The sequence below is a fragment of the Salmo salar genome, chromosome ssa08 (assembly GCF_905237065.1).
Source record: "Salmo salar chromosome ssa08, Ssal_v3.1, whole genome shotgun sequence".
Taxonomy (NCBI): domain Eukaryota; kingdom Metazoa; phylum Chordata; class Actinopteri; order Salmoniformes; family Salmonidae; genus Salmo; species Salmo salar.
In genome coordinates, this window is record NC_059449.1 from 17,992,384 (window position 1) to 18,048,256 (window position 55,873).

Sequence of the window (55,873 nt, forward strand, 5' to 3'; positions counted from 1 at the left end):
CACCAGTCTTAGTTTGATAATATAATACATGATATGACTCCCACCAGCCTTAGTTTGATAATATAATACATGATACGACTCCCACCAGTCTTAGTTTGATAATATAATACATGATATGACTCCCACCAGCCTTAGTATGATAATATAATACATGATATGACTCCCACCAGTCTTAGTGTGATAATATAATACATGATATGAGTCCAACCAGTCTTAGTGTGATAATATAATACATGATATGACTCCCACCAGCCTTAGTTTATAATATACTTCATTATATGACTCTATATCATGCTAATTGTCATAACATCTACTGTCTATCCACAGATTAAATGCCATAACATCTACTGTCTATCCACAGGTTAACTGTCATAACATCTACTGTCCATCCACAGATGAACTGTCATATCATCTACTGTCTATCCACAGGTTAGCTGTCATAACATCTACTGTCTATCCACAGGTTAGCTGTCATAACATCTACTGTCTATCCACAGGTTAACTGTCATAACATCTACTGTCTATCCACAGGTTAACTGTCATAACATCTACTGTCTATCCACAGGTTAACTGTCATAACATCTACTGTCCATCCACAGGTTAACTGTCATAACATCTACTGTCTATCCACAGGTTAACTGTCATACATCTACTGTCTATCCACAGGTTAACTGTCATAACATATACTGTCCATTTACATATACTGTCCATTTATGTTATTTATGTCTGTAATAAAACCCTTTTGTGTCCGGGCCTGGCTTGACAAACAGACGTATGATCCCAGCCAGTAGTTAAACACACAGCTGCCCCAGACATACTGCAGCAACTAGGAAAGGTCTCTTCTCTCAGCACGTATGAGACGTGTGTGTGTGTGTGTGTGTGAGTCTGTGTCTGTGTCTGTCTCTGCTCTGAGTCTGTGTCTGTGTCTGATTCTGTCTCTACTCTGAGTCTGTGTCTGTGTCTGTCTCTATTCTTAGTCTGTGTCTGTATCCGTCTCTACTCTGAGTCTGTGTCTGTTTCTGTCTCTGCTCTGAGTCTGTGCCTGTGTCTGATTCTGTCTCTGTCTCTACTCTGATTCTGTGTCTGTATCCGTCTCTACTCTGTGTCTGTGTCTGTCTCTACTCTGAGTCTGTGTCTGTCTCTACTCTGAGTCTGTGTCTGTTTCCGTCTCTGCTCTGAGTCTGTGTCTGTCTCTATTCTTAGTCTGTCTGTATCCGTCTCTACTCTGAGTCTGTGTCTATTTCTGTCTCTGCTCTGAGTCTGTGTCTGTGTCTGTGTCTGTTTCTGTCTCTGCTCTTAGTCTGTCTGTTTCTGTGGTTTACCACTACACCCTGCCCGTGCAGGTCCCGGAAAATCTCGTCTACAAAGGCCTGGAAGACTGATGGAGCATTCATCAACCCGTATGACATGACGAGGTACTCATAGTGAGGTGGTACAAAAATGTCTTCCACTCGTCCCACTCCCGTATACGCACCAGGTTGTAAGCGCTCCTGAGATACAATTTTGTGAAGAAGCACGCGCCGTGCATTGACTCGATCGCACTGGCTATGTGAGGTAGTGGTTAACTGTACTTCACAGTGATTTGGTTAATGTCTCGATAGTCAATACACGGGCGCAGACCTCCATCCTTCTTCTTCACAAAAAAGAAACTTGAGGAGGCAGGTGAAGTGGAGGGCCGAATGTACCCCTGCCCCAGAGATTCGGAGACATATGTTTCCGTAGCCGCCATCTCCTCTTGCGACAAGGGATACACGTGACTCCTGGGAAGTGCTGCATCTGCCAGGAGATTTATTGCACAATCCCCCTGTCGATGGCGTGGTAATTGAGCCACCTTCTTTTTACAGAAGGTGAGAGCCAAATCATCATATTCACAGAGGTAGAGCTCCAGCTGGAGTAGGAAGCCCTGACATCCCGCAGCCGTCCCATTATACTCCCTCGGAAGAGCGAGCCGAATCCCACTGGGACCGGGTGAAGGAGGGGTGAGTAGTGGTGCCCTTGGTGGTGCTGGTGGAGGCGCTGGAGGAACTGCTCTTCACTCCCAACGATCCAGATTCTGCAGGACGCGATCCATGGCGGTGCCGAGATGTTGTAGTATGGCTGCATCCTGCTGGACCCGCTCCTCGACCCCTAATAGGGGGGTGTCTGCTCCTGCCGACTCCATATGGTTTGGTGTGTGATTCTGTCAGGATGGTGGGTGTAGCTGGTGTATAAAGTCAGCCGCAGGAGAGCAGAGATGAGTGAAACAACGCACTTTACTCGACAGCACAAAGTAAACAATTTACAAAGTGCAAAAGAACAGTTGCCACAAAGCATGGATGATAAACAGCACCCGGTACAAACCAGCCGGAACATACTGACCTGAACAAATAACAATCACACACAAAGACATGGAGGAAACAAAGGGTTAAATACATGACCAGTAATTGGGAAATGAAAACCAGGTGTGTGGGAAAACGAGACAAAACAAATGTAAAATGACATCTCAGGAAGATGTTGAGAGAGACTTGTAGAACACACAGCACTCCTAAACACACAGCAGCCAGCCTGTAGAGTCTTGTTCTCCCATCTGCAGAGGAACAACACAGTGTTGGGGAAGATACTTTGATTATATGGTATACACCAAGCTACCAAATACTTCACACTGGAAGAAGTTAAGATATACTAAAGCTACCCTCAAGAAAAATATAGTTTTTACTTAACAGGAGTTACTTTGAAAAAGTAGTTCACTATAGTACATCAAAACTATCAGATCACTCTCCAGTCAGATGTTGACAGAATGTGTAATTTACAGTGCCTTCAGAGAGTATTCACAAACATTAACTTTTTCCAGATGTTGTTGTTTTACAGCCTGAATTAAAACATTATTAAATTGAGATTGTTTTGTTAAAGGCCTACATACAATACCCCTTTATGTCAAAGTGGAATTATGTTTTCAGAAATGTCTGGAGTCAATAGTTATTCAACCCGTTTGTTTTGGCAAGCCAAAATAAGTTCAGGAGTAAATATTTGCTTAACAGGTCACATAATAAGTTACATGTACTGACTCTGTGTGCAGTAGTAGGATCTCTAGTGGCACAGCTAGAACTGCGATGCAGTGCCTTAGACCACTGAGCCACTCGGGACACCCTTGCAATAATAGTTTTCAACAGGATTTTTAATGACGCCCTCATCTCTGTACCCCACACATCTGTAAGGTCCCTCAGTCGAGCAGTGAATTTCAAACACAGGTTCAACCACAAAGACCAGGGAGGTTTTCCCAATGCCTCACAATGAAGCGCACCTATTGGTAGATGGGTAAAAAAAGCAGACATTAAAAAATCAGTTTGGGCATGGTGAAGTTATTCATTAGAATTTGGATGGCGTATAAATACACCCAGTCACTACAAATATACAGGCATCCTTCCTAATTCAGTTGCCGGAGTGGAAGGCAACCGCTCAGGGATTTCATCATGAGGCCATTGGTGATTTTAAAATGGTTACAGAGTTTAATAGATGTGATAGGAGAAAACTGAGGAGGGATCAACAACTTTGTAGTTACTCCACAATTCTAACCAAAATGACAGAGTGAAAAGAAGGAAGCCTGTACAGAATAAAAATATTCCCAAAACCTGCATCCTGTTTGCAACAAGGCACTAAAGTAATACTGCAAAAGAAATTGGCAAAGCAATTCACTTTTTGTCCTGAATACAAAATGTAATGTTTGGGGAAATCTAATAAAACACATTACTGAATACTATTCTATATTTTCAAGCATAGAGGTGGCTGCATCATGCTACGGGTATGCTTGAAATTGTTAAGGACTGGGGAGTTTTTCAGGATAAAAAATAAACTGAATGGAGATAAGCACAGGCAAAATTCTAGACGAAAACCATGGTTTATTCTGATTTCCATCAGACACTGGGAGATGAATTTACCTTTCAGCAGGACAATAACCTAAAACACAAGGCCAAATCAACACTGTTTTTGCTTATGTAACCGATGTGAAATGGCTAGCTAGTTAGCGATGGTGCGCGCTAATAGCGTTTAGCTAATAAGCGTTGGTGACGTCACTCGCTCTGAGACCTGAAGTAGTTGTTCCTCTTGCTCTGCAAGGGCCGCAGCTTTTGTTGCGCGATGGGTAACAGTGCTTCGTGGGTGTCAGTTGTTGATGTGTGCAGAGAGTCCCTGGTTTAAGCCCAGGTTGGGGTGAGGAGAGGGACGGAAGCTAAACTGTTACACTTACAGTGGGGGAAAAAAGTATTTGATCCCCTGCTGATTTTGTATGTTTGCCCACTTTCAATAAAATTATCAGGCTATCATTTTAATGCTAGGTTTATTTGAACAGTGAGAGACAGAATAACAACAAAAACATCCTCCTCCTCCAAACACTGCGAGTTGAGTTGATGCCAAAGAGCTCCAATTTGGTCTCATCTGACCACAACACTTTCATCAGTTGTCCTCTGAATCATTCAGATGTTCACTGGCAAACTTCAGACGGGCATGTATATGTATTCTTGAGAATGGGGACCTTGCGGGCGCTGCAGGATTTCAGTCCTTCACGGCGTAGTGTGTTACCAATTGTTTTCTTGGTGACTATGGTCCCAGTTGCATTGAGATCATTGACAAGTTCCTCCCGTGTAGTTCTGGGCTGATTCCTCACCGTTCTCATGATCATTGCAACCCCACAAAGTGAGAGCTTGCATGGAGCCCCAGGCCGAGGTATATTGACAGTTATTTTGTGTTTCTTCGATTTGCGAATAATCGCACCAAATGTTGTCACCTTCTCACCAAGCTGCTTGGCGATGGTCTTGTAGCCTATTCCAGCCTTGTGTAGGTCTACAATCTTGTCCCTGACATCCTTGGAGAGCTCTTTGGTCTTGGCCATGGTGGAGAGTTTGGAATCTGATTGATTGATTGCTTCTGTGGACAGGTGTCTTTTTACATGTAACAAGCTGCAGTTAGGAGCACTCCCTTTAAGAGTGTGCTCCTAATCTCAGCTCATTACCTGTATAAAAGACACCTGGGAGCCAGAAATCTTTCTGATTGAGAGGGGGTCAAATACTTATTTCCCTAATTAAAATGCAAATCAATTTATAACATTTTTCACATGCGTTTTTCTGGATATTTTTGTTGTTATTCTGTCTCCCACTATTCAAATAAACCTACCATTAAAATTATAGACTGATCCTTTCTTTATCAGTGGGCAAACGTACAAAATCAGCAGGGGATCAAATACTTTTCCCCCCCCACTGTACCAAGAAGACAGTGAGTGCTCCTGAGAGGCCGAGTTCCAGTTGGGACTTGAAAATCTATGGCAAGACCCTAAAATAGTTTTCTAGCAATGATCAACAACCAGTTTTTTAGAATTTTCTAAAGAAAATTGAACCAATGTTGCTCAATCCAGGTGTGTAAAGCTCTTAGAGACTTACCCAGAAATACTCAAAACTGTAATCGCTGCCAAAGGTGCTTCTACAAATTATTGACTCAGGGGTGTGAATACTTACGTGAAATAGAATACTTTCTGAAGGCTCTGTAGCCTATTAAACACAAAAACTGTTTCAAGTGAGAATAAGGCAGGTCTGATCCTGCAAAATGAATTACATTTTTTCCTACTTCACCCATATTTTATTTTAGCAAAAAATGTTGTGTATTTCCAGTAGTTGGCTTCATCGCTGCATGACAAACAATTCATTAACTACTGAAAACACTACCAAGATTTTAACTTAGTTTAACTACCACCAACCCACAGGCCACAGACATCAGTTTTTATTTACATTTGGTTATGTTGTCTATCTCTGAATTCAATGTGAAATCAACAACAAATGTCACCATGTATTTGGATTTAAGTTAAAAGGTGGGTGATTTTTTTTATGCCCTTACGTTGATGACTTTTTGCAAATCCAACCAGTTTTCCAAATTGATTCAACGTCTGTCACGCCCTGACCAGGTGAACTCGCGTATTTTGGGTCAGGGTGTGTCATGTTGGGTAATTTTCCTTGGTTTGTTTTCTATGTTTGGGTTATGGCCTGGTGTTAGCTCTATGTGGGTTATTTCTATGTTGGGTTCTGTCGATTCCCAATCAGAGACAGCTGTCGCTAGTTGTCTCTGATTGGGATCACATTTAAGTTCCTTTTTCCCCACGCTGTTTGTGGGGTGTTGTCTCTTTGTTTTTGAGCAGTTAACGTATCGGCATTTTCTTGATTTTGTGTACGTGTTTAATTCAGTGTAAAGAATAAACATGTGTTCGCTCCCAGCTGCGTTTTGGTCCGCTTCCTCGTCACCCGACGTCGATCGTTACAGAACACCCCACCTAACCAGGACCAAGCAGCGGGAGGAAAAGGAGCGCGAGAGATGGGCTCGCGAGGGGAAGGAGTTCTGGACCTGGGAGGAGATCATGTCGGGGAAAGGACCCTGGCGGAAGGATTCCCAGGTCGAGGAGGTAATGCCAGCCGGTGGACGGAGTCGCAGGCGGCGGTCGAGGAGGCCCGGAAGACACCCCCAAGAAAAACATTTTGGGGGGCTAATGGGGCAGTCCGGAAGGGCAGAGGAAGAGCCCAGACCACTGCTCTCGTGGGGGATGACGGCGGAGGAGGAGACGGAGATGAGGCGGTTGATTGAGGACCTGCTGAGGGAAGATCTGGAGGAGGAGCCATGGGATGCGGAGTTGCGAGCTGTGTCGCCAGTGCGCCCGCACAGCCCGGTGCATCCGGTGGACATGCCCAGCACATGCCGTGCTAGGATGGGCATCCAGCCAGGACGAGTGGCTAAACCGGCTCCACGCTTCAGTTCACCAGTGCGGGTTCACAGTCCTGTCTGGCCCGTTCCTGTTCCCCGCACCAAGGCCACGGTTCGTGTCCATAGTCCTTTCCGGCCCGTTCCTGTTCCCCGCACCAAGCCCACGGTGCATGTCCATAGTCCGGCCCGGCCCGTTCCTGTTCCCCGCACCAAGCCCACGGTGCGTGTCCACAGTCCTGTCCGGCCCGTCCCTGCTCCCCGCACCAAGCCCACGGTGCGTGTCCACAGTCCTGTCCGGCTCGTCCCTGCTCCCCGCACCAAGTCAGTGGTGCGTGTCCCCAGTCCGGCCCGGCCCATTCCTGCTCCCCGCACCAAGCCAGTGGTGCGTGTTCCCAGTCCGGCACGGCCCGTGTCCGGTCCACCGGTGCCCAATCCTGTTCCGGTCGACGGCTCCGCTCCGGAGCCTGAGTATGCCGCTCCACAGTGGTCCAGTCCGGGCCAGAGGGGTAGGGCTAAGGTGGAGGCGGGGAGAGAACACACCCGGGGCCAGAGCCTCCACCGAGGGTGAGGCGCCCACCCGGGTCCCCCCTAATAGACTTAAGTTCGGTGCGCCGGAAGTACGCACCGTTGGGAGTGGGGGTACTGTCACACCCTGACCAGGTACACTCGGGTATTTTGGGTCAGGGTGTGTCATGTTGGGTAATTTTCCTTGGTTTGTTTTCTATGTTTGGGTTATAGCCTGGTATTAGTTCTATGTGGGTTATTTCTATGTTGGGTTCTGTCGATTCCCAATCAAAGACAGCTGTCGCTAGTTGTCTCTGATTGGGATCACATTTAAGTTCCTTTTTCCCCACGCTGTTTGTGGGGTGTTGTCTCTTTGTTTTTGAGCAGTTAACGTATCGGCATTTTCTTGATTTTGTGTACGTGTTTAATTCAGTGTAAAGAATAAACATGTTTTCGCTCCCAGCTGCGTTTTGGTCCGCTTCCTCGTCACCCGACGTCGATCGTTACAACGTCATCGCGTAGATTTTTTTGGTTTGAACTCACGTGGAAACAACATTGATTCAACCAGTTTTTCGCCCAGTTGGAAGCTATGTAGTTCCGAAAGGAAACACCATGTAGAAATATGTTTAACCATTTGTTAAAGAATGAATAACGCAAGTCTGTCACGATTGTCATCGTGAGAGATAGGGACCAATGCGCAGCGGGTTGCGTGTTCATCATGATCATTTATTCAATACACGTGAACACGAAAAAACAATAAACAAAAGAGAATGACAGACCGACAGTTTTACAGGCTAGGTACTCACATATAGCAGTGCAAAATCAACTACCCACAAGTGAACAAACAAAACACACACCTACTTATAGGACTCCCAATCAGAGGCAACTGGAAACACCTGCCTCCAATTGAGAGTCCAGCACCCAACCTACACATAGAAAACTAACCTAGAACCTACCCATAGAAATACAAACATAAACCAGTGACCAAAAAACCCCGTAATACATAAATAAACTACCCTCTGGCACGTCCTGACCAAACTAAAATAACCAAATATACTCTATACTGGTCAGGACGTGACAAAGTCTTGGCGATATGAATGAATAGTTGATCTGATGTGTCTCCATCCGGTCCCTCTCTGTATGTGGCCCACAGATGGTGGCAGGATGCTTCAAGGCCCCATCCACCACTAAGAAGGTGACTTGTGTTGCATCCAAATGGCATCCTATTCTCTATATAGTGCACTACCAAGGGAAATAGGATGCAATTTGTGATGAAGGCTTGTAGTTCTTATTATTATTATTATGCTGATTTATGCTAATAATTGATCATGAAATAAACAAATCATAAGACTACATGCCAAATGACATGTCATGTTGCTAAAAAACAATGAACACTAGCATTTTACAGAGGACAATATGTTTACATACATACTGTCCTCTGAATCTTAACAGAACTACCATTTTGTTCTCTTTATGTTCTCTCTCTCTCCGTCACTACCTTAATTGTCTTCTTCCTCTGCTATGGCTCACTGACTCTGAGTCCTAGATTCAATCTGTAGAGCTGAAGATCTGCGTTATAGCGCTGTTGAAATGTAAGTTCATTTTCAATTAAGCTGACATACGCAGATTTTACCGGGAATGCAGTCTCCACAAAGGCGGGAACATAGTCTTTCGATTGCGCTATAGCGTGGATCTTCTGCGCTATGGACTATATCTAGTACCTACAGCGTGTACGTGTGTGAGAGAGAATGAAGGAGGAAGTTGTGTGCACTGTAGGCTACTGTATGTGTTACAGTATGTTGTCATTGCCTTTGAAGGCTATTTCATGGTATGGCCTGGTATATTCCCACAGGCTTTAAAGGGATGATTTTGACCGTGTATAGTTAATTATGGGCATTTTGTAATCCAAATAGTCAAGTTCCTGCACAAACAATTGTTATTCATCAAAGCTTATCTCCTCCTGGTGTGCATATGAAGCTGGTTGGATTGTTTGATAAATCACTTTTCTATGCATACCAACTTTCTAAATTCCGTTCTTAATGCCAAAAATATATAAATATATATTTCCTGATCTTTCTTATATCTCTCAGATAGGAGAAACATTTCAGAACACACTTCCTTCTGCTATTTTTTTGGACTACCTGTTGTTCCATGAAGTGAATCTGTTATTCATTGTGTTTGTATGGGCTAATGGAAGTTGGCCTCCCCCTGGAATAAACAGGGCTTAGACTCTGATGGGTTAAGTAGTATTGATAAATGAGGCCTCAAGGCCCTTCCTCTGATACAGTCCTATCTGCTGTCTGTCCAGTTTTTAGTATTGGTCGAGATATAATACCAGCCTTCAAAATCATCTCTCTCCCTCTGTAGCTCTTTCTGTAGTCCGGTTGTTGTAACTGGTCTATAGCTGGTCTCTCTCTCTTTAGTCAGTTTGTAGTAACTGGTCTCTCTCTTTAGCCAGTTTTTTGTAACTGGTCTCTAGCTGGTCTCTTTCTTTAGTTAGGTTGTTGTAACTTGCCTGTAGCTGGTCTCTCTTTTTAGTCAGGGTTTTGTAACTGGTCAGTAGCTGGTCTCGCGCTTCAGTCAGATTGTTGTAACTGGTCTGTAGCCTCTCTCTTCAGTTAGGTTGTTGTAACTGGTCTGTAGCTGGCCTCTCTCTTCAGTCATGTTGTTGTAACTGGTCTGTAACTGGCCTCTTTCTTCAGTCAGGTTGTTGTAACTGGTCTGTAGCCTCTCTCTTCAGTCATGTTGTTGTAACTGGTCTGTAACAGAGGAGGAACTTAGCTATTGTACACAGATAACATCTGAATTTGGAGCTTGTTGTGAAAGTCTGATGTAGTGTAATGACTAGATAACAATAGACTCACAGACTAGTCTCAGGGAGATGTTGAGAGTGATTTGTAGAACACACAGTATCCCAAAGCTCACAGCAGCCATCCTGTAGAGTCTTCTACCTGAATCCTCAGGTCTGAGGAGATACACACTGATGTGAGAACACACACACACACACATGCGCATGCACACACACATATAAGAAGGTGAGAACACATACCCACACGCACAAACACACACACACACAATAGCACAAACACACTCAAACACTCGCACAATCACACGCACGTGCACACACACACACAAGTAAAAGAGGGTGTTACAAAATCAGCCACAATAGGACAATAGTTTCTCACAGCTGTTTTATCAATCCATTCATAAAGATAACTTATAAATGCCTCATCAGCTTAGTTCAACAGTTGTACCCTATCAGAACCCAAAATATAAGATTTTGTTTTTAATTGTTTATAAACAATGTTATTGTAAATAAATTGTACGAAAAGCCTCAAAACACAGTTAAAACTATAATGTTGATGGATGATCAGTTGTTGCATCCATAGCTCTGTCTATGAATTTAACACTGGTTACATTTCTCCAGCCCCATTCCTCAGCCTTTTACCAAATCAGTGGTGGGGTGACCACTTTGTTTAGGTTGAACAGCAGATTTCCTCTATAATATCTCTGAATACACTTAAAACATACATCTATTTGCATAATTGACAGTAATAATAAAAAAATGCATCCACTGGGACTTGCTATCAGTTAGCATTTTTCTGTGTTTTAAGTCATTTGTTTTTGTAAATCTGTGTGTGTATGTGTGTTCGTGTGTGTGTGTGTAATCTGCTTGAGGTGCAGTGATTGCGTTTTATCACTGAGGTGCTTCAGTCTCCGTGATAGAGAGTTTTCTTAGTTCTTACCTGAGTGATGAGTCTCAGTCTTCACTCTCCCTCGTTGTTCTGTTCTAATTCTCTTTAATAACCTGGTCGTTGATGTAGTCATCCATCTTAACTAACTGTATGATTACCTTTCTAACTGACTCCTAATGGTAAGCAGGAGCGGTAGAGATACTCTCAATGATCGGCTATGAAAAGCCAACTGACATTTACTCTTGAGGTGCTGACTTGTTGCACCCTCGACAACTACTGTGATTATTATTTGACCATGCTGGTCATTTATGAACATCTTGGCCATGTTCTGTTATAATCTCCACCCGGCACAGCCAGAAGAGGACTGGCCACCCCTCATAGCCTGGTTCCTCTCTAGGTTTTGGCCTTTCTAGGGAGTTTTTCCTAGCCACCGTGCTTCTACACCTGCATTGCTTGCTGTTTGGGGTTTTAGGCTGGGTTTCTGTACAGCACTTTGAGATATCAGCTGATGTAAGAAAGGCTATATAAATACATTTGATTTGATTATCTACTGTATGATTACCTTTCTGACTCCTAATGGTAATATCTACTGTATGATTACCTTTCTAACTGACCCCTAATGGTAATATTGTCACGGCGGTTCGAAGGAGCGGACCAAAATGCAGCGTGTTCATAGTTCCACATATTTATTTGACGTGAAATTGAATGCAATACATAAATAACTTGAAAACACAAAAACAACAAACCAAGACGCAGAGGAAAACACACTACTCAAAAGATAATAACCCACAAACAAGAAGAGAAAAACCCCTACTTAAATATGAACTCTAATCAGAGGCAATGAGGATCAGCTGCCTCCAATTAGAGATCAACCCCAAACAATCCCAACATAGAAATAGAAAAACTAGAACCCAAAACACCCCCGTCACACCCTACTCTTCTGAGAGCCAATGGAAGCCTTTGAAAATGTCACGTTACAGCACAGATGCTGTATTTTCAATAGAGATGCAACAGAAGGACAACAAATTGTCAGACAGGGCACTTCCTGTATGGAATCTTCTCAGGTTTTGGCCTGCCATATGAGTTCTGTTATACTCACAGACACCATTCAAACAGTTTTAGAAACTTTAGAGTGTTTTCTATCCAAATCTACTAATTATATGCATATTCTTGTTTCCGGGCAAGAGTAGTAACCAGTTTAAATCGGATACGTTTTTTATCACCCCAGGTGAGTTGGCACCATTCTCATCCAGAGCCCTCTGTTGCACTTATGTTTGTGTCTGTTACTTTTATTGATTTTTCCCCGCGTTCCCAGCATAAGGCGCTAGTAGATTCAGGCGCGGCTGGGCATTTTATTGATCAAGCTTTTGCTCATAGTTTAGGGATCCCCATTGTACCAGTGGATGTGCTTTTCCCCGTTCCCATCTTAGATAGTTGACCATTAGGGTCAGGATTAATCAGGGAAGCCACAGCTCCTTTGAGTATGGTGGGATCACAATGAAGGGGGGGGTCACAACGAAAAAATTAATTACTCTTTTCCTTATGGACACTCCTGCATGTCCTGTGGTGCTGGGTCTGCCCTAGTTAATGTGTCATAACCCCACTTTTTCATGGCCACAGAGGGCTCTTACGGGGTGGTCGCGAGAGTGCTCAGGTAGGTGTGTAGGGGTTTCCGTTGGTGCTACTACGGTGGAAAGTCCAGACCAGGTCTCTACCGTGCGCATTCCCCCCGAATATGCCGATTTGGCTCTCGCCTTCTGTAAAAAGGTGACTCAATTACCACCCCATCGACAGGTGGATTGTGCGATAAATCTCATGGTAGATGCTACACTTCCCAGGAATCACGTGTATCCACTGTCGCAAGCGGAGACGGTGGCTATGGAGACGTATGTCTCCGAATCCCCGCGTCAGGGGTACATTCGGCCCTCCATCTCACTCGTCTCCTCGAGTTTCTTTTTGTGAAGAAGAAGGATGGGGGTCTGTGACCGTGCATTGATTATCGAGGTCTAAATAAAATCACAGTGGGGTACAGTTACCCGATACCTCTGATCGCCCCGGTGATTGAATTAATGCACGGCACGCGCTTCTTCACTAAAAAGGATCTCAGGAGTGCATACAACCTGGTGCGTATCTGAGATGGAGACGAGTGGAAGACAGCATTTAGTACCACCTCAGGGCATTATGAGTTCCTTGTCATGCCGTACGGGTTAAAGAATGCTCCATCAGTCTTCCAATCTTTTGTAGACAAGATTTTCAGGGACCTGCACGGGCAGGGTGTAGTGGTGTATATCGATGACATTCTGATTTACTCCGCTACACGCGCAGAGCATGTGTCCTTGGTGCGCAAAGTGCTTGGTCGCCTGTTGGAGCATGACCTGTATGTCAAGGCTGAGAAATGCCTGTTCTTTCAACAGTCCGTCTCCTTCTTAGGATATCGCCTATCTACGTCAGGAGTGGAGATGGAGAATGACCGCATTGCAGCCGTGCGTAATTGGCCGACTCCCACCACGGTGAAGGAGGTCCAGCGATTTTTAGGGTTTGCCAATTACTACCGGAGGTTTATCCGGGGTTTTGGTCAGGTAGCTACTCCCATTACCTCACTGCTGAAGGGGGTCCGGTGTGCTTACAGTGGTCGGCTGGGGCGGACAGGGCTTTTAGGAAACTGAAGGCTCTGTTTACCTCGGTTCCTGTGTTGGCTCATCCGGATCCGTCTTTGCAATTCATAGTGGAGGTGGAAGCATCTGAGGCTGGGATAGGAGCTGTGCTCTCTCAGCATTCGAGTACGCCACCTAAGCTCCGCCCCTGTGCCTTCTTCTCTAAGAAGCTCAGCCCGGCGGAGCGAAACTATGATGTGGGGGACCGGGAGCTGTTGGCTATCGTCAAAGCTTTGAAGGCGTGGAGACACTGGCTTGAGGGGGCTAAACACCCTTTTCTCATCTGGACTGACCACCGCAATCTGGAGTACATCAGGGAGGCGAGGAGACTGAATCCTCGCCAGGCAAGGTGGGCCATGTTTTTCACCCGTTTTGTGTTTACCCTCTCTTACAGTCCAGGTTCCCAGAACGTTAACCTCTATGGGCTAGGTGGGACGCAAGCGTCCCACCCGTGGTGCACTCCATCAACAGCAGGTGCATTTCAAGAGCGGCAAATTTGAATCCAAATAAATGTCAAAATTCAAATTTTTCAAACATACAACTATTTTACACCCTTTGAAAGATAAACATCTCCTTAATCTAACCACGTTTTACGATTTCAAAAAGGTTTTACGGCGAAAGCATAAATTTAGAGTATGTTAGGACAGTACATTTACAAGAGTTGTGTGTAATGTTTTGTCAATTCAAAGACAGGGTCACCAAAACCATAAAACCAGCTAAAATGATGCACTAACCTTTTACAATCTCCATCAGATGACACTCCTAGGACATTATGTTAGACAATGCATGCATTTTTAGTTCTATCAAGTTCATATTTATATCCAAAAACAGCGTTTTACTATGGCATTGATGTTGAGGAAATCGTTTCCCTCCAATAACCGGCAGTCAAGTCAGCACCACAAATTAAATAATTAAAATTAGAAAACATTGGTAAAATATTATATTGTCATTTAAAGAATTATAGATTTACATCTCTTGAACGCAATCAACTTGCCAGATTTAAAAATAACCTTACTGGGAAATCACACTTTGCAATAATCTGAGCACTGCGCCCAGAAAAATACGCGTTGCGATACAGACTAGCCGTCATGTTGGGGAGATCTAAAATCGAAAATACTATCTCTCTTCATCAGATGTCACTTCCAGGTATCACAGGTCCATAACGAATGTAGTTTTGTTCAAAAAAGCTCATCATTTATGTCCAAAAATCTCCGTCTTGTTAGCACATGATCTAAGCCCGCCGGACTTCACTTCATGAACGAGGGGAAAAAATATATTTACGTTCGTTCAAACATGTCAAACGTTGTATAGCATAAATCATTAGGGCCTTTTTTAACCAGAACATGAATAATATTCAAGGTGGACGAATGCATTCTCTTTTATAACGTATTGGAACGAGGGTACCCAACATGAACTCGCGCGCCAGGTGTCTAATGGGCCATCATCGTTACATGGCTCTTGTTCGGTCAGATCTCCCTCCAGAAGACTCAAAACACTTTGTAAAGGCTGGTGACATCTAGTGGAAGCAATAGGAAGTGCCAAAATATTCCTCAGCCCCTGTGTTTTTCAATGGCATAGGTTTAAAGGTAATACAACACATCAGGTATCCACTTCCTGTCAGAAAATGTCTCAGGGTTTTGCCTGCCAAATGAGTTCTGTTATACTCACAGACACCATTCAAACAGTTTTAGAAACTTTAGAGTGTTTTCTATCCATATATAATAAGTATATGCATATTCTAGTTACTGGGTAGGATTAGTAACCAGATTAAATCGGGTACATTTTTTTTATCCAGCCGTGCAAATACTGCCCCCTAGCCCTAACAGGTTAAGGCAGACGCATTGTCCCGGCTGTATGACACAGAGAAGCGGTCCATGGATCCCACTCCCGTCATCCCAGCCTCTTGTTTGGTGGCACCGGTAGTATGGGAGCTGGATGCCGACATTGAGCGGGCGTCACGTTACCCTCCTCTGGTCATCCTGGGATTGGTCGTATGATGCGCTGTCTTAGTGGGAGGTACTGGTGGCCCACCTCAGCTAAGGACGTGAGGGTTTATGTTTCCTCCTGCTCAGGGTGCGCCCAGTGCACGGCTCCTAGACACCTACCCAGAGGTAAGTTACAACCCTTACCCGTTCCACAACGGACGTGGTCGCACTTGTCGGTGGATTTTATAACCGATCTTCCACCTTCACAAGGTAACACCACAATCCTGGTCGTTGTGGACCGCTTTTCTAAGTCCTGTCATCTCCTCCCTTTGCCCGGTCTCCCTACGGCCCTACAAACTGCAGAGGCGCTGTTTACCCACGTCTTTCGGCACTACGGGTTGCCTGAGGATATATTGTCTGATCGGGGCCCCCAGTTCACGTGAAGGGTCTGGAAGACGTTCATGGAACGTCTGGGGGTCTCGGTCAGCCTTACCTCAGGTTTTCACCCCGAAAGTAACGGGCAGGTGGAGAGAGTGAACCAGGATGTGGCTAGGTTTCTGAGGTCTTATTGCCAGGACCGGCCGGGGGAGTGGGCGGAGTTTGTGCCCTGGGCAGAAATGGCTCAGAACTCGCTCCGCCACTCCTCCACTAACCTCTCTCCCTTTCAGTGCGTGTTGGGGTATCAGCCGGTTCTGGCCCCTTGGCATCAGAGTCAGACCGAGGCTCCTGCGGTCGACCACTGGTTCCGGCGTGCGGAGGAGACCTGGGATGCCGCTCACGTCCACCTTCAGCGCGCCGTACGACGTCAGAAAGTTGCCGCAGACCGTCACCACAGTGAGGCCCCGGTGTTCGGACCGGGGGACAGGGTCTGGATCTCGAACTGAAACCTGCCCCTCCGCCTGCCCTGCCGGAAGCTGAGTTCGCGGTTTGTGGGGCCGTTTAAAGTCCTGAGGAGATTGAACGAGGTATGTTGTAAACCTGTAGCGCTAGCAGAACGCCTTGCCAATATCCAATGGAAGAACGTGGCGTGAAATACAAAAACCTCAAATGCAATAATTTCAATTTTTCAAACATAGGACTATTTTACACCATTTTAAAGACAAGACTCTCGTTAATCTAACCACATTGTCCGATTTCAAAAAGGCTTTACAGCGAAAGCAAAACATTAGATTATGTTAGGAGAGTACATAGCCAAAAATAATCACACAGCCATTTTCCAAGCAAGCATATATGTCACAAAAACCCAAAACACAGTTAAATGAAGCACTAACCTTTGATGATCCTCGTCAGATGACACTCCTAGGACATTATGTTATACAATACACGCATGTTTTTGTTCAATCAAGTTCATATTTATATCAAGCAACAGCTTTTTACATTGGCGTGTTGTCACGCCCTGACCTGAGAGAGCCTTTTTATGTCTCTATTTAGGTTTGGTCAGAGTGTGATTTGGGTGGGCATTCTATGTCCATGTTTCTATGTTTGGGATTTCTTTGTTTCGGCCGGGTATGGCTCTCAATCAGGAACAGCTGTATATCGTTGTTGCTGATTGGGAGTCATACTTAGGCAGCCTGTTTTTCCTTTGGGTTTTGTGGGTAGATGTTTTCTGTATAGCTACTTTGCCTTATGGAACTGTGTAGTCGTTGTTTTGTTTATTTTGTAAGTGTTCACTTTTCTCAATATTAAAAAGATGAGCATTCATATTCCCGCTGCGTTTTGGTCCTGTGTTCACGACGACCGTTACACGTGTGATGTTCAGAAAATGTATTCCCACCGAAAACTTCAGTGAATTTACTAAATTACTCATCATAAACGTTGACAAAATACATAACAATTACTTTAAGAATTATAGATACAGAACTCCTTTATGTAACAGCTATGTCAGATTTTAAAATAGCTTTTCGGCGAAAGCACATTTTGCAATATTCTGAGTACATAGCTCGGCCATCATGGCTAGCTATTTTGACACCCGCCAAGTTCGGGGCACACTAAACTCAGAATTAGTATTAGAAAAATTGGATTACCTTTGCTGATCTTCGTCAGAATGCACTTCCAGGACTGCTACTTCCACAAGAAATGTTGTTTTGTTCCAAATAATCCATAGTTATGTCCAAATACCTCCGTTTTGTTTGTGCGTTCAGGTCACTATCCAAAGCGTAACACGTGAGTGCATTTCGAGACAAAAAAATTCAAAATGTTCCATTACCGTACTTAGAAGCATTTCAAACGCTGTTTAAAATCAATTTGTATGGTATTTTTCTCGTAAAATAGCGATAATATTCCAACCGGACAATTGTGTATTCATTCAAAGAGGAAAATAAAAAAACAGCGTGGTCGCGTGAACGCGCCTATCCAATCTCTTTGTCACCAGGCAGACCACTGAGAAACTGAGCTTCTTTACTCTGCCCAGAGACAGGAGATGCCTCAATTGGCTTTAGAGAGCCAATGGAAGCCTTAGAAAGTGCTACGTAACCCCACAGATACTGTAGTTTCGATAGAGAATCAAAAGAAGAACTACAAATTCTCAGACAGGCCACTTCCTGCTTAGATTTATCTCAGGTTTTTGCCTGCCATATGAGTTATTTTATACTCATATACACCATTCAAACAGTTTTAGAAACTTCAGAGTGTTTTCTATCCAAATCTACTAATAATATGCATATTCTCATTTCTGGTTAAGAGTAGTAACCAGTTTAAATCGGGTACGTTTTTTTTCATCCGGCCGTGTAAATACTGCCCCCTATTTAAAGCTTCCCACAAATTACGGCATTAACCCCTCATTCCATGTGTCTCTCCTCAGGCCGGTGGTGGCTGGCCCGCTCCAGGAGGCCGAGGTGCGGGAGGTTCCTCCGCCCCTCTGGACATTGAGGGGTGCCCGGCGTATTCCGTTAGATCCATCCTGGATTCGAGACGTCGGGCGAGGGGCCTTCAGTACCTCATGGACTGGGAGGGGTATGGTCCGGAGGAGAGATATTGGGTTCTGGTGGAGGATGTTTTAGATCCTTCTCTGCTACGAGAGTTCCATCGTCTCCGTACGGATCACCCTGCACCTCATCCTCCGGGCGTCCCCGAGGCCGGTGTCGACACACTGCTGGAGCCGCATGTCGGGGGGGGTTAAAGTTGATTTTGGGGGTTGTCTAAAGACCCCCACCATTGATTATGTTGTTATTAATTTGCTTACGTGCCATTGTACTTATGCTCACTGTATAGCCGAATATTGAGGCCTCTGTGTCTAGCTGTCTGCCAAAACCAGCAGCCCGGCGTATGTGAGAAAAGGTGTGAAAAGGGACTGAGGGTGATAGCGAGACAGCGTCTGTTTTTCTCTGAAACAAGGGCAGATTTGCATACTGCTGAGACAGGTTCTCAGAAACCTTGTGTTAAGAATAACTTGTTCTTTTAGCTGCACATGCAGGGTTTGACATGAGATCATATGAGGTGTGATCTCAGGTATAAGACTCTGTCTTTCTTTTGTTTGGGGCAGAACTCAGGAGAGACATCAGTTGTATGTTTGACTTCTAATTATCTCAATTTTCTATATGCACATTATGAGTATTCCTTATTTGTTAAGTAAATAACGGAGCCCAGAAAAGTGGAACCAACACAACCATTAACATGACTACGGGAAAGAAGAGAGAGAAAGAAAGAGAGAGAGAGAGAAAGAGAGAAAGAGAGAGAGACAGTTATTGTTACACCGCTTTCTCATAGATCCAGTTATGATTTGTGCCACATTTGTCGTCATTCCATGTCTTTACATGGTCAGCTTGTCTATAGTATATCTCAACACAGTCCTCCTGCCCTCTATCATCAGGCTGTCCTGCTCCCCAGTACCTAAACAACACAGAGAACCAGACAGTCAGACACTGTGGTAAAAACATCCTCCTCGGTTATAGACATAGTCCTATGTTCTCAGGTTTAAAACCTGTTAGGGCTAGGGGGGCAGCATTGACACGGCTGGATAAAAAACATACCCGATTTAATCTGGTTACCACTCCTACTCAGTAACTAGAATATGCATATACTTATTACATATGGATAGAAAACACCCCAAATTTTCTAAAACTGTTTGAATGGTGTCTGTGAGTATAACAGAACTCAAATGGCAGGTCAAAACCTGAGAGATTCCTTTACAGGAAGTGGCCTGTCTGACCATTTCTGGAACTTCTTTGCCATCTCTATCATTTACTAAGGATCTCTGCTCTAACGTGACACTTCCCACGTCGTCCATAGGCTCTCAGAGCCCGGGAAAAAAGAGAATGTCGTCATTCCAGCCCCAGGCTGAAACACATTATCGCCTTTCTCAAGTGGCCCATCAAGAGACACTAGCTTATGCGCGTGACCCCGACCGCCCCCGCCTTTGGGATTTTTTTCCTCTGTTTGCCGAAAAGGAGATTCCCTGTCGGAATTTTATCGCTTTTCTACGAGAAAAATGACGTAAAAATTGATTTTAAACAGCGGTTGACATGCTTCGACGTACGGCAATGGAATACTTTGAATTTTATTGTCGGGAATTGCGCCAAGCGCGCGACACTTCTTTACTATTTCGGATAGTGTCTGGAACGCATACGAACAAAACGCCGCTATTCGGATATAACGATGGATTATTTTGGACCAAACCAACATTTGTTATTGAAGTAGACGTCCTGGGTGTGCATTCTGACGAAGACAACAAAAGGTAATGACATTTTTATAATAGTAAATATGATTATGGTGAGTGCTAAACTTGCCGGGTGTCTAAATAGCGAGCCCGTGATGCCTGGGCTATGTACTTAGAATATTGCAAAATGTGCTTTCACCAAAAAGCTATTTTAAAATCGGACATATCGAGTGCATAGAGGAGGTCTGTATCTATAATTCTTAAAATAATTGTTATGCTTTTTGTGAACGTTTATCGTGAGTAATTTAGTAAAATGTTAGCGAATTCCCCGTAAGTTTGCGGGGGTATGCTAGTTCTGAACGTCACATGCTAATGTAAAAAGCTGGTTTTTGATATAAATATGAACTTGATTGAACAAAACATGCATGTATTGTATAACATAATGTCCTAGGGTTGTCATCTGATGAAGATCATCAAAGGTGAGTGCTGCATTTAGCTGTCTTCTGGGTTTTGGTGACATTATATGCTGGCTTGAAAAATGGGTGTCTGATTATTTCTGGCTTGGTACTCTGCTGACATAATCTAATGTTTTGCTTTCGTTGTAAAGCCTTTTTGAAATCGGACAGTGTGGTTAGATTAACGAGAGTCTTATCTTTAAATGGCTGTAAAATAGTCATATGTTTGAGAAATTGAAGTAATAGGATTTTGAAGATTTTGAAAATCGCGCCACAGGCTGGCAGTGGCTGTTACGTAGGTGGGACGAATTCGTCCCGCCGGTCCCATAGAGGTTAAAGACACACTCTGTAAGATGATCATACATTATCAAGAATTGGCCATCAACACATTTATTTCACTCTTTCAGTTACATTTTCATATGTAATTATTAAAAAATTCAAGGCACTCGCACATCTGAGCAATCTTATTTGCAGGTGCATGGCAACAATTGAACAAGATGAAGGAAAAAGGAAACCGCACACTGCTCTTGATAGTATCACTGATATTTAATAAGCTTTACGTTTCGGCCTCACGGCCTTCGTCAGAGCTTTGTAATAATTATTACCTGGTTTCTATAATACATCTATAGTTCTCATTGAATGACATTCATGAGTAGGAACATACATTTTGATGAACATGATTGGAAGCAATTTATCATTGTTTTGTATCTCCATATCACAAGGTAAAATGGTCAAATATCTCCCCCTGTGGTCAGTGGGGTGCCGTCCACTCACTTCCAGGTCCCCTCAGTAACTGAGTCAGTCAGACCAATCCAGGTTCTCATGTGGAGGTTGAAGATAAATGGTCGGTTGTTGAGAAAGATAAAAAACGGTCACTTAATATATTTTTTAAAACTGCCCACATATTAGTGTACTGATGAAAATACTCAACCTCTCTCACACACCTGTTCCTCTATGCTGTTTATGATCACCAGTTCTGCTCCTCTCTTCCCCCCCCCCCTCTCTCTCTCTCCTCACACCTTCCTCTCCTCTCTCACCCCTCCCGCTTTCTCTCCCCCCCTCTCTCTCGCTCCTGTTCCTCTCTGTGGTTTATGATCACCAGCACTGCTTCTCTCGCCTCCCAGGTTCTCTTCTCAGTAGAGAGGAAGTACAAACTGTAGTCAAAGTTTCTCCATCCCTTTTGAAAATGCTGCTCTGTTGTAGAGCAAAGGTGTACACATTGAGAAACATAGTGTAACGGCCATCGTAGTGATTGGACCAAAATGCAGCGGGTTGACTGCTCATCTTAACTTTTATTGAAAAAAAACCGCACGACAGTCTTGCAGGCTACACACAGCAGTGCAAAAACAACTTCCCACAAAGACAGGTGGAAAAAGGGCTACCTAAGTATGACTCCCAATCAGTGACAACGATGTACAGCTGTCCCTGATTGAGAGCCATACCAGGCCAAAACAAAGAAATACAACTCCTAGAAGGGAACGTAAAAATATAAAGACCATACAACTAACCCCAAAATCCCAACAACACAAACCAAACACACCCTGCCACGCCCTGACCAAACTACAATAACAAATAACCCCTTAAACTGGTCAGGACGTGACACATAGCCAGTATCTTCATAAACCCATTGATATATAATTACTGTTGATTTTACTTCTAATTTATCACAGTTTATATCTCACCTATCACAAAAAGCTTTGCCTCTCTCTTTAGTCAGGTTGTTGTAACTGGTCTGTAGCTGGTCTCTCTCCTTAGTCAGAAGGCTGTTGCTGTCCTGTTGCTGGTCTCTCTCTGTTGAGTCGTGATGATCAATGACTCCATCTGTAAAAGGGAAAAGTTAATCAAACATGTAACTACCATACCATTGATAATTAAGTATGATTAAATAGGCTACATAAGTCTCAGTGACAACATACTAAACTTACAGTAGACAGACAGGCCTATGATCCCAGCCAGTAGGAGAACACACAGCAGCCCCAGACACACTGCAGCAACTCCAGAGGGTCTCTTCCACCACTGAACATGTACTGAATAACACATTAAAGTAAGATCTTTAGTAATGCGTTTTCCTTTATCATCCAGGATTGGGACAAATAAAGCTATAGTTCTATAGGGTAATCTCACTTGTTTAATGTGTGTTTTTTGTGGGGGTTTTTCCCGCGTTATTTGTAACTTATTTTGTACATAATGTTGCTGCAACCATATCTTACGGCAAAAAAGAGCTTCTCAATATCAGGACAGCGATCACTCACCTCGGATTAGACGATGATTTTTTCTATAACAAAGACGACGCACAAGACATTCTCCAAACACCCCACAGGACCGGCATCCCCATTATTTGCATGAGGAAGCGACACAGGTACAGAGGACAAAGAGCCGGATGCCTAGTCAGGACCTGGCGAAGGCGACTGGGAAAGCTGCCTTTACCGTCAATACTACACGCCAACGCGCAATCATTGGACAATAAATTAGACGAGGTACGATCACGAATATCCTACTAACGGGACATCAAAAACGGTAATATCCTATGTTTCACGTAATCGTGGCTGAATGACGACATGGATATTCAGCTAGCGGGATACACGCTGGACTGGCAAGATCGAACAGCACACTCCGATAAGACAAGTGGGGGCGGTCTGTGCATATTTGTAAACAGCTGGTGCACGAAATCTAAGGAAGTCTCTCGCCTGAAGCGGATTATATTGTGATAAATTGCAGGCCAAACTACTTGCCTAGAGAATTCTCAGCTATACTTTTCGTGGCTGTTTATTTACCACCACAGACAGATGCTGGCAATAAGACCACACTCAGTGAGCTGTATTAAGGAAATAAGCAAACAGGAAACCACTCACCCAGAGGCGGCGCTCCTAGTGGCCTGAGACTTTAATGCAGGGAAACTTAAATCAGTTCTTCCAACTTTCTATCAACATGTTAAATGTGCAACCAGACGGAAAACAATTCTAGATCACCTGTACTCCACACACAGAGACGCATATAAAGCTCTCCCTCGCCCTCCATTTGTGTCACGATCGTCTGAAGGAGTAGACCAAGGCGCAGCGTACTTAGAGTTCCACATGTTTAACTTCTCTAGGGTAGGGTGCAGTATTTTGACATCCGGATGAAAGGCGTGCCCAAATTAAACTGCCTGCTACTCAGACTGGGGGTGTTCTTTTCGATTTATTTCTATGTTTGGGATTAAGTATGGTTCCCAATTAGAGGCAGCTGATTATCGTTGTCTCTAATTGGGGATTATACTTAAGGTGTCCCTGTTCCCACCTGCTTTTGTGGGATATTGTTTGTGCTTGTGCTTGTGCTTGTTGCACCACGTAAGTCACATTTCGTTGCTTGTTTATTGTTTTGTTAAGAAGTTTTCACTTAATAAAAGGATGTGGAACTCAAATCACGCTGCGCCTTGGTCCATCCATTATCACGAGCGTGACAATAATATACTTCTTGATATGACTCCCACCAGCCTTAGTTTGATAATATACCACATGATATGACTCCCACCACCCAAATTCTTATTTACAATGACAGCTTAGGAACATTGGGTTAACTGTGGCAAAACCACAGATTTTTACCTTGTCAGCTCAGGCATTCGATCTAGCAACCTTCCGCTTACTGGCCCAACGCTCTAACCATCATGCTACCTGCCGCCCCAACTGGGATGGATCCAGAGGCAAATGTGGCTTACCAGTGAACCTCCAGGTGTTCACCATTAATACTGTGTCCATGACTGATGCAACCCGAAAAAGCATTAAAGGCAGAGTTAATGAGTACTTGAGGTCACTGAGAAAGTCTTGACATGGCCTGCTCTCCCTTATGTAAGGAATTAAGCATCTTTGCCATGTTTACCTTGTACTGTAGGCTATGTTTACTTGTTAGACTGCACAGTAGCTTATTAAACATATGCATTTTGAAATAGTAAAAAGATTATAATAATCAATAACATGTTTCTACCAGAGTGTGTTTTTGGTTGATGGCCAATATTAAATACAGTTAAATGCATGTGTGAATTAAATTGCTTTATTGTTTCATTATTTAAGGCTCCTTTCTCTTCTATGTGCTGGAGTTATTTTAAGAATAAAGTAGGCTAATGAAGGCAACAAATTGTTGCTTTCTGAAACTCCCAAAGTCATCCAATTGTTACAATAGGATTTGAAGCAAAAGCCTACCCGCGTATGGTCAACTATTTCAGCAGCGTTTTGTGCTGCTCTGAGACAAGCAAGACTACTTAATAAACATATACATTTAAAAAAAAGTAATTCAATAATATATTTATTTTTGTACCACTGTAGATGTTGCAGTCAGTCAGAGATGAGTCCTATTGTAAAGTGTAGCCTAAAGAAAAAAAATAGGCAAACTTGCAATGTATTCAAAGCTTAAGTACTCTAAAACCAGATTTGCCCAACCCCTACAAATATATTCATTTATTATTATTATTTTTATTATTATTATAATTGTATAAAAGCCCATTAGATAATAATTTAGAATCCTCTAAATGCAATTAGATCTACTACTGTAATTTGTGGATCTGTATTGATCTGCAAGTATTTTCATTTAGAGATTCCGGTAAACTCTTTGTTTCCTTTCATGTGTCCAACCAATTATTATTGGATTATTCACCATGGCAACCAATGAAATGTTTCTTAGTTAGGTTGGCTTGTTTTCAGAATTCACAGCCTTCTAGCTTGTGAAAAACAAAATGCCTCCAGCTGTCCATCACTACTGTAAATATAAAGAGTGGTTATAGAGGGTGCAACCGGTAAGAGAGAGAGAGGTCGAGAGAGAAAGAGATCGAGAGAGAGGTCGAGAGAGACAGAGAGGTCGAGAGAGAGAGAGAGAGGTCGAGAGAGAGAGAGAGAGACAGGTCGAAAGAGAGAGAGGTCGAGAGAGAGAGGTCGAGGAAGAGAGAGAGGATTGAAACACACACAGTAAAACGTGTAAATGAGTTCTGAGAGCCGATCTTTTATCGAACGATTAGTTTAATATTAAAAACTGTCAAATGCTTCTCAAAGATGCCCTGTGGTGGTCAAACTAGCACTAACTAGCATTAATGCAACAATGGTTGACACTTAAATAACGTGCCATAGAATTCTGTGGCAGCCCGCAAGTTGTGCTGCAGTATGATGCAACTTTTTAAGGAAGAACCACTGTAGGAGTTGGCAAGACATCATTAAACAGATCTGGGACTCTAGCTAGGGTTGGGTTAAGTTTAGGTAAGAAGAATTGTTTAGGGGTTGGAGTGAGGTTAGAAAACAAAATTCACTCCAGCAACCTTGTGTTATGCCTTCCATTCAACCCCAACTTATCACCTAGCAAGTGTATTTAACTCGCACTGGGCACTGTAAGCTCTGTCCACTGACCATTGAGCTTTATTTGAACCAATCACATTCATTATGTCCTTGAGGCAGAGCTGCCTTTAGGGCAAGATTTGAATATGGAATACTGTCCCTAACCAATCTGGATTGTTGTTTGAGGTTCAGGCTAAATCTCTATCACCTGTTCACATTCTTTTGACCAACCCTTTGTTCATCTGCTGGTGAATAAGAGAAAAAGCATTTAGCATTTCAATATACCAATGATCAATCCACAAACAACATGGAAGCTATCAAAAAACAAGGAAGATGAAGATGAAGGCACTTAAAATGCCTTTATTGTGGTCGTACGTTCAATGAAACAACATACAAAAAAATGAATGTAAAAGAAGAAACAGGAAAACAATGGAACATATTATCTCCAATATTGTATGTATACTGCATAACTTTGCTCTTCAATAAAACATATTTGTTCATTGAACAATATATTATAGAATGGGTTGCCAGATGGTGGTGTCATACATGACCGATGACATCACAATGGTCTTTAAGCCAATTTGAACAATGGGTTAATGTGGATATGTATCAGTCTTCATTGGTTATTGACATGGCTTGTTTCTGCTGGTGCAAAAGGTATGAAATCAGGTCATTTAATCGATTAACAACTACTTAAATTCTGGAGTAGTATTTTTCTCTTAGACCTAGTGGGAAGAATAAAAGTACATTCTGATTGACAAATGCATAAAAAGTGTACATGAAATGTACATGAAGTTCGGCTGTTGCAAATGCCACTCAATGTAACCTGTCTATTCTGTGTTATATGAGGTTTAGGATAGATAGCTAAGTTCCTCTCGGTTAGGCCTACCTTTTCCTATTCCGATGACCCCCCCTCTTCCATTTGCTGGGGATCGGTGAAAAGGGTATTTTTTTCAGCACTATCACATTTTCTTGTCAACAGAAAAAACGTCATAAAGCAAATTCAGTTGATGTAGAGCAGAAGACAAGAAAGAAGAATGAGAGTGGCACTTCATCCCCCCTCTCCAATTCCATCTGACCGTTCTGAACGGAATGCCTCCGTCACCTCTGACCCTTCACCCTCTGACCAACTCTCCTCCCTCCATCCACCTTCCTCTCCTGTTAAATGTTCCTCTCAGCCTTGCTCTCCTGCTAAACAGCCCTCTGTACCCCGGTCACCTGCCAAACACCCTTCCCCAGTGAAATCCTCTCCAGTGGTGTCCCTCCCTAGTTCTCCCTCTCCTACCAACCCTCTGGACTGTCATGGAGACACCAGCCATGAGGGCACAACAGTCAGGTAATTCAAACAAAAAGTACAGTGCCATCCTAGAGTCTCTTTAGAGAGTTGGGTTTAGAGCTACAAGACCAGGGCCAGTGTTTATCAAGAGTATGAGTGCTAATCTAGGATCAGGTCCTCTCTTTCCATAATAATCAGATTTTTAATGTTCTAAAAGGCAAACTGATCCTAGATCAGACTCCTACTCTGAGAAACTCTATAAACACAGTCCCAGAAAGTTATTTTCCACAAACTGTAGTTTTAGGCTCTTCTGTCCACATCTAGTGGATAAAGAGAGTACTAACCTATTGCCCTGGTCTACTTGGTACACTGCATTTATATGGACAGCAATACATGCGTAACTACTCAGACTGTGTTTATAGTACAGTATAGTATTTAATAGAGAGACTGCGTAGAGTGATACGATCTCTGTTTTGGAGGCTTTAGACCTGTTTATCTCCTTCCTCCAGACCTCTGTCTCTTCTGGACCACTCTAGCCCAAGGCCCCAGAGGCCAGTCTCAGCCACCAGAAGCATGAGTCTTCCCAGGGCCAGCTCAGCCACCAGAGGGTCAGAAGAGACCCAGGGGGCCAGAGGAGAACGGGGGGCACTGGTCAACATGGAACTTCTTGGGTAAACCACAACACACCACAAATGCATTGAATATAAGTTCTTTATTGTTTAGAGATCAATGTCTGATATACTTTGGGGATAGGGCTTACTATCAAGCATGTCAGTTTTATTAGATATTTATAAAGAAATTAATTATAACAATCTTGGCCTAAAGGACATCCACTTCTTTGTGTACTCACATAATTACATATAATTTTTCCATGACCAAGATGGCTGCCATTATCATCACTTGACAGAGTTATGAAGGTTTATGACATAGGCCACTCTATGTGTCTAGGGTATTGTATATCTATGTGTGTACTGATGGCTGCTTTTTCTTCACAGGTTGCCTAACATTGGCAACACTTGCTTCCTTAACGCCATCCTGCAGTGTCTCCTGGTCCTGCCTTCCTTCTTAAAGAAAATCCTGCACCAGGAACAACTCTGGAGCTCCTCCCCCTTCTCCAACCTGCTCAGGTAAAGGAAGGATCAAAAGCAGACACTTCCCCACACACCCATTATTTGTGGTCATGAATTTGCATGCGACTTCTATACAAAGTGTTTGTCGTAGCAGGTTAGGAGAGCATTTTTGCTAAATCTAACACTTTTCCTAACCTTAACTCCTTCATATTTTGCTGTGTATGTATTTTTTATTTTTTTCCTTTTTTTTAATTTTTTCGGAATCTTCATAAACCAGAGGAACAACAATGATACAATGATTATGATGTAAACATTAGTAGGCCAACTTGGAAAGTGTAGAATTACTATTTTCCCATAATGCTCAATGACTGAACATTCCACATTACCGTGGGAAATTGGTAGTTTTTTAAAATGCTCTGGAATTGAGAGCAGTATCCAAACCAAATATCTTAGGAGAATAAACAACACATTTTTGTTGTTTTGATCATTGTCCGTCCTCAAAGGTGAAATTGCATTGAATCGAATGAATCATTTCTAATGATGAGGTGCCGTTAGATAAAACATATTTGGATATACTCATCTGCCTCTTTAGGCGTAAGCCAGTAGGTTGACACCATCCAGTCAGCTGCTAATTTACTCTCTGTCTCCCCTACAGGTGTCTGTCTGATGTGTACCGTTCGAGTCTACCTGACAGTGGAGCAAACCAGGCCTCAAAAGCAGACCTCATGTGGAAGGTCAAGTACTCCTTGTCGGGATATGATTTGAAATATCTGGGGGACACGCAACAGGTAACTGAGGCACTACTCTCTTGTGTACGTGCGCTCTTTTTGCAAGGGTTCATTTTATCTTCTTCATTTGCTTTTATCTTGGTATGTTTCTTTCTCTCCGCATCATAGGACGCACACGAGTTACTTGTGAACATGCTGTGTCAGCTGAAGGAGGAGGGCATGATACTGAAGACACTCGGGGTGAGCTATACCTGCCCTGTTTCCCAGCTGGAGTTCCAGCTTGTGTCGGTGCGCACATGTACCAGGTAAGAGCTCCCATTGGTTGTAATGTATCTACTGAGAACATGATATTTCTACAAATAATATTACAAAACACATGGCATAACAGAAACATTGTAGACACCTGAAACAGAAACAGACTTGAAGCATTTTTCTTCTCTTTGTCCTGCTTCTGAAGCTGTGGGCGCGAGTCGTCCACCAGAGAGGACTACAACCACCTCTCATTGGACTTCAGCCCTGAGCGCACCTTGCAGAGCAGCCTAGCACTCACTTTCAAAGTCAGCACTTAGGGCTCAGACCTGCATGTAGAGACTAACACCCAGGGCAAGCTGCCCACTGCCTCAGAATACGCTATCTTATTATTGTAGTGGTATCATTCATTTTGTAATGCTTTTGTTTCTAACCCAGGGTGAAAAGGTTGAATTCAAATGTGAGGGCTGTAAAGGACTCCACGCCACAAAGGTGGAGCTTTTCCACACACTGCCTCTGTGAGTTGTCCCTTTATAACCTCTCATAGGACTAGCAGTGTGTAATGAAATGAGTGGTCATTGTGTCCTGAGCCTTTAGGAGTAGTTACCTTCCTGAGCAGGTTGTAGGACTTAGTGATGAGCACCACCCAACACATTTCACTCATCTGTTATTTTGTTGAGTGGTTTCATTGTCTGTCTGTTCATCTCTCTTCCTCTCTGTCTCTGGGCAGTGTGCTGGTTCTGCATCTGAAGAGGTTTGGAGGACCTGGGGGGTTGGAGAAGCTGGAGGCTCCTCTTTTGTTTCCTTCGGAGCTGAGGCTCTCCACCCTCTGTGGGGACATGGTGCCACACCTGCACAGTGCCAGCCCACAGGCCCTCACCAACCTGGCCCCCCAGCATCCAGGGGTCCATCCCCCAGACCCTCACCAGCCAAGTCTCCAGCCCAGCTGGAGAGGCCAAAGACAGCACCCTCTGCTGTTCAGGTAGGTCATGACACCATAACACTATTCTTGCTCCAACACCACACAAACCATCCACTCCCAAAACGGTCCTGCTGACAGAGAAGCTGGAAGCTACAATTTAAAATGTTTCTCAGACATCTTTAGTGATGCATTGGAGCTGTTTTAGTCCAGAGCATTTCAGACAAGTGACCACGTTTTCACAGCTCTTCATATGTATATTTGACCCCTGAGATTCAAATGACCAGGAACCAGAGAAAGTGCTGCTGACAGCCTCAGTGGTGAGAAGAGAGAGAGAGATAGAGTGAAACCAGTGAAAAATAAGTTATGACAGAACACTGAGATAGTTATGAGGAGAACACGATGTAGTAGACCTCCTGTAGTAGACTAGTACTGTAGTAGACTGTAGACAGTGTGGTGGACTGTAGAGGAAATGACAGTCCCATGATCACATGTGTTTTCTTACAGAAGCAGCAGCCAGTGAAGTCAGTGAATGGATCAGCCTTACCTCAGGTTTTCACCCCGAAAGTAACGGGCAGGTGGAGAGAGTGAACCAGGATGTGGCTAGGTTTCTGAGGTCTTATTGCCAGGACCGGCCGGGGGAGTGGGCGGAGTTTGTGCCCTGGGCAGAAATGGCTCAGAACTCGCTCCGCCACTCCTCCACTAACCTCTCTCCCTTTCAGTGCGTGTTGGGGTATCAGCCGGTTCTGGCCCCTTGGCATCAGAGTCAGACCGAGGCTCCTGCGGTCGACCACTGGTTCCGGCGTGCGGAGGAGACCTGGGATGCCGCTCACGTCCACCTTCAGCGCGCCGTACGACGTCAGAAAGTTGCCGCAGACCGTCACCACAGTGAGGCCCCGGTGTTCGGACCGGGGGACAGGGTCTGGATCTCGAACTGAAACCTGCCCCTCCGCCTGCCCTGCCGGAAGCTGAGTTCGCGGTTTGTGGGGCCGTTTAAAGTCCTGAGGAGATTGAACGAGGTATGTTGTAAACCTGTAGCGCTAGCAGAACGCCTTGCCAATATCCAATGGAAGAACGTGGCGTGAAATACAAAAACCTCAAATGCAATAATTTCAATTTTTCAAACATAGGACTATTTTACACCATTTTAAAGACAAGACTCTCGTTAATCTAACCACATTGTCCGATTTCAAAAAGGCTTTACAGCGAAAGCAAAACATTAGATTATGTTAGGAGAGTACATAGCCAAAAATAATCACACAGCCATTTTCCAAGCAAGCATATATGTCACAAAAACCCAAAACACAGTTAAATGAAGCACTAACCTTTGATGATCCTCGTCAGATGACACTCCTAGGACATTATGTTATACAATACACGCATGTTTTTGTTCAATCAAGTTCATATTTATATCAAGCAACAGCTTTTTACATTGGCGTGTTGTCACGCCCTGACCTGAGAGAGCCTTTTTATGTCTCTATTTAGGTTTGGTCAGAGTGTGATTTGGGTGGGCATTCTATGTCCATGTTTCTATGTTTGGGATTTCTTTGTTTCGGCCGGGTATGGCTCTCAATCAGGAACAGCTGTATATCGTTGTTGCTGATTGGGAGTCATACTTAGGCAGCCTGTTTTTCCTTTGGGTTTTGTGGGTAGATGTTTTCTGTATAGCTACTTTGCCTTATGGAACTGTGTAGTCGTTGTTTTGTTTATTTTGTAAGTGTTCACTTTTCTCAATATTAAAAAGATGAGCATTCATATTCCCGCTGCGTTTTGGTCCTGTGTTCACGACGACCGTTACACGTGTGATGTTCAGAAAATGTATTCCCACCGAAAACTTCAGTGAATTTACTAAATTACTCATCATAAACGTTGACAAAATACATAACAATTACTTTAAGAATTATAGATACAGAACTCCTTTATGTAACAGCTATGTCAGATTTTAAAATAGCTTTTCGGCGAAAGCACATTTTGCAATATTCTGAGTACATAGCTCGGCCATCATGGCTAGCTATTTTGACACCCGCCAAGTTCGGGGCACACTAAACTCAGAATTAGTATTAGAAAAATTGGATTACCTTTGCTGATCTTCGTCAGAATGCACTTCCAGGACTGCTACTTCCACAAGAAATGTTGTTTTGTTCCAAATAATCCATAGTTATGTCCAAATACCTCCGTTTTGTTTGTGCGTTCAGGTCACTATCCAAAGCGTAACACGTGAGTGCATTTCGAGACAAAAAATTCAAAATGTTCCATTACCGTACTTAGAAGCATTTCAAACGCTGTTTAAAATCAATTTGTATGGTATTTTTCTCGTAAAATAGCGATAATATTCCAACCGGACAATTGTGTATTCATTCAAAGAGGAAAATAAAAAAACAGCGTGGTCGCGTGAACGCGCCTATCCAATCTCTTTGTCACCAGGCAGACCACTGAGAAACTGAGCTTCTTTACTCTGCCCAGAGACAGGAGATGCCTCAATTGGCTTTAGAGAGCCAATGGAAGCCTTAGAAAGTGCTACGTAACCCCACAGATACTGTAGTTTCGATAGAGAATCAAAAGAAGAACTACAAATTCTCAGACAGGCCACTTCCTGCTTAGATTTATCTCAGGTTTTTGCCTGCCATATGAGTTATTTTATACTCATATACACCATTCAAACAGTTTTAGAAACTTCAGAGTGTTTTCTATCCAAATCTACTAATAATATGCATATTCTCATTTCTGGTTAAGAGTAGTAACCAGTTTAAATCGGGTACGTTTTTTTTCATCCGGCCGTGTAAATACTGCCCCCTATTTAAAGCTTCCCACAAATTACGGCATTAACCCCTCATTCCATGTGTCTCTCCTCAGGCCGGTGGTGGCTGGCCCGCTCCAGGAGGCCGAGGTGCGGGAGGTTCCTCCGCCCCCTCTGGACATTGAGGGTGCCCGGCGTATTCCGTTAGATCCATCCTGGATTCGAGACGTCGGGCGAGGGGCCTTCAGTACCTCATGGACTGGGAGGGGTATGGTCCGGAGGAGAGATATTGGGTTCTGGTGGAGGATGTTTTAGATCCTTCTCTGCTACGAGAGTTCCATCGTCTCCGTACGGATCACCCTGCACCTCATCCTCCGGGGCGTCCCCGAGGCCGGTGTCGACACACTGCTGGAGCCGCATGTCGGGGGGGGTTAAAGTTGATTTTGGGGGTTGTCTAAAGACCCCCACCATTGATTATGTTGTTATTAATTTGCTTACGTGCCATTGTACTTATGCTCACTGTATAGCCGAATATTGAGGCCTCTGTGTCTAGCTGTCTGCCAAAACCAGCAGCCCGGCGTATGTGAGAAAAGGTGTGAAAAGGGACTGAGGGTGATAGCGAGACAGCGTCTGTTTTTCTCTGAAACAAGGGCAGATTTGCATACTGCTGAGACAGGTTCTCAGAAACCTTGTGTTAAGAATAACTTGTTCTTTTAGCTGCACATGCAGGGTTTGACATGAGATCATATGAGGTGTGATCTCAGGTATAAGACTCTGTCTTTCTTTTGTTTGGGGCAGAACTCAGGAGAGACATCAGTTGTATGTTTGACTTCTAATTATCTCAATTTTCTATATGCACATTATGAGTATTCCTTATTTGTTAAGTAAATAACGGAGCCCAGAAAAGTGGAACCAACACAACCATTAACATGACTACGGGAAAGAAGAGAGAGAAAGAAAGAGAGAGAGAGAGAAAGAGAGAAAGAGAGAGAGACAGTTATTGTTACACCGCTTTCTCATAGATCCAGTTATGATTTGTGCCACATTTGTCGTCATTCCATGTCTTTACATGGTCAGCTTGTCTATAGTATATCTCAACACAGTCCTCCTGCCCTCTATCATCAGGCTGTCCTGCTCCCCAGTACCTAAACAACACAGAGAACCAGACAGTCAGACACTGTGGTAAAAACATCCTCCTCGGTTATAGACATAGTCCTATGTTCTCAGGTTTAAAGACACACTCTGTAAGATGATCATACATTATCAAGAATTGGCCATCAACACATTTATTTCACTCTTTCAGTTACATTTTCATATGTAATTATTAAAAAATTCAAGGCACTCGCACATCTGAGCAATCTTATTTGCAGGTGCATGGCAACAATTGAACAAGATGAAGGAAAAAGGAAACCGCACACTGCTCTTGATAGTATCACTGATATTTAATAAGCTTTACGTTTCGGCCTCACGGCCTTCGTCAGAGCTTTGTAATATGTAATTATTACCTGGTTTCTATAATACATCTATAGTTCTCATTGAATGACATTCATGAGTAGGAACATACATTTTGATGAACATGATTGGAAGCAATTTATCATTGTTTTGTATCTCCATATCACAAGGTAAAATGGTCAAATATCTCCCCCTGTGGTCAGTGGGGTGCCGTCCACTCACTTCCAGGTCCCCTCAGTAACTGAGTCAGTCAGACCAATCCAGGTTCTCATGTGGAGGTTGAAGATAAATGGTCGGTTGTTGAGAAAGATAAAAAACGGTCACTTAATATATTTTTTAAAACTGCCCACATATTAGTGTACTGATGAAAATACTCAACCTCTCTCACACACCTGTTCCTCTATGCTGTTTATGATCACCAGTTCTGCTCCTCTCTTCCCCCCCCTCTCTCTCTCTCCTCACACCTTCCTCTCCTCTCTCACCCCTCCCGCTTTCTCTCCCCCCCTCTCTCTCGCTCCTGTTCCTCTCTGTGGTTTATGATCACCAGCACTGCTTCTCTCGCCTCCCAGGTTCTCTTCTCAGTAGAGAGGAAGTACAAACTGTAGTCAAAGTTTCTCCATCCCTTTTGAAAATGCTGCTCTGTTGTAGAGCAAAGGTGTACACATTGAGAAACATAGTGTAACGGCCATCGTAGTGATTGGACCAAAATGCAGCGGGTTGACTGCTCATCTTAACTTTTATTGAAAAAAACCGCACGACAGTCTTGCAGGCTACACACAGCAGTGCAAAAACAACTTCCCACAAAGACAGGTGGAAAAAGGGCTACCTAAGTATGACTCCCAATCAGTGACAACGATGTACAGCTGTCCCTGATTGAGAGCCATACCAGGCCAAAACAAAGAAATACAACTCCTAGAAGGGAACGTAAAAATATAAAGACCATACAACTAACCCCAAAATCCCAACAACACAAACCAAACACACCCTGCCACGCCCTGACCAAACTACAATAACAAATAACCCCTTAAACTGGTCAGGACGTGACACATAGCCAGTATCTTCATAAACCCATTGATATATAATTACTGTTGATTTTACTTCTAATTTATCACAGTTTATATCTCACCTATCACAAAAAGCTTTGCCTCTCTCTTTAGTCAGGTTGTTGTAACTGGTCTGTAGCTGGTCTCTCTCCTTAGTCAGAAGGCTGTTGCTGTCCTGTTGCTGGTCTCTCTCTGTTGAGTCGTGATGATCAATGACTCCATCTGTAAAAGGGAAAAGTTAATCAAACATGTAACTACCATACCATTGATAATTAAGTATGATTAAATAGGCTACATAAGTCTCAGTGACAACATACTAAACTTACAGTAGACAGACAGGCCTATGATCCCAGCCAGTAGGAGAACACACAGCAGCCCCAGACACACTGCAGCAACTCCAGAGGGTCTCTTCCACCACTGAACATGTACTGAATAACACATTAAAGTAAGATCTTTAGTAATGCGTTTTCCTTTATCATCCAGGATTGGGACAAATAAAGCTATAGTTCTATAGGGTAATCTCACTTGTTTAATGTGTGTTTTTTGTGGGGGTTTTTCCCGCGTTATTTGTAACTTATTTTGTACATAATGTTGCTGCAACCATATCTTACGGCAAAAAAGAGCTTCTCAATATCAGGACAGCGATCACTCACCTCGGATTAGACGATGATTTTTTCTATAACAAAGACGACGCACAAGACATTCTCCAAACACCCCACAGGACCGGCATCCCCATTATTTGCATGAGGAAGCGACACAGGTACAGAGGACAAAGAGCCGGATGCCTAGTCAGGACCTGGCGAAGGCGACTGGGAAAGCTGCCTTTACCGTCAATACTACACGCCAACGCGCAATCATTGGACAATAAATTAGACGAGGTACGATCACGAATATCCTACTAACGGGACATCAAAAACGGTAATATCCTATGTTTCACGTAATCGTGGCTGAATGACGACATGGATATTCAGCTAGCGGGATACACGCTGGACTGGCAAGATCGAACAGCACACTCCGATAAGACAAGTGGGGCGGTCTGTGCATATTTGTAAACAGCTGGTGCACGAAATCTAAGGAAGTCTCTCGCCTGAAGCGGATTATATTGTGATAAATTGCAGGCCAAACTACTTGCCTAGAGAATTCTCAGCTATACTTTTCGTGGCTGTTTATTTACCACCACAGACAGATGCTGGCAATAAGACCACACTCAGTGAGCTGTATTAAGGAAATAAGCAAACAGGAAACCACTCACCCAGAGGCGGCGCTCCTAGTGGCCTGAGACTTTAATGCAGGGAAACTTAAATCAGTTCTTCCAACTTTCTATCAACATGTTAAATGTGCAACCAGACGGAAAACAATTCTAGATCACCTGTACTCCACACACAGAGACGCATATAAAGCTCTCCCTCGCCCTCCATTTGTGTCACGATCGTCTGAAGGAGTAGACCAAGGCGCAGCGTACTTAGAGTTCCACATGTTTAACTTCTCTAGGGTAGGGTGCAGTATTTTGACATCCGGATGAAAGGCGTGCCCAAATTAAACTGCCTGCTACTCAGACTGGGGGTGTTCTTTTCGATTTATTTCTATGTTTGGGATTAAGTATGGTTCCCAATTAGAGGCAGCTGATTATCGTTGTCTCTAATTGGGGATTATACTTAAGGTGTCCCTGTTCCCACCTGCTTTTGTGGGATATTGTTTGTGCTTGTGCTTGTGCTTGTTGCACCACGTAAGTCACATTTCGTTGCTTGTTTATTGTTTTGTTAAGAAGTTTTCACTTAATAAAAGGATGTGGAACTCAAATCACGCTGCGCCTTGGTCCATCCATTATCACGAGCGTGACAATAATATACTTCTTGATATGACTCCCACCAGCCTTAGTTTGATAATATACCACATGATATGACTCCCACCACCCAAATTCTTATTTACAATGACAGCTTAGGAACATTGGGTTAACTGTGGCAAAACCACAGATTTTTACCTTGTCAGCTCAGGCATTCGATCTAGCAACCTCCCGCTTACTGGCCCAACGCTCTAACCATCATGCTACCTGCCGCCCCAACTGGGATGGATCCAGAGGCAAATGTGGCTTACCAGTGAACCTCCAGGTGTTCACCATTAATACTGTGTCCATGACTGATGCAACCCGAAAAAGCATTAAAGGCAGAGTTAATGAGTACTTGAGGTCACTGAGAAAGTCTTGACATGGCCTGCTCTCCCTTATGTAAGGAATTAAGCATCTTTGCCATGTTTACCTTGTACTGTAGGCTATGTTTACTTGTTAGACTGCACAGTAGCTTATTAAACATATGCATTTTGAAATAGTAAAAAAGATTATAATAATCAATAACATGTTTCTACCAGAGTGTGTTTTTGGTTGATGGCCAATATTAAATACAGTTAAATGCATGTGTGAATTAAATTGCTTTATTGTTTCATTATTTAAGGCTCCTTTCTCTTCTATGTGCTGGAGTTATTTTAAGAATAAAGTAGGCTAATGAAGGCAACAAATTGTTGCTTTCTGAAACTCCCAAAGTCATCCAATTGTTACAATAGGATTTGAAGCAAAAGCCTACCCGCGTATGGTCAACTATTTCAGCACCGTTTTGTGCTGCTCTGAGACAAGCAAGACTACTTAATAAACATATACATTTAAAAAAAGTAATTCAATAATATATTTATTTTTGTACCACTGTAGATGTTGCAGTCAGTCAGAGATGAGTCCTATTGTAAAGTGTAGCCTAAAGAAAAAAATAGGCAAACTTGCAATGTATTCAAAGCTTAAGTACTCTAAAACCAGATTTGCCCAACCCCTACAAATATATTCATTTATTATTATTATTTTTATTATTATTATAATTGTATAAAAGCCCATTAGATAATAATTTAGAATCCTCTAAATGCAATTAGATCTACTACTGTAATTTGTGGATCTGTATTGATCTGCAAGTATTTTCATTTAGAGATTCCGGTAAACTCTTTGTTTCCTTTCATGTGTCCAACCAATTATTATTGGATTATTCACCATGGCAACCAATGAAATGTTTCTTAGTTAGGTTGGCTTGTTTTCAGAATTCACAGCCTTCTAGCTTGTGAAAAACAAAATGCCTCCAGCTGTCCATCACTACTGTAAATATAAAGAGTGGTTATAGAGGGTGCAACCGGTAAGAGAGAGAGAGGTCGAGAGAGAAAGAGAGTCGAGAGAGAGGTCGAGAGAGAGAGGTCGAGAGAGAGAGAGAGAGACAGGTCGAAAGAGAGAGAGGTCGAGAGAGAGAGGTCGAGGAAGAGAGAGAGGATTGAAACACACACAGTAAAACGTGTAAATGAGTTCTGAGAGCCGATCTTTTATCGAACGATTAGTTTAATATTAAAAACTGTCAAATGCTTCTCAAAGATGCCCTGTGGTGGTCAAACTAGCACTAACTAGCATTAATGCAACAATGGTTGACACTTAAATAACGTGCCATAGAATTCTGTGGCAGCCCGCAAGTTGTGCTGCAGTATGATGCAACTTTTTAAGGAAGAACCACTGTAGGAGTTGGCAAGACATCATTAAACAGATCTGGGACTCTAGCTAGGGTTGGGTTAAGTTTAGGTAAGAAGAATTGTTTAGGGGTTGGAGTGAGGTTAGAAAACAAAATTCACTCCAGCAACCTTGTGTTATGCCTTCCATTCAACCCCAACTTATCACCTAGCAAGTGTATTTAACTCGCACTGGGCACTGTAAGCTCTGTCCACTGACCATTGAGCTTTATTTGAACCAATCACATTCATTATGTCCTTGAGGCAGAGCTGCCTTTAGGGCAAGATTTGAATATGGAATACTGTCCCTAACCAATCTGGATTGTTGTTTGAGGTTCAGGCTAAATCTCTATCACCTGTTCACATTCTTTTGACCAACCCTTTGTTCATCTGCTGGTGAATAAGAGAAAAAGCATTTAGCATTTCAATATACCAATGATCAATCCACAAACAACATGGAAGCTATCAAAAAACAAGGAAGATGAAGATGAAGGCACTTAAAATGCCTTTATTGTGGTCGTACGTACAATGAAACAACATACAAAAAAATGAATGTAAAAGAAGAAACAGGAAAAACAATGGAACATATTATCTCCAATATTGTATGTATACTGCATAACTTTGCTCTTCAATAAAACATATTTGTTCATTGAACAATATATTATAGAATGGGTTGCCAGATGGTGGTGTCATACATGACCGATGACATCACAATGGTCTTTAAGCCAATTTGAACAATGGGTTAATGTGGATATGTATCAGTCTTCATTGGTTATTGACATGGCTTGTTTCTGCTGGTGCAAAAAGGTATGTATTCAGGTCATTTAATCGATTAACAACTACTTAAATTCTGGAGTAGTATTTTTGTCTTAGACCTAGTGGGAAGAATAAAAGTAAAAGTACATTCTGATTGACAAATGCATACAAAGTGGACATGAAATGTACATGAAGTTCGGCTTTTGCAAATGCCACTCAATGTAACCTGTCTATTCTGTGTTATTTGAGGTTTAGGATAGATAGCTAAGATCCTCTCATTTAGGCCTACCTTTTCCTATTCTGATGACCCCCCCTCTTCCATTTCGCTGGGGATCGGGGAAAAAGGTATTCAGCACTATCACATTTTCTTGTCAACAGAAAAAACGTCAGAAAGCAAATTCAGTTGATGTGGAGCAGAAGACAAGAAAGAAGGAGAGTGGCACTTCATCCCCCTCTCCAATTCCATCTGACCGTTCTGAACGGAATGCCTCCGTCACCTCTGACCCTTCACCCTCTGACCAACTCTCCTCCCTCCATCCACCTTCCTCTCCTGTTAAATGTTCCTCTCAGCCTTGCTCTCCTGCTAAACAGCCCTCTGTACCCCGGTCACCTGCCAAACACCCTTCCCCAGTGAAATCCTCTCCAGTGGTGTCCCTCCCTATTTCTCCCTCTCCTTCCAACCCTCTGGACTGTCATGGAGACACCAACCATGAGGGCACAACAGTCAGGTAATTCAAACAAAAAGTACAGTGCCATCCTAGAGTCTCTTTAGAGAGTTGGGTTTAGAGCTACAAGACCAGGGCCAGTGTTTATCAAGAGAATGAGTGCTAATCTAGGATCAGGTCCTCTCTTTCCATTGTAGTCTGATTTTTTATGATCTAAAAGTCAAACATGATCCTAGACCAGACTCCTACTCAGAGACACTCGAAAAACACAGTCCCAGAAAGTTATTTTCCTCAAACTGTAGTTTTAGGCTCTTCTGACCACATCTAGTGGATAAAGAGAGTACTAACCTATTGCCCTGGTCTACTTGGTACACTGCATTTATATGGACAGCAATACATGCGTAACTACTCACTCAGACTGTGTTTATTTACAGTATAGTATTTAATAGAGAGACTGCGTAGAGTGATACGATCTCTGTTTTAGAGGCTTTAGACCTGTTTCACTCCTTCCTCCAGACCTCTGTCTCTTCTGGACCACTCTAGCCCAAGGCCCCAGAGGCCAGTCTCAGCCGCCAGAAGCATGACTCTTCCCAGGGCCAGCTCAGCCACCAGAGGGTCAGAAGAGACCCAGGGGGCCAGAGGAGAACGGGGGGCACTGGTCAACATGGAACTTCTTGGGTAAACAACAACACACCACAAATGCATTGAATATAAGTTCTTTATTGTTTAGAGATCAATGTCTGATATACTATGGGGATAGGGCTTACTATCAAGCATGTCAGTTTTATTAGATATTTATAAACCCATGAATTATTACAATCTTGGCCTAAAGGACATCCACTATATCATTTATCCACGACCAAGATGGCTGCCATTATGATCACTTTATAGAGTTATGAAGGTTCATGACATAGGCCACTCTATGTGTCTAGGATATTGTATCTCTGTGTGTACTGATGGCTGCTTCTTCTTCACAGGTTGCCTAACATTGGCAACACTTGCTTCCTTAACGCCACCCTGCAGTGTCTCCTGGTCCTGCCTTCCTTCTCAAAGGAAATCCTGCACCAGGAACAACTCTGGAGCTCCTCCCCCTTCTCCAACCAGCTCAGGTAAGGGAAGGATCAAAAGCAGACACTCCCCCACACACCCATTATTTGTGGTAATAAATTAAAGAAGGGACACACTCTTTTCACGCCACTTCTATAGAAAGTGATTGTCGTAGCAGGTTAGGAAAGCATTTTCACTAATCCTAACCCTTTTCCTAACCTTAACCACTTCATATTCTGCTGTGTATTGTATTTTTGGTTTGTTTTCCAGTTTCTTTTTGATCAAATCTTCATAACCAAGAGGAACAACAATGACACAATGATTATGATGTAGGCATTTGTAAGCCAATTTGGAAAGTGTAGAATGACAACATTGCCCATTATGCTCATTGACTAAACATTCCACACTACCGTGGGAAATTTGGTAGCTTTTTAAAATGCTCTGGAATTGAGAGTAGTATCCAAACCAAATATGTTAGGAGAATAATCAACACATTTTTGTTGTTTTGCTTCATTATCCGTCCTCAAAGGTGAAATTGCATTGAATCGAATGAATAATTTCAAATGATGAGGTGCCGCTAGACAAAATATATTTGGATATACTCATCTGCCTCTTCAGGCATAAGCCAGTAGGTTGACACCATCCAGTCAGCTGCTAATTTACTCTCTGTCTCCCCTTCAGGTGTCTGTCTGATGTGCACCGTTCGAGTCTACCTGACAGTGGGGCAAACCAGGCCTCAAAAGCAGACCTCATGTGGAAGGTCAAGTACTCCTTGTCAGGATATGATTTGAAATATCTGGGGGACACGCAACAGGTAACTGAGGCACTACTCTCTTGTGTACGAGCGCTCTTTTTGCATTTTATCTTCATCATTTGCTTTTATCTTGGTATGTTTCTTTCTTTTCCTCATCATAGGACGCACACGAGTTACTTGTGAACATGCTGTGTCAGCTGAAGGAGGAGGGCATGATATTGAAGACACTCGGGGTGAGCTATACCTGCCCTGTTTCCCAGCTGGAGTTCCAGCTTGTGTCGGTGCGCACATGTACCAGGTAAGAGCTCCCATTGGTTGTAATGTATCTACTGAGAACATGATCTTTCTACAAATAATATTACAAAACACATGGCATAACAGAAACATTGTAGACACCTGAAACAGAAACAGACTTGAAGCATTTTTCTTCTCTTTGTCCTGCTTCTGAAGCTGTGGGCGCGAGTCGTCCACCAGAGAGGACTACAACCACCTCTCATTGGACTTAAGCCCTGAGCGCACCTTGCTGAGTAGCCTAGCACTCACTTTCAAAGTCAGCACTTAGGGCTCAGACCTGCATGTAGAGACTAACACCCAGGGCAAGCTGCCCACTGCCTCAGAATACGCTATCTTATTATTGTAGTGGTATCATTCATTTTGTAATGCTTTTGTTTCTAACCCAGGGTGAAAAGGTTGAATTCAAATGTGAGGGCTGTAAAGGACTCCACGCCACAAAGGTGGAGCGTTTCCACACACTGCCTCTGTGAGTTGTCCCTTTATAACCTCTCATAGGACTAGCAGTGTGTAATGAAATGAGTGGTCATTGTGTCCTGAGCCTTTAGGAGTAGTTACCTTCCTGAGCAGGTTTTAGGACTTAGTGATGAGCACCACCCAACACATTTCACTCATCTGTTATTTTGTTGACTGGTTTCATTGTCTGTCTGTTCATCTCTCTTCCTCTCTGTCTCTGGGCAGTGTGCTGGTTCTGCATCTGAAGAGGTTTGGAGGACCTGGGGGGTTGGAGAAGCTGGAGGCTCCTCTTTTGTTTCCTTCGGAGCTGAGGCTCTCCACCCTCTGTGGGGACATGGTGCCACACCTGCACAGTGCCAGCCCACAGGCCCTCACCAACCTGGCCCCCAGCATCCAGGGGTCCATCCCCCACACCCTCACCAGCCAAGTCTCCAGCCCAGCTGGAGAGGCCAAAGACAGCACCCTCTGCTGTTCAGGTAGGTCATGACACCATAACACTATTCTTGCTCCAACACCACACAAAGCAAACACTCCCAAAACAGTCCTGCTGACAGAGAAGCTGGAAGCTGCAATTTAAATTGTTTCTCAGACATCTTTAGTGATGTATTGGAGCTGTTTTAGTCCAGAGCATTTCAGACAAGTGACCACGTTTTCACAGCTCTTTACATGTATATTTGACCCCTCAGATTCAAATGACCAGGAACCAGGGAAAGTGCTGCTGACAGCCTCAGTGGTGAGAAGAGAGAGAGAGATAGAGTGAAACCAGTGAAAAATAAGTTATGACAGAACACTGAGATAGTTATGAGGAGTACACGATGTAGTAGACCTCCTGTAGTAGACTAGTACTGTAGTAGACTGTAGACAGTGTGGTGGACTGTAGAGGAAATGACAGTCCTATGATCACATGTGTTTTCTTACAGAAGCAGCAGCCAGTGAAGTCAGTGAATGGTTACTACCAGCTGACTGGTGTAGTCTCTCATTTGGGAGGCTCCGCAAACTCCGGTAAGTAAATACCTTAAAACACACACATGCAGATGCACAATACATATGACATCAGCTGAATTCCAAATCACTCCCTTCTCCTCAGCTTTTAATTTGCATGTTCACGTGTGCCTCTGCCGTATACACAAGCATCCCAAAGCTGAGGGAGTGAATATTATCAAGGGTGAAGGCCAGGGATCATCAACTAGATTCAGCCTCGAGTCCATTTTATTTCTTAGCCAGATGGGCAGGGGTATGGAACAAAATTACAAATAGTTTGTAGACCGCAAATTGACCGTAAGAAGCCCAAACAGATATAATATTTGACTCATATCAAACCTTGCTTACATTTGTGTACAGTCACATATATCTCTTTATTATGCGTGTGAATACTTTGAAACAGATTTCCAAAATGATCATCACTTGGAGCTGATTTGCTGCTTTTTTAAATTCTTTTAACAATTACATTTTATTTGTTCAGAAAACATGGGGGGCCAAATTTGTCCCATGGGCCGCCATTTGGGGAACCCTGGTGTAGGGAATAATTTGACCCTCCAATAGCCACTTCGGCCAAGCGTGCAAGACTGCAGGCTTCAGAGTGAAGTGTCATCCCGACAAGCACTGCAATATGTTTAGAGTTTGTGCAGTTTAATTCAAAAGAATGGAGAGGCATGCCTAATTATATGCTACGTGTATTTGTTTATCTCTGATTTCAAAACTTGACACGTAACAGATAAATTATCTCCCAAATGAACTGTTTAACTGTTACAACACACTCTATTACCCACAAAAGCCTGACCTTTGACCTCTAGTCTGTCTTCCTTGTTCCACAGGGCACTACATTAGTGACATCTTGAATGCCAGTGGAAACTGGTTCTGCTGTAACGACAGCCAGGTGTCAATGTCCAATGAAGCCACTGTGCTGAGGACCAGAGCCCGGAGTGCCTACATGCTCTTCTATATGTTCAGGTACTGCTTACTCTCGCCATCTATATTCTTGTGTTGCTATATATGTGTACGGTTCCTTTCACCCTACAGGGCAAGAGAGCGGGAGGCCCCAGCACACAGGGCCTAACAGGGCCACCTGCACCAGCCCCAGCCTAAACAGGGGCAGCACCTGGACCGGCCTCCAAACACTCAGACATGCTTCAACAGGGGTAGTACCAGGCCCAGCTTCAGAACCCCCAGCCCAGCGTCAACAGGGGCAGCACCTGGACCAGCCTCAACAGGGGCAGCACTGGGCCCAACATCAACAACCCCGAGCCCAGCCTCAACAGGGGCAGCACCTGGCCCAGCTTCAACACCCCCAGCCCAGCCTCAACATGGGAAGAACAAGACCCAGCCCCAACACCCTCAGACCTTCCTCAACAGGTGCAGCACTCGGCCCAACTTCAATCATGCGGCTCAAGGGAGACTTGCTCTTCAACACTAGCATGAACATTCTTTCAGTAGCTCATGTCATAAATATCTGCCCTTGTTTTGAGTACTTCACCTAATGTATAAAGCTCATGTAAAAAAAACATATAAAGTATACACTAAATGTAGTACACATGTAAATGTGGTGGATAGAGTGTGTGATTATTTAGAGGGTATAACATCCCTTCTATTTGGTTTGGTTTGAAATCCTCCTGTTGTGAAATACACTGTGGTGTATAACTTCTTATTCAGCATGGTCAGACTGGATGACCTGCAATATTCAACATTGATCCAGGTCCCCAGCATGTCGGAGATGACTTGTGCATGCCATGCAATTTCAATAAAGACAAACACATATAAGATAATCCAATTTAAGATGATTCTGTTAACCGTTGTAACTCTTTAACTCAGGAAGCTTTATCGTATTCTATTCTTATTTACAATAAATATTGATATTTATTCCTCTGTAACTTTCCCACTCATCATTATTCACAATTCATTCATGATTACCTTTAATCATGGTATTCTTTTCTTATTTACAATAAAAGTGACTCCAAAGTTACACAATACATTACTTACCATTAATTTCTATTACATTTACATTTTAGTAATTTAGCAGACTTACAATTAGAGTATTCATCTTAACATACAGTGCCTTCAGAAAGTATTCACACCACTTGACTTTTTACACATTTTGTTGTATTACAGACTGAATTAAAAATGTGGAAAATATATTTTTTCTCTCACTCAACTACACAAAATACCCCATAACGACAAAGTTAAAACATATTTTTAGAAATGTTTGCAAATGTTTTGAAAATTAAATATAATATAGAATTTACATGAGTATTCACACCCATAAGTCAATACTTTGTAGAAGAACATTTGGCAGCGAATACAGCTGTGAGTATTTCTGGGTAAATCTCTAGGAGCTTTCCACACCTGGATTGTCCAACATTTGCCCATTATTCTTTTCAAAATGCTTTAAGTTCTGTCAAATTGGTTGTTGATCATTGCTAGACAACCATTTTCAGGTCTTGACATAGATTTTCAAGTAGATTTAAGTCAAACTGTAACTCAGGAACATTCACTGTCTTCTTGGTAAGCAACTCCAGTGTATTTTTGTCCTTCTGTTTTATGTTATTGTCTTGCTTAAAGGTGAATTCATCTCCTCGTGTCTGGTGGAAAGCAGCCTGAACCAGGTTTTCCTTTAGGATTTTGCCTGTGTTTAGCTCCATTCAGTAAAAGACAAATATTCTGAAAAACTCCCCAGTCCTTAAAGATTACAAACATACCTTAACATAATGTATGATAGTGAAACTCTTTATCAGTCAACCACAGTGGATTACAAATACTGGCAACCATGTGACTCCCACCAGCCTTAGTTTGATAATATAATACATGATATGACTCCCACCAGTCTTAGTTTGATAATATAATACATGATATGACTCCCACCAGCCTTAGTTTGATAATATAATACATGATATGACTCCCACCAGTCTTAGTTTGATAATATAAAACATGATATGACTCCCACCAGCCTTAGTTTATAATATAATACATGATATCACTCCCACCAGTCTTAGTTTGATAATATAATACATGGTATGACTCCGACCAGCCTTAGTTTGATAATAAAATACATGATATGACTCCCACCAGCCTTAGTTTGATAATATACTACATGATATGACTCCCACCAGCCTAAGTGTGATAATATAATACATGATATGACTCCACCAGTCTTAGTTTGATAATATAATACATGATATGACTCCCACCAGCCTTAGTTTATAATATAATACATGATATGACTCCCACAAGCCTTAGTTTGATAATAAAATACATGATATGACTCCCACCAGCCTTAGTTTGATTATATACTACATGATATGACTACCACCAGTCTAAGTGTGATAATATAATACATGATATGACTACACCAGTCTTAGTTTGATAATATAATACACGATATGACTCCCACCAGTCTTATTTTGATAATATACTACATGATATGACTCCCACCAGCCTTAGTTTGATAATATACTACATGATATGACTACCACCAGCCTTAGTGTGATAATATAATCCATAATATGACTCCACCAGTCTTAGTTTGATAATATAATACATGATATGACTCCCACCAGTCTTATTTTGTTAATATACTACATGATATGACTCCCACCAGCCTTAGTTTGATAATATAATACATGATATGACTCCCACCAGTCTTAGTTTATAATATAATACATGATATGACTCCCACCAGTCTTAGTTTGATAGTATACTACATGATATGACTCACACCAGCCTTAGTTTATAATATAATACATGATATGACTCCCACCAGCCTTAGTTTGATAATATAATACATGATATGACTCCCACCAGCCTTGGTTTGATAATATAATACATGATATGACTCCCACCAGCCTTGGTTTTATAATATACTACATGATATGACTCTATATCATATTATATGATGTATGTGTGAATTCACAAGGTCACAATTTTGGATCTGCTGAAATATATTGGTATCATGTTATTTGACATATACACTACAAATATCCTGACTGGGTTTCCAGCACCCCCAGCCTTCAAATGGAGAACACATTATGGTTCTCACTCTGTGACTGGTGGTGTAGGGGGAAGTTGCCCCTAGACGCTGATCTTAGGTCGGTTTTGCATTTCCACCACAAATGGTTAAGGATAGGATTGGGGAGAGAAACCTGATCCTAGATCTGTAGCTAGGGGAAACTTCCCCCCAGAGTGTGACTGGCCACCAACGGCCATATAGGGATCTTTCTATCTGTTCTATCTGAGGGGTGCGTCACGTGAGTGTGTTGAGTCATTGACGTGATCTTCCTGTCCGGGTTGGAGCCCCCCTCGGGTTCGTGCCATGGGGGAGATCTTCGTGGGCTATACTTTGACTCAGGGTAGGAGGTTGGTGGTTGAAGTTATCCCTCTAGTGATGTGTGGGCTGTGCTTTGGCAAAGTGGATAAGATTATATCCTGCCTGTTTGGCCCTCTCCTTGGGTATCGTCGGACAGGGCAACAGTTTCTCCTAACTCCTCGTGTCTCAGCCTCCAGTATTTATGCTGCAATAGTTTACGTGTCGGGGGGCTAGGGTCAGTCTGTTATGTCTGGAGTATTTCTCCTGTCTTATCCAATGTCCTGTCTGAATTTAAGTATGCTCCTTCTGATTCTCTCTCTCTCTCTCTCTCTCTCTCTCTCTCTCCTGTTCCTTTCTGCTGTTTATGGTCACCAGATCTGCTCCTCTCTCCTGACAGTCCTGTCTGCTCTCCTTCCAGGTTTTCTTCTCAGTGGAGAGGAAGTAGAAACTGGAGTCAAAAAATCTCCATCCCTCTTGACAATGCTGCCCTGTTAAAAAGTGAAGAAGACGAAGAGTGAGAGCACATTGGGACACATTAGCCAGTATCTCTATATCATAAACCCATTGATATATTATTACTGTTGATCTTACTTCTAATTTATCACAGATTATATCTCACCTATCACAAAAAGCTTATCCTGAATATGGCCTTTCTCGTCAGTCAGGGTATTGTATCTGGCCTGTAGCTGGTCTCTCTCTTTAGTCAGGATGTTGTATCTGGTCTGTAACTGGTCTCTCTCTTTAGTCAGGATGTTGTAGCTGGTCTGTAACTGGTCTCTCTCTTTAGTCAAGATGTTGTATCTGGTCTGTAACTGGTCTCTCTCTTTAGTCAGGATGTTGTAGCTGGTCTCTCTCTTTAGTCAGGATGTTGTATCTGATCTGTAACTGGTCTCTCTCTTTAGTCAGGATGTTGTATCTGGTCTGTAGCTGGTCTCTCTCTTTAGTCAGGTTGTTGTATCTGGTCTGTAACTGGTCTCTCTCTTTAGTCAGGATGTTGTATCTGGTCTGTAACTGGCCTCTCTCTGCAGTTGCGTTTGTCTTATAAAGGGAAAAACTCCAGAACAAGTTGTTCCTTTAATCCTCAGACTCTTTGACTCTGTTATGTACAAAGTATAAAAACATAGTTACTAGGTAAGGTGGCAGGTAGACTGGCAGATAGGAGAGTTAGGCTGACAAGGTAAAAATCTGTCATTCTGCCACATAAAAAGGCAGTTAACCCTCTGTTCCCTGGGTGCCAATGATGTTGATTACAGCAGCTACCTGCATCTCTCTGATTCAGAGAGGTTGGGTTAAATGCAGAAGACATTTTTCATTTGAATGCTTTCAGTTGTACAACTGACTCTATGTATCCCACTTCTTTTGGATTTGTTTTAACACCAGGTAAATAGGCCTAGTAACCAGCACTTCTTACAACTAGGTGATAAGCAATGAATTTGGATACAAACACACAGTAGACAGGCAGGCCTATGTTCCCAGCCAGTAGAACACACAGCAGCCCCAGAAACCCTGCAGCAACTAGGAAGGGTCTATTCCCTGAGCTACCAGGCTCTGCGGACAGAAGAGAGACTTTAATGTGTGTGTGTGTCTGTGTTTCCTGAGTGCTGGTCTCCTGGTCCATTATTAGGAGCAGTGTCTGCTGTCTCTTCTCTCTTGGTGCTGGTCTCACCATCTCTCAGGGTGTCTGCACTGACGTAGATATCCACAATCCTCTCCTCCATCTCACCTCTGTCAAACTTGACCTTCTTGTTCATATCTGGCTCAGCATAGGTGACCTTTGACATCTTTAACAATACCTGGGTCTTTCTTTCTATGTAGGTCTACTATACATTAAGTCTCTGCTTCTACAATTAATATGGTGGTCTTCCAACATGGCCACTAGGAGGCGTTGTACGTCAACTGCAAGCCCTCTATACGTTATCCTCTCTGGGGTAGGTGGGACGAAATCGTCCCACCTACGTAACAGCCAGTGGAATCCCGTGGCGCGTTATTCAAATACCTTAGAAATGCTATTACTTCAATTTCTCAAACATATGACTATTTTACACCATTTTAAAGACAAGACTCTCGTTAATCTAACCACACTGTCCGATTTCAAAAAGGCTTTACAACGAAAGCAAAACATTAGATTATGTCAGCAGAGTACCCAGCCAGAAATAATCAGACACCCATTTTTCAAGCTAGCATATTACGTCACATAAACCCAAACCACAGCTAAATGCAGCACTAACCTTTGATGATCTTCATCAGATGACAATCCTAGGACATTATGTTATACAATACATGCATGTTTTGTTCAATCAAGTTCATATTTATATCAAAAACCAGCTTTTTACATTAGCATGTGACGTTCAGAACTAGCATACCCCCCGCAAACTTACGGTGAATTTACTAAATTACTCACGATAAACGTTCACAAAAAACATAACAATTATTTTAAGAATTATAGATACAGAACTCCTTTATGCACTTGCTATGTCCGATTTTAAAATAGCTTTTCGGTGAAAGCACATTTTGCAATATTCTGAGTAGATAGCCCGGCATCACAGGGCTAGCTATTTAGACACCCACCAAGTTTAGCCCTCACCAAAGTCAGATTTACTATTAAAAAAATTGCACTCCCAGGACTTCTACTTCAATAACAAATGTTGGTTTGGTTCAAAATAATCCATAGTTATGTTCGTGCGTTCAAGACACTATCCGAAGTGTAAAGAAGGGTGACGCGCCCGACGCGTTTCGTGACAAAAAAATTCTAAATATTCCATTACCGTTCTTCGAAGCATGTCAACCGCTGTTTAAAATCAATTTTTAGGTCATTTTTCTCGTAAACAAGCGATAATATTCCGACCGGGAAACCGTGTTTACGTTCAAAGAGAGAGAAAATAAAAACATGGGGTCGCCTCGTGCACGCGCCTTAGTCTCATTGTCCTCTGATAGACCACTTACCAAAGGCGCTAATGTTTTTCAGCCAGGGGCTGCAAAGACATCATTCTGCTTTTTCCCGGGTTCTGAGAGCCTATGGGAGCCGTAGGAAGTGTCACGTTACAGCAGAGATCCTAAGTTTTCAATAAAGAGAGTCAAGAAGCCCAAGGAAGGGTCAGAGAGGGCACTTCCTGTACAGAATCTTCTCAGGTTTTGGCCTGCCATATGAGTTCTGTTATACTCACAGACACCATTCAAACAGTTTTAGAAACTTTAGGGTGTTTTCTATCCAAAGCCAATAATTATATGCATATTCTAGTTTTTGGGCAGTAGTAATAACCATATTAAATCGGGTACGTTTTTTATCCGGCCGTGCAAATACTGCCCCCTACCCTCAACAGGTTAAGTCTCTGCTTCTAGTGATATCTCTGTCTCTGAGTCATCTGTTTGTCTCTGTCTGTGGGACTGCTGTAGGTGTTAACTCTAGGGAAGTATCAACAAAATGACACGGGTAGTTGTGTCTATGCTAATACAAAAAATAGAACACGTTTGCATACTTGTGTCCATGCTGTGTGTGTGTGCATGTGTGTGTGTGAGAGGTTGTTACAGTGATTATTGTTAAACCATTTTCTGCAGAACAATATGAATCATTCCATGTCTCTACATGGTCATCTTGTCCAGAGTATATCTCAACACAGTCCTCCTGTCCAGGGAATGGGACTTGCTATTTGTGATGATGGACAGAACACTATCATACCAGGAAGTTATTGATCATAGAGGGGAAGTGGAGAACAAAGTCTAGCTGTTAACATAAACTCAGCAAAGAAAGAAACATCTTCTCTGGCAACTGCATTTATTTTCAGCAAACTTAACATGTGTAAATATTTGTATGAACATAACAAGATTCAACAACTGAGACATAAGCTGAACAAGTTCCACAGACATGATTAACTTCACTTGGGTAGGGGGCAGAATGCGGAATTTTGGATGAAAAGCTTGCCCAAATTAAACTGGTTACTACTCGGGCCCAGAAGGTAGGATATGCATATCATTAGTAGATCCGGATAGAAAACACTCTGAAGTTTCAAAAACTGTTTGAATGATGTCTGTGAGTATAACAGAACTCATATGGCAGGCAAAAACCTGAGAAAAATCCAACCAGGAAGTGGGAGATCTGTGAATTGTAGTTCTTCTTTTGAATCCCTATCGAAACTACAGTGTCTGTGGGATCACGTTGCACTTCCTAAGGATTCCATTGGCTGTCAACAGCCTTCAGAAAGTTTTTTCATCATTGTCCTGTAACTTGGCAGGAAATAGTAGCTCAGTCAATGAGTGGACTGCCTGAGGACAAAGGGCTTGGTGATTTGCAATCCCGCGAGCAAGCCGTTGCTTCTTCTTCTCCTAGAATGAATACGCTATTGTCCGGTTGGAATATTATTACATTTTTACCTTAAAAATACCCTAAAGATTGATTGTAAACAACGTTTGACATGTTTCTACGAACGGTAATGGAACTTTTTGAATTTTCGTGTCTCGAATTACACTCACGCATTATGCCTTTGGATAGTGCTCTGAACGCACGAACAAAATGGAGGTATTTGGACATAAATATGTATTATTTCGAACAAAAACAACATTTCTTGTGGAAGTTGCAGTCCTGGGAGTGCATTCTGATGAAGATCAGCAAAGGTAAGAGAATATTTATAATACTAATTCTGAGTTTAGGTGACCCCCAGAACTTGGCGGGTGTCTGTATAGCTTGCTTTGATGGCGAGCTATGTACTCCGAATCCTCTGCGCCGGTGCCCAGTCCAGGCACGGCGTCCAACCCAGCTCCATGGCCGGAGCCCTCCTCTGCGCCGGTCCCCAGTCCAGGCACGGCGTCCAACCCAGATCCATGGCCGGAGCCCTCCTCTGCGCCAGTGCCCAGTACAGGCACGGCGTCCAGTCCCGCTCCAAAGCCTGAGCCTTCCTCTGCACCTGTGCCCATTCCAGGCACGGCGTCCAACCCAGCTCCATGGCCGGAGCCTTCCTCTGCGCCGGTGCCCAGTCCAGGCATGGCGTCCAACCGAGCTCCATGGCCGGAGCCTTCCTCTGAGCCGGTACCCAGTCCAGGCACAGCGTTCAGCCCGGCGCCATGGCCGGATCCAGGGTCTGGGCGGGGGCTACGACCCGCACTGGAGCCTCCAGCGACGGTTTACAGTCCGGAGCCTCCAGCGACGGTTCACAGTCCGGAGGCTCCAGCGACGGTTCACAGTCCGTAGCCTCCAGCGACGGTTCACAGTCCGGAGCCTCCAACGACGGTTCACAGTCCAGAGGCTCCAGCGACGGTTCACAGTCCGGAGCCTCCAGCGACGGGTCACAGTCCGGAGCCTCCAGCGACGGTCAATGGCCCGGAGCCTCCAGCGACGGTCAATGGCCCGGAGCTTCCAGCGACGGTCAACTGCCCGGAGCTTCCAGGGACAGGTTTTGCGGCCGGAGTCCGCACCTTTGGGGGGGGTACTGTCACGCCCTGACCATAGAGAGCCCTTTGTAGGTCAGGGCGTGACTAGGGGGTGTTATTTTTTATTTATTTCTATGTTTGGGATTAAGTATGGTTCCCAATTAGAGGCAGTTGATTATCGTTGTCTCTAATTGGGGATTATACTTAAGGTGTCCCTGTTCCCACCTGCTTTTGTGGGATATTGTTTGTGCTTGTGCTTGTGCTTGTTGCACCACGTAAGTCACATTTCGTTTCTTGTTTATTGTTTTGTTAAGAAGTTTTCACTTAATAAAATGATGTGGAACTCAAATCACGCTGAGCCTTGGTCCATCCATTATCACGAGCGTGAAAATAATATACTTCTTGATATGACTCCCACCAGCCTTAGTTTGATAATATACCACATGATATGACTCCCACCACCCAAATTCTTATTTTCAATGACAGCCTAGGAACATTGGTTTAACTGTGGTAAAACTACAGATTTTTACCTTGTCAGCTCAGGGAATCGATCTAGCAACCTTCCACTTACTGGACCAACGTTCTAACCATCAGGCTACCTGCCGCCCCAACTGGGATGGATCCCGAGGCAAATGTGGCTTACCAGTGAACCTCCAGGTGTTCACCATTAATACTGTGTCCATGTATGATGCAACCCGAAAAAGCATTAAAGACAGAGTTAATGAGTACTTGAGGTCACTGAGAAAGTCTTGACATGGCCTGCTCTCCCTTATGTAAGGAATTAAGCATCTTTGCCATGTTTACCTTGTACTGTAGGCTATGTTTACTTGTTAGACTGCACAGTAGCTTATTAAACATATGCATTTTGAAATAGTAAAAAAATATATAATAATCAGTAACATGTTTCTACCAGAGTGTGTTTTGGTTGATGGCCAATATTAAATACAGTCAAATACATTTGTGAATTAAATTGCTTTATTGTTTAGTTATTTAAGTCTCCTTTCTCTTCAATGTGCTGGAGTTATTTTAAGAATAAAGTAGGCTAATGAAGGCAACAAATTGTTGCTTTCTGAAACTCCCAAAGTCATCCAATTGTTACAATAGGATTTGAAGCAAAAGCCTATGGTCAACTATTTCAGCACCGTTTTGTGCTGCTCTGAGACAAGCAAGACTACTTGATAAACATATACATTTTTAAAAAGTAATTCAATAATATATTTATTTTTGTACCACTGTAGATGTTGCAGTCAGTCAGAGATGAGTCCTATTGTAAAGTGTAGCCTAAAGAAAAAAAATGGGCAAACTTGCAATGTATTCAAAGCTTAAGTACTCTAAAACCAGATTTGCCCAACCCCTACAAATATATTCATTTATTATTATTATTTTTATTATTATTATAATTGTATAAAAGCCCATTAGATAATAATTTAGAATCCTCTAAATGCAATTAGATCTACTACTGTAATTTGTGGATCTGTATTGATCTGCAAGTATTTTCATTTAGAGATTCCGGTAAACTCTTTGTTTCCTTTCATGTGTAATTATTATTGGATTATTCACCATGGCAACCAATGAAATGTTTCTTAGTTAGGTTGGCTTGTTTTCAGAATTCACAGCCTGCTAGCTTGTGAAAAACAAAATGCCTCCAGCTGTCCATCACTACTGTAAATATAAAGAGTGGTTATAGAGGGTGCAACCGGTAAGCACCTTAGGAGTAAATGTCAGTTGGCTTTTCAGAGCCGAGCATTCAGAGGTCGAGAGAGAGCGGTAGAGGTAGAGAGGTAGAGGTAGAGGTAGAGAGAGAGAGAGAGAGAGAGAGAGAGAGAGAGAGAGAGAGAGAGAGAGAGAGAGAGTTGAAACACACACAGTAACACGTGTAAATGAGTTCTGAGAGCCGATCTGTTATCCAACGATTAGTTTAACATTAAAAACTGTCAAATGCTTCTCAAAGATGCCCTGTGGTGGTCAAACTAGCACTAACTAGCATAAATGGCAACAATGGTTGACACTTAAATAACGTGCCATAGAATTCTGTGGCAGCCCGCAAGTTGTGCTGCAGTATGATGCAACTTTTTAATGAAGAACCACTGTAGGAGTTGGCAAGACAGCATTAAACAGATCTGGGACTCTAGCTAGGGTTGGGTTAAGTTTAGGTAAGAAGAATTGTTTAGGGGTTGGAGTGAGGTTAGAAAACAAAATTCAATCCAGCAACCTTGTGTTTTGCCTTCCATTCAATACCAACTTATCACCTAACAAGTGTATTTAACTCACACTGGGCACTGTAAGCTCTGCCCACTGAGCTTTATTTGAACCAATAGCATTCATTATGTCCTTGAGGCAGAGCTGCCCTCAGGGCAAGATTGAATACGGAAAATTGTCCCTAACCAATTTGGATTGTTGTTTGAGGTTCAGGCTA

The 55,873-nt window shown here is 43.0% G+C and overlaps 2 protein-coding genes and 2 long non-coding RNA genes across 6 annotated transcripts; 2 read left to right on the forward strand and 2 right to left on the reverse strand.

The window, feature by feature from the left end:
• Positions 1 to 21,151: 21,151 nt before the first annotated feature.
• Positions 21,152 to 23,434, reverse strand: LOC106598324 (uncharacterized). The gene is made up of 3 exons (XR_001327160.2): positions 22,794 to 23,434; positions 22,467 to 22,568; positions 21,152 to 22,362 (listed from the first exon to the last, which is right to left on the reverse strand). It is a non-coding gene; the product is annotated as an uncharacterized lncRNA (long non-coding RNA).
• Positions 23,435 to 26,896: 3,462 nt separating this feature from the next.
• On the forward strand, positions 26,897 to 30,642 carry LOC106602202 (ubiquitin carboxyl-terminal hydrolase 37-like). Its single transcript, XM_045722903.1, has 10 exons — positions 26,897 to 27,171; positions 27,621 to 27,782; positions 28,107 to 28,238; positions 28,837 to 28,969; positions 29,078 to 29,214; positions 29,367 to 29,466; positions 29,597 to 29,676; positions 29,889 to 30,140; positions 30,351 to 30,397; positions 30,585 to 30,642. The coding sequence occupies exons 2-9, from the start codon at positions 27,685 to 27,687 to the stop codon at positions 30,358 to 30,360; spliced, it is 942 nt and encodes a 313-aa protein (XP_045578859.1). The 5' UTR covers positions 26,897 to 27,171; positions 27,621 to 27,684; the 3' UTR covers positions 30,361 to 30,397; positions 30,585 to 30,642.
• Positions 30,643 to 35,092: 4,450 nt separating this feature from the next.
• Positions 35,093 to 36,334, reverse strand: LOC106593925 (uncharacterized). Its single transcript, XR_001326001.2, has 3 exons — positions 35,963 to 36,334; positions 35,636 to 35,737; positions 35,093 to 35,531 (listed from the first exon to the last, which is right to left on the reverse strand). It is a non-coding gene; the product is annotated as an uncharacterized lncRNA (long non-coding RNA).
• Positions 36,335 to 39,493: 3,159 nt separating this feature from the next.
• On the forward strand, positions 39,494 to 48,590 carry LOC123723820 (ubiquitin carboxyl-terminal hydrolase 37-like). 3 transcript variants are annotated; one of them, XR_006770794.1, is made up of 13 exons: positions 39,494 to 39,638; positions 39,966 to 40,315; positions 40,769 to 40,930; positions 41,230 to 41,361; positions 41,981 to 42,113; positions 42,215 to 42,351; positions 42,504 to 42,603; positions 42,734 to 42,813; positions 43,026 to 43,276; positions 43,487 to 43,533; positions 43,721 to 43,802; positions 44,615 to 45,152; positions 48,515 to 48,590. XR_006770794.1 is itself a non-coding variant. In XM_045722899.1 (13 exons), the coding sequence occupies exons 1-13, from the start codon at positions 39,534 to 39,536 to the stop codon at positions 44,854 to 44,856; spliced, it is 1,752 nt and encodes a 583-aa protein (XP_045578855.1). In that variant the 5' UTR covers positions 39,494 to 39,533; the 3' UTR covers positions 44,857 to 45,270. The 3 variants fall into 3 exon arrangements, 2 of the variants coding, with proteins under 2 accessions (XP_045578855.1, XP_045578854.1); XM_045722899.1 differs by lacking the exon at positions 48,515 to 48,590 and having other exon boundaries at positions 44,615 to 44,750; positions 44,820 to 45,270; XM_045722898.1 differs by lacking the exon at positions 48,515 to 48,590 and having other exon boundaries at positions 44,615 to 45,270.
• Positions 48,591 to 55,873: the final 7,283 nt, after the last annotated feature.

Bases quoted from the DNA above. Each gene is read 5' to 3' on its own strand.
- LOC106602202 (XM_045722903.1), top strand. From the start codon at position 27,685: ATGAGTCTTCCCAGGGCCAGCTCAGCCACCAGAGGGTCAGAAGAGACC. The intron at 27,783-28,106 runs GTAAACCACAAC...TTTTCTTCACAG, and splicing joins GTCAACATGGAACTTCTTGG to GTTGCCTAACATTGGCAACA. The intron at 28,970-29,077 runs GTAACTGAGGCA...TCCGCATCATAG, and splicing joins ATCTGGGGGACACGCAACAG to GACGCACACGAGTTACTTGT.
- LOC123723820 (XM_045722898.1), top strand. From the start codon at position 39,534: ATGACATCACAATGGTCTTTAAGCCAATTTGAACAATGGGTTAATGTG. The intron at 41,362-41,980 runs GTAAGGGAAGGA...TCTCCCCTTCAG, and splicing joins CCCTTCTCCAACCAGCTCAG to GTGTCTGTCTGATGTGCACC. The intron at 43,534-43,720 runs GTGAGAAGAGAG...GTTTTCTTACAG, and splicing joins TGCTGCTGACAGCCTCAGTG to AAGCAGCAGCCAGTGAAGTC.